Source organism: Elephas maximus, chromosome 4 (genome assembly GCF_024166365.1).
Source record: "Elephas maximus indicus isolate mEleMax1 chromosome 4, mEleMax1 primary haplotype, whole genome shotgun sequence".
NCBI lineage: Eukaryota > Metazoa > Chordata > Mammalia > Proboscidea > Elephantidae > Elephas > Elephas maximus.
Genome location: NC_064822.1, coordinates 49,527,187 through 49,599,275, shown reverse-complemented (window position 1 = coordinate 49,599,275; position 72,089 = coordinate 49,527,187).

The window sequence follows — 72,089 nt, the reverse complement described above, 5'->3', positions numbered from 1 at the left end:
AGTGTGTAAAAAGATGCTTTGCATCATTAATTTTTAGGAAATTACAAGTTAAAACCTCAGTTAGACACCACTATACTCCTCTTAAGGAATCCTTGAGGAGCAATGGTTAAGCATTAGGCTGCTAACTGAAAAGTGTTTGGCTTGAACCCACCAGAGGCTCAGCGGGAGAAAAGACATGGAGATCTGCTCCCATGAAGATTAAAGCCTAGGAAATCCTATGGGGCAGTTCTGCTCTCTCCTATATGGTCTTTTTGGGTTGGAAGTGACTAAATGGCGCACAAGAACATACATCTATTGTTGTTAGTTGCTGTCAAGCAGATGCCAACTGATGGCATTGCAACTCATGGCAACCACACGTGTGTGGCTAAAACTAAAAAGACTGGTGTGGAAATGCAGCAAATAGAGCTCTCATACACTGCTGGTGGGAATGTAAAATATAGTTGTGAACATCATACACAGGCAATCCCTGGGTTACAAATATCCAATTTACGTACAACCTGTAATTACAAACCAATCCCCATAGAACCTATTATACTAAAAATTTAAGGTAAATACAATGGTTCGTAAAAACAAACGGGTTACTTTGTGAAGCACACCAAAATATTATTATTACTATATTACTATGTTAAAGATGTTTTAGTGTATCTGGAAGGGTTTCTTAATTTTTTTTAGTAATTTTTATTGTGCTTTAAGTGAAAGTTTACGTATCAAGTCAGTCTGTCACACAAAAACCGATATACACCTTGCTACACACTCCCAATTACTCTCCCCCTTTTTTTTTTTTTTTTTTAATGAGACAGCCTGCTCTCTCCCTCTGCTCTCTCTTTTTAGTGTCCTTTTTGCCACCTTCTAACCCCCTCCACCCTCACATCTCCCCTCCAGGCAGGAGATGCCAACATAGTCTCAAGTGTCCACCTGATCCAAGAAGCTCACTCCCTACCAGCATCCCTCTCCAACCCATTGTCCAGGCCAATCCATGTCTGAAGAGTTGGCTTCAGGAATGGTTCCTGTCCTGGGCCAACACAAGGTCTGGGGGCCATGACCACCGGGATCCTTCTAGTCTCGGTCAGACTATTAAGTTTGGTCTTATGAGAATTTGGGGTCTGCATCCACTGCTCTCCTGCTCCCTCAGGGGTTCTCTGTTGTGTTCCCTGTCAGGGCAGTCATCGGTTGTAGCCAGGCAGCACCTAGTTCTTCTGGTCTCAGGATGATGTAGTCTCTGGTTCATGTGGCCCTTCCTGTCTCTTGGGCTCGTAATCACCTTGTGTCCTTGGTGTTCTTCATTCTCCTTTGATCCAGGTGGGTTGAGACCAATTGATGCATCTCAGATGGCTGCTTGCTAGCATTTAAGACCCCAGACGCCACTCTTCAAAGTGGGATGCAGAATGTTTTGTTAATAGATTTTATTATGCCAATTGACTTAGATGTCCCCTGAAACCATGGTCCCCAGATCCCTTCCCCTGCTACGCTGGCCTTCAAAGCATTCAGTTAATTCAGGAAACTGCTTTTGGTTTAGTCTAATTGTGCTGACCTCCCCTGTATTGTGTGCTGTCTTTCCCTTCACCTAAAGCAGCTCTTATCTACTATCTAATTAGTGAATGCCCGTCTCCCACTCCCCTCCCCTGCCTCGTAACCACAAGAGAATGTTTTCTTCTCAGTTTCAACTGTTTCTCAAGTTCTTATAATAGTGGTCTTATACAATATTTGCCCTTTTGTAACTGACTAATTTCACTCAGCATAATACCTTCCAGGTTCCTCCATGTTATGAAATGTTTCACAGATTCCTCACTGTTCTTTATCGATGCATAGTATTCCATTGTGTGAATATACCATAATTTATTTATCCATTCATCCATTGATGGGCACTTTGGTTGCTTCCATGTTTTTGCTATTGTAAACAGTGTTGCAATAAACATGGGTGTGCATATATCTGTTCGTGTAAAGGATGTTATTTCTCTAGGATATATTCCAAGGAGTGGGATTGCTGGATCACATGGGTAGTTCTATTTCTAACTTTTTAAGGAAGTGCCAAATCCATTTCCAAAGTGGTTGTACCATTTGACATTTTATTGGGTTTTACCAGCAGTGTAGAAGTGTTCCAATCTCTCCACAGCCTCTCCAACATTTATTATTTGTGTTTTTTGGATTAATGCCAGCCTTGTTGGAGTGAGATGAAATCTCATTGTAGTTTTGATCTGCATTTCTCTAATGGCTAATGATCGTGAACATTTCCTCATACATCTGTTAGCTACCTGAATGTCTTCTTTAGTGAAGTGTCTATTCATATCTTTTGCCCATTTTTTAATTGGGTTATTCGTCTTTTTTGCAGCTGAGTTTTTGCAGTATCATGTAGATTTTAGAGATCAGGCGCTGATCAGAAATGTCATAGCTAGAAACTTCTTCCCGGTCTGTAGGTAGTCTTCTTACTCTTTTGGTGAAGTTTTTGGATGAGCATAAGTGTTTGATTTTTAGGAGCTCCCGGTTAACTAGTTTTTCTTCTACTTTCTTTATAATGTTTTCTATGCTGTTTATGCCATGTATTAGGGCTCCTAACGTTGTCCCTATTTTTTCTTCCATGATCTTTATCGTTTTAGATTTTATATTTAGGTCTTTGATCCATTTGGAGTTAGTTTTTGTGCCTGGAGTGAGGTATGGGTGTTGTTCATTTTTTTGGAGATGGATATCCAGTTATGCCAGCACCATTTGTTAAAAAGACTGTTTTTTTTCCCCCATTTAATTGTTTTGAGGCCTTCGTCAAATATCAACTACTCATATGTGGACGGATTTATGTCTGGATTCTCAATTCTGTTCCATTGGTCCATGTATCTGTTGTTGTACCAGTACCAGGCTGTTTTGACTACTGTGGTGGTATAAAAGATTCTAAAATCAGGTAAAGTAAGGCCTCCCACTTTGTTCTTCTTTTTCAGTAATGCCTTATTTATCCGGGCCTCTTTCCCTTCCATATGAAATTGGTGATTTGTTTCTCCATCTCATTAAAAAATGTCCTGGGGATTTGGATTGGAATTGCATTAAATGTATAGATCGCTTTTGGTAGAATAGACATTTTTATAATATTAAGCCTTCCTATCCATGAGCAAGGGATGTTTTTCCACTTACGTAAGTTTCTTGCATAAATGTACTGTAGTTTTCTTTGTATAAGTCTTTTACATGTCTGGTAAGATTTATTCCTAAGTATTTTATCTTCTTGGGGGCTACTGTAAATGGCATTGATTTAGTGATTTCTTCTTTGATGTTTTTTTTTTTTTTGGTGTAGAGGAATCCAACTGATTTTTGTATGTTTATCTTGTATCCTGATACTCTGCTGAACTCTTCTATTAGTTTCAGTAGTTTTCTGGAGGATTCCTTATGGTTTTCTGTGTATAAGATCATGTTATCTGCAAATAGAGATACTTTGACTTCTTCCTTGCCAATCTGGATGCACTTTATTTCTTTATCTACCCTAATTGCTCTGGCTTCCAGCACAATGTTGAATAACAGTGGTGATAAAGGGTATTCTTGTCTGGTTCCCGATCTCAGTGGGAATGTTTTCAGGCTCTCTCCATTTAGGGTGATGTTGGTTGTTGGCTTTGTATAAATGCCCTTTATTATATTGAGAAATTTTCCTTCTATTCCTATTTTGCTGAAAATTTTTATCATGAATGAGTGTTGAACTTTGTGAAATGCCTTTTCTGCATCAATTGATAAAATCATGTGATTCTTGTCTTTTGTTTTGTTTATGTGGTGGATTACATTAATCATTTTTGTAATGTTGAACCATCCCTGCGTACCTGGTATGAATCCCACTTGGTCATGGTGAATTATTTTTTGGATATGTTGTTGAATTCTATTGGCTAGAATTTTGTTGAGGATTTTTGCATCTACATTCATGAGGGATATAGGTCTATAATTCTCTTTTCTTGTGGTGTCTTTACCTGGCTTTGGTACCAGGGATATGGTGGCTTCATAGAATGAGTTTGGTAGTATTCCATCCTTTTCTATGCTCTGAAATACCTTTAGTAGTAGTGGTGTTAACTCTTCTCTGAAAGTTTGGTAGAACTCTGCAGTGAAGCCACCCAGACCAGGGTTTTTTTTTGTTGGGAGTTTTTTTGATTACCTTTTCAATCTCTTCTTTTGTTATGGGTCTATTTAGTTGTTCTACCTCTGTTTGTGTTAGTTTAGGTAGGTAGTGTGTTTCTAGGAATTCTTCCGTTTCTTCTAGGTTTTCAAATTTGTTTGAGTATAGCTTTTCATAGTAATCTGATATGATTCTTTCAATTTCAGTTGGGTCTGTTGTAATATCGCCCATCTCATTTCTTTTTTGGGTTATTTGCCTCTTCTGTTTTTCTTTTGTCAGTTTGGCCAATGGTTTAACAATTTTTTTGATTTTTTCAAAAAGCCAGCTTTTGGTCTTGTTAATTCTTTCAATTATTTTTCTGTTCCATTTAGTTCAGCTCTAATTTTTATTATTTGTTTTCTTCTGGTGGCTGTGGGTTTCTTTTGTTGCTCTCTTTCTATTTGTTCCAGTTGTAGGGATAGCTTCTTGATTTTGGCCCTTTCTTCTTTTTGGATGTGTGCATTTATGGATATAAATCTGCCTCTGGGCACTGCTTTTGCTGTGTCCCAAAGGTTCTGATTGGAAGTGTTTTCATTCTCATTGGATTCTCCGAATTTCTTTATTCCATCCTTAATGTCTTCTATAATCCAGTCTTTTTTGAGCAGGGTATTGCTCAGTTTCCAAGTGTGTGATTTCTTTTCCCTGCTTTTCCTGTTATTGATTTCCACTTTTATGGCCTTATGGTCAGAGAAGATGCTTTGTAATATATCAATGTTTTGGATTCGCTAAGGCTTGCTTTATGACCTAATATGTGGTCTATTCTAGAGAATGTTCCATGTGCACTAGAAAAGAAAGTATAGTTGGTTGCTGTTGGGTAGAGTGTTCTGTATATGTCTACGAGGTCAAGTTGGTTGATTGTGGCATTTAGATCTTCTGAGTCTTTTTTGAGCTTCTTTCTGGATGTCCTGTCCTGTACCAAAAGTGGTGTGTTGAAGTCTCCTACTGTTATTGTGGAGTTGTCTATCTCACTTTTCAGTGTTGATTGAGTTTGTTTTATGTATCTTGCAGGTCTGTCATTGGGTGCATAAGTATTTCATATGGTTAAATCTTCTTGGTGTATTGTCCTTTTAATCATTATACAGTGTCCTTCCTTATCCTTTTCTATGAATTTAACTTTAAAGTCTCTTTTGTCAGAAATTAATATTGCTACTCCTGCTCTTTTTTGATTGTTGTTTGCTTGATATATTTTTTTCCATCCTTTGAGTTTTAGTTTGTTTGTGTCTCTAAGTCTAAGGTGTGTCTCTTGTAGGCAGCATATAGACGAATCTTGTTTTTTAATCCATTTTGCCACTCTCTGTCTCTTTATCGGTGCATTTAGTCCATTTACATTCAGGGTAATTATGGATAGATATGAATTTAGTGCTATCATTTTGATGTCTTTTTTTTGTGTTGACAGCTTCTTTTTCCCACTTGATTTTATGTGCTGGGTAGATTTTCTTTGTATTTTGTCCTTTCCTCATACTTGTTGTTGTTGATTTTGTTTCTGCTGAGTCTGTATTTTTCCCTTATATTTTATTTTGATGAGTAGGATAGTTTGTCTCCTTTGTGGTTACCTTATTATTTACCCCTATTTTTCTAAATTTGAAACTAACTTTTATTTCTTTGTATCACAGTATCTTCTTCTCCATATGGAAGATGTATGATTACATTTCTTAGTCCTTTATTATTTTAATGTTTTCCTCTTTTATATAATGACATCGCCATTACCCTGTGTTGGGCTTTTTTTTTTAATCTTGCTTTGTATTTGTTTTTTTGGATTTCCCTGTGTGGGTTGAATTCTGATTGCTCTGCCCAGTGTTCTAGTCTTGGGTTGATACCTGGTATGAGTGATTTTCTAACCAAAGAACTCCCTTTAGTATTTCTTGTAGTTTTGGTTTGGTTTTTATGAATTCCCTCAACTTGAGTTTATCTGGAAATGTCTTAATTTCACCTGTGTATTTAAGAGACAATTTTGATGGATATATGATTCTTGGCAAGCAATTTTTTTCCTTCAATTTTTTAAATATGTCATCCCATTGCCTTCTTGCCTGCATGGTTTCTGCTGAGTAGTCTGAGCTTTTTCTTATTGGCTCTCCCTTGTAGTCAACTTTTCTTTTATCCCTCCTTGCTCTTATAATTGTCTCTTTATCTTTGGTTTTGGCAAGATTGATTATGGCATGTCTTGGTGACTTTCTTTTAAGATCTACCTTATGTGGAGTTTGATGAGCATCTTGGATAGATATCTTCTCATCTTTCACAATATCAGGGAAGTTTTCTGCCAACAAATCTTCAACAATTTTCTCTGTATTTTCTGTTATCCCTCCCTGTTCTGGTATTCCAATCACTTGTAGGTTATTTCTCTTGATAGAGTCCCACATGATTCTTAAGTTTCCTTCATTTTTATAATTCTTTTATCTGATTTTTCTTCAGATATATTAGTGCCAAGTGATTTATCTTCGAGTTCAGAAATTCTAGCTTCAACTTGCTCAATTCTGCTCCTCTGACTTTCTATTGACTTATCTAATTCTGTAATTTCATTGTTAATTTTCTGAATTTCTGATTGCTGTTCGTCTGTGGATTTTTCCAGCTTATTAAACTTTTCATTATGTTCCTGAATAATCTTTCTAATTTCTTTAGTTGCTTTATCTGTGTGTTCCTTGGCTTGTTCTGTGCGTTGCCTCATTTCCTTCCTGATGTCTCGAAGGGTTCTGTATATTAAACTTTTGTATTCTGCATCTGGTAATTCCAGGAATGCACTTTCATCTAAAAGATCCCTGGATTCTTTGTTTTGAGAGTCTGTTGAGGTGATCATGGTCTGTTTCTTTATGTGGCTTGATATTGACTGTTGTCTCTGAGCCATGTATAAGTTATTGTATTAGTTTATGCTTGCTTACCGTGTCATAGCTGCTTGCTCTGTTTTGTTTTGGTATATCCCTATGGTTTGCTTGAGTGATCTAGCTTGATTATTTTTGCCTTTGGAGCTCTGATGTCCTGTCCCCAGCTGGCTAGAGATGTTTTCAGGTAAATCAGTCTAGGAGTCCATTCAGTTTTCTTGTATGAATTCAGCTCAGGTTTCCAGGTAGCTGATATCAAATGTGTGGTACAGGCTCTGTTCTACAGTCTTAGAGGGGCAGGGGTGATTGGTGTATATACCAGTATCTGATTGCAGCAGGCGGTCATGCTCTGAGAACCGACCCGCAAGTGTCTCTGAGGAAAATGTGTCTCTGTTCCCTACAGCGTGCTTGTGGGTGGGCTCTGCAGAGGGACCACGGGCACCCAAAGTTTTTGTCGTAAGGACTGGGAGGTACCAGTTATCCCTGGACCCCTGTCATGGGTGGCTGGGCTACCCAAGTGGAGCCACCAGTCCTTAGGTCCGTGTTGTGGGTTGGTGAGGGCCTTAATAGGCAAAGCAATGTTAAATGCCAAAGACCCACCTCTCCACTGCACCGCTGAAATGGTTGGAGTTTGCCAACAAGGGCCTATTCTCCTGAAATAGGCCCACACAGGTCCATGCAGAAGGGAAAGGTGCTCAAGGTCCACAGACGGTTTATGCCTGGACAGAAGCCGCTTCTGTCCTGAGCTCCCCCAGGTAATGGACTAGCAAATTATCTTTTCCCCCCAGTTGCAGATTTTTTTCCTTCCCCAAGGCTGGGAGGATGGCTCCAGGTACTCACCAGGGTCTATCTCAGGCCTAGGGATTCAGCCACTGAAGCTGGCTTGGGGGTGGGGGGTGGGTGTGGTAAAATATATGCAAGTTCTTAGCTTTTGCCGGGAGCGCCCTTCTCCTCAGGTTCCAGAGGGGTGAGTGGGCTGTGTGGCTGGCTGCTTCTCCCTGAGGAAACTGCTGCCGAACGCTAGTACCAGTCCACCACCACCACCACTGCCACAGCTCTAGGAATGGTGCCTGAGGGCTCCCCACGATTCAGATCCGGCAACTCCTCTCCACTTCTGGATGGTTTCTTCCTTCCCCTGCCCCTCAGTTCGTTGTCTAAGCTTGCCTTTGATGCTCAGGGCTCCCAGCTTGTCACAAATATACTTGTTTCACTTGTTTTTTCAGGTCTTTGTTGTAAAGAGGGCTCGACGGAAGCATCCGTCTATTCCGCCATCTTGGCTCTGCACCCTTTTTAATTTTTTTTATGCATAGAAAGAGTATATACTATACACGAAGACAAACTTTTGACTGACTGACCTTAGATACGAACCGTACCTAACTGTTCCAATTTACATTCAAATTTGACTCCAGAACAGGCTTAGGAACAGAACTTGTTTGTAATCCAGGGACTGCCTGTACAAAAATGCTTATTTCAGTATTATTTTTACTTGTTAAAAACTACAAACTACATGAACGCTGTGTAATAGATAAATAAACTTGTCCTATAGAGTTTATGTAGTAATGACAATAAATTAAAGCTCTGCTCAAAAACATAGTTGAATTATCAACATAATGTTGAGTGAAAAGAGTGGACTCTAAAAAATACTTACTATAGAATTCTATTTATAGACCATTTAACAAAAATGGGAAAATATATTAAGGAGCTTAGGGAAGAATGCATTATTATAAAAACTAAAGAAAAGCAAGAAAGTTATCATACAGGTAATTTCTGATTTATGACTTATTCGATTTATGACGAACTGCACTTATAACCGTTTTTGGGAGTACTCTGTCCTGTAGGGTTGCTATGAGTCAGAATAAGTACTACGTACAATATTGCAGCATGTAATTTGCTGATGTCATCATTCTCATCTCAATGCCCAAAGACAAATAAAGATTGGATTTATAAAGGTACTGATAATAAAAGGCAATGATAATGAAAACCAAAAAAAAAAAAAAAAAAAAAAAGCCGTATTCAACTTATGTTAAAATTGACTTAGATGGCGTTGTCAGAACAGAACCTGTTGTAAGTCAGGGACTACCTGTAGTCAGAATTTGCCATAGGATCACTTTGAGTTGGAATCGACTCAATGGCAATGGTTTTTGTTTTTTTTGGCAGGGGGAGGGGGACAAGTTGGGGGTGTAGTGGGAAGTGGTAGAAGGGCAAATTTTAATATGATAAAAATATCTTCTCTAACACTGGTTTTTAATTTATAATAATTTGTTGAGTTATTTATATTTTATGTAATCTGGTAGGTATGTGTTCTATTTCACTTTTTTTTTCTTTTAAGTGGAGAATGAAAAGAAGCTATGACAATCCGGAGTATCTTAGGTTGAATTGACCCTGGCGGCAGGTTTCTAGGTAAGGCTGATCTGTTTCCCTAAACTGTCTTCTCCCTGCTGTTTGTTTTCCACTTCCTTCTGAAATATTACATTGATTTAATAAATTAAAACTTCATTCTGGTATACTAAGAGCTTTTGTAAAAATGCAAATACTTGTGGTAGTTTGAGGGGTTGTCATCACGAGTGTCTTATTTCCAGATCCCAGAAATGTGTCTAACCAATCTACAATAATTCTGTTACTTTATGGGTTAAATTGGCCGTCTTCAACTAGACAGGAACTTAAGTGTCATTTATAACTCTGTTTTTCTAGGGATTCAATTCAGATTTTAAAACAAAGTATTAGAATATGATCTATTTATAATTTGGGGACTATCTGAATAGTGGATAGCATGATATTTAAGGGAAAACTGACAGCAGTTAGATTTCAGATGAACTGGACTCAAGTTTGGTTCTACTAATTGTTAGCTACTTTATCGTGAGAAAATTATTCAACCTTTTTGAGTCTTAGTTTCCTCATTAGTAAAATGTAGGTAAAAATATAAATTCCCCGAAAGTGTTATGGGGCTAAAGTGAGATAAAACACTGTAAGAGTGTGAGAAATAAACTAAAGATTTTGAATTCATGACAGTAGGAATAAAATTGGATGTAAGAGATAAAACAAACTAAAAAGGATGTCATACAGGACTACATCATTGTTCCATTTAGCTAGTATTCCATCTCTCAAAGTGTCAGTGCTGGAGCAACAACCTCAGGATCAAATCCCTCTCTGTCTTTCTCAAAGGCTCAGAAATAGACGTGGAATACTTCTAATTTGCCTTTTGTAAACCTTTGTGAATTGATCATCTGTTTTCACCTGAACTCCTAACCTTCAGTTTCCACAAGGGAAGAGATAAGTACCTGGCACATAGTCAACCACAAAACATTTGCTGAATTTTTAAAAATTCTTCTTGAGCCTCTTTATATCTGCAACCTGAACTACTTCCTGGAATGGAAGGGACTGACCTGTATATGCCCTATCTGCTATCTAAAGGTGTTAGTTTTTTTTTTTTTTTTTTATGCTTTATTTTCCCTAGGTTTAGGATATAAGGAAGATGACATATAATTTGAAGGTATAATGGACATTGAGGAAGTTTTCTTAGTTCTCAAGCATGAGGCAACATTTGGCATATCTATTGGATTATTTCCGTATAGCATTTGATATTTTTTAAATAGAGATGATACTTGACCTATCATGGACTTTATAGCCTAAGCCTTCATGAAATGATTAAAAAATGATTTCAGTTTTCCCTTCTATTTGCCCAGATTCTTCTATAGTCTTCTGACCTTGAGAGAGCCCTAGACATGACTAGGTGGCGCATTGCATGTTGAAGGCTAATTTACATGAGTCAAAGCTGTCTGGCCCATCTGGCAAACTGTTCCATAACTTTACCCTTATTAGCTCCGTGCCAACCTTGTCAACTGGCTGTGTCATAGACATTTAGAAGGAGGAGAGGAATAGAAAGCTACACACATACCTTATTTGTCAAAAATAAAACTCATCCTTTCTAGCAAGAGCATTACTTGTATAACTGTGCATAACAAAATCAAAACGTTAAGATATTCCATTTCTCTAAAACTTCTGTTTCAGCACTTCAGGTGTAAATCATCTAAACCATTTGCTTAGATTTCTGAGATGCCTGAAGTCACTCTTCTCCTCACTGTGACTGTGTAGAAAAATAGTGACAGTGAAGTGTAGCTTGAGTCTTTGGAGGAGAGAGAATATTGGAGACTGAGTTAGCTGCGCAGGTTATTGGGTTTTGATCTGGTGGTCCATTCCGACAAATAGAAGAATCAATAGGATATTTCCTGGGAATTTTCCAGCTGTCTTTGTGGAGCTCTTGCTTGAGATCCTTCAATAAGCTACTTATTATTTAAATTTAAATCAGCGGATACTTAACCTTTGGATTCTAGATCTGAGTGCTAAATAAATTAATTAAAAGTAAAGAAACATTGCATAATCTGTGTATCTTAAATTCACAAAGACATATCTCCTCTATGATAAAATTATATTTTTTCAAAGAAAAAAAACTTGATGTATTTATTACTCTCTCCAGTATAGATCACTTACCTTTCTAGCTAAGGAGTTAGTGGGAGCTGAGACAGAGTGTAAAGACAGCTACTTCTTGGATGACTGTAACGTTTGTATCTTTCCTGGAGATTTTTATTTTCTATTTTTGTTCATACTGACGAAGAATGACCTGGTTGTGGCTCTATTGTTTTTGGTCCAAAGGGTCAGAGTAGCTTGTAGATAGAAGCATGGCTTGCTTCATGGTGACCTGAAATTATCCCTGGACTTCAAAGAACTTCCTCTTTTCTCTGCATGAAGAACTCTTTAAAGAAGTCCTTTTTCCTTTTACAAGGTAACTGCTTCAAAGGACATGGGAAGAGTATTTCCTCTTCAGTGTTTACCTTTCAGAGGTGAGGAGTTCAGAGACGTTTCCCTGTTTGTACAGTAGAATCTAATCATTGGCTTTGAGTCGAGGGCTCTCCTAGGTTGTATTCTACTGTCAGGAGTTTCCCGTGCTCATTTTTCACTCATTGATGCACTAAAGAAGCTGTGCCAGGAACCAAAAAAGCTGCATTAAAGTCCTCTGGCGTATATTTCTGTCAACATTGTATATCACTAAAAAAGAACTTGGTCCTGTTTTCAAAGCCTTCCTTTCTTTTCACGGTTACAAAATGTTCACTGAGTGGCCAGAAATGACAGGCCAGGCAAGTGAGTGTGAAGGGCACATATTTTCTCATTAAGCATGTTGAAGAATGGCTATAAGACAATGTTACTGATTTTTGACATATCCGCTTGGATTTATACATCCAACTGAGTATTGGCCCCTTAAGTTAAACAATCTCAAATGCTGTACACATATTCAACAATGCTACCGTTGTGCAGAAACAGCCTGAAAGTATATTCAGATCCCGTGGTACATTATTTTATATCATTTGTAACCTTATTTCAGCTGCCCTAGGAAGCTCTTTGAGGGCAGGAACTATATCTTATCAGTCTAGAAGCTCCCTTTGAGGAATAGAACAGTGATGTATGCTTTGTCAGGACTTGAAAAAGTGTTTAATGAAAACACATTGCATTTATAGGCAGAGTTTTTACCTTTGAAGTGAAAATTTGATTTTTGGAGACAGCTGAACAGCTAAATTTCAAAAATCATTTGAAACTGAATCTGATGACAAAGTAAATTATCAATCTTTGCAACATTATTTAGGCAAAAGCAACAGAAAAAACATTAATGGCAAGAATTGTATATACACTATGATCATGGCTAATAAAAGCACATCACACCCAGGGAAAACCAAATGAAAGAAAATGCACCAAAATGCTAATATTAGGGTGGTTGGATTATCAATGATCTTTTTTTTTTTTTGTACATTTATAGTTGAAAAAAAATTAATTCATGTTTAAGAAAAATAATGAAGCTGCTTTTCTTTTGCAATGAGTAAAATATGCTCTGCCTGAGGAAAATTATAAGCAAAGAAATAAAAATCTTTTAAACAATGGTACTATCATTACATAAAATACATTAAACCTAAGTTAAAGATTATTCGTGTGCCATAGAGTCACTTCTGGCTCATAGTGACCCCAGTATGACAGAGTAGAACTGCCCCAAAGGATTTCCTAGGCTGTGATCTTTATGGGAGCAGATCGCCAGGGAGTGGTTGGTGGGTTCAAACCACCCACCTTTTGGTTCGCAGCCGAGTGCTTAACTACTGAGTCACCGTGGTTCCTTAAGTTGAAGATAAGTTGAAGATAGCTGGTGTTTATTGAGGAGCTACTGTGTGCCAAGCACATTGTTGTTTGTTGTATGCACGTTATCTCTAATCCCCCCAAACACCCTGAAAGGTAAATATTTTAATTTTAATGTCCATTTTACAGAAATGAAAGTATAGAAAGATTAAGTAACTTTCCTGAGACGACGCCTGGTACATTGGGTTGAGTTTAGGTATTTTTAACTTTGAGCTTTTGTACTTTTAGTGATGTGAGAAAGCATCTTCACAAGTCCCTTCAGTCTTCCCATGGGCTAACAGCAAATGCTCTGACATTAAAGATCTTTGACAAACTGACCTTAGCCTAGTCTTACCTTATTCTTCCCTCTCCTTTTCCCCAGTTAAACTGGTTGACTCACTTTTCCCCATGCTTACCTTGCACATTCTCACACCCACTCCCTTTTGCTTCCATTGCCTAGAGGATCCTCCACAGTTTTCTTGGCCTTTTCAAAGCCTGTCTGTTCTTCAGGAGCCAATACAAGATCTCCAGAGCCATAAAGATTCTGGGCCTCTCCCATTTGCTCTAATCTTGCCAGCCTTTACATTTTTATTGACTGTACCCTTCCTTTGGTGTTTGCTTTTTGACAGCTCCTGTATTTTTTAATATTATTATTCAATATTTATGTATGGATGGCTTTTCCACAACTAAAGGATACTCCTCTTGAGGTCAAACAAAGAAACAAAGAAACAACCTGTTGCGTTGAGTCAATTCCGACCCATAGGGTTTCCAAGGAGCACCTGGTGGATTTGAAGTGCTGAGCTTTTGGTTAGCAGCCGAGCTCTTAACCACTACGCCACCAGGGTTTCCTTTTTGAGGTCAGGCATATGTAGTTTATTTATTTTTGTATTTATTGTGGCATAGCATAATTGCCAAAAGAACAGACCTTGGTGTTAGAGAGTCAGAATCTGTACTCTACAACTCTTTAACTGGATGACCTTTAATAAGTGACATAATTTCTCTACATATGAGTTTCCTCATCTGCTAACTGTGGCCAATAATATAACTCCTTAATAGATTTTTTGGGAGGATTAAACAACATAGTAAATGTAAAGCATTTGTACGTTCATGGAACGTAGAAAACATACAATAAATCTTAGCAATCATTATTATTGGAGTCCCTGGGTAGTGCAAATGGTTGATGTGCTCAGCTGCTAATCAAAAGGTTGGAGGTTTGAGTCCACCCATAGGTGCCTTGGAAGAAAGGCCTGGTGGTCTACTGCTGAAATATCAGCCGCTGAAATCCCTAGCGAACACAGTTCTACTCTGACAGACATGGAGATGCCCTTGAGTTAAAAGCAACTGAATCACAACTGTGTCACTATTATTATTGTTATTATCATTCTGAGTAGTTCTCTTATGAACAAACAATGAGCACAGGAAACTGTATAATAGTAGAGGATTAAACTAAACTTTAAAGAGACCCCCACAAACCTTTTCACGTCTCCTTCTGGATCTTTTCAACATGCATAGATAACATTAAAAATTTTTTTTAAAAATTCATTTCATTTATTTGTAACATCCATGTTATGAAAAAGCATCTGATACACATTTGTATAATGCATAAGAATAAATGCATCCATTCTTGAATGGTGAACAGAGTAAGGAAAAAAGCATAGAGAAAAAAACATTAAATGAGAACTTTAAGAATAACAATATGGTTGATATTACCATACTGGCAGATTTAAAAATTTAGGCAAACCGGTGCAAATAAAAGGAGCCCTGGTTGTGTGGTGGTTAAAGTGACTGACTGAACATCAGTGGTTTGAAACCACCAGTGCCTCTGCGGGAGAAAGATGTGGCAGTCAGTCTGCTTCTGTAGGGATTTACAGCCTTGGAAACCCTGTAGGGTCGCTCTGAGTTGTAATCAACTCGACAGCAGTGGGTTTGGTTTGGTGTAAACAAAGTTAATAACAATGAGTGGAGGATTTTTTCTTTTTTTTAATTGTGCTTTAGGTGACAGTTTATAGCTCCAGTTAGTTTTTCATATAAAAATTTATAAACACATTGTTATGTGACCCTAGTTGGTCTTCCTATAATATGGCCACACATTCCTTCTTTCTACCCTGGATGTCCTGTGCCTATTCTACCAGCTCCTGTCCCTTTTTGCCTTCTCATCTTGCCTCAGGACAGGAGCTGCCCATTACTCTCATGTATCTGCTTGAACTAAGAAGCACATTCTTCACAAGTATTATTTTATGTTTTATAGTCCAGTCTATTTTTTGAAGTGTTGGCTTCTGGAATGGTTTTAGTTCTCGGTTAACAGAGTCTGGGGCCATGTCTTCTGGGGTTCCTCCAGCCTCAGTCAGACCATTAAGTCTGGTCTTTTTAATAGAATTTGAGTTCTGCACCCTACTTTTCTCCTGCTCCATCAGGGACTCTTTGTTGTGTTCTCTGTTAGGGCGGTCATTGGTGGTCGCCGGGCACTGCCTAGTTCCTCTGGTCTAAGGCTGAAGGAGTCTCTGCTTTATGTGGTCCCTTTTATCTCTTGGGCTAATATTTTGGGTGGAGGATTCTTGAGTGTTGTAGTCCTTTAAAACTAGCACTTACTTCATTGTAGAGTGATTCACAAGGAAACAGGTGGGACTCACAGTTGATATTCTTGCTTGTCTGTTAGAGAAGGTTAGTCACTCATATATGGGTCAGAGTATATTTATCTCTTAGGGTGATTATTAGTAAAATATGACTAATGTTTCCAAATTAATTGGTGATTCTTCAACATTTTCCAAAGAATCGAGATGCTCAACAATTATGCAAGTGCATTTGTTATGAACCTTACTGGAGAAAATAAATTACCTTACCACGCATCTTACCTATGAACTGTAAGTAGTGCTCTGATAGAGAGAATTCAATTTCAGCCTCAAAATCTGAAAACGTTATAGTCAAAAGCTATTGTGTTTCATTGACACCTTAGCAAGACTGCATAGCATTACAAGAAGACAAGAAAATAACTTTGGATTCTCTAGCCCTTGAGCTTCCACCTACAGTTGGATCTGTGTGGGCTCATTCCGTTTGAGGCCCACGCCCGAGGCCTTACTCCTTCTGTGAATGGCAGGAGGAAGGTGACAAGTTTAGAGTGATGAAGATGATCAATCAGCTGTCCTGGTTATTACTGAAAACAGTCAAGGATTTAAAATCCCAGTCTGAATTGCAGAGGGTTCTTACGGTGATAGACTTACAAGGAAACACAGCCACTGTACTTTAAATCCTGGGTGTGTTTCTAGGAGCAACAATAGTGGTGGAGCTGTCTTTCACATGTTAAATTGCTATATTATTCAGAATTGCTTCCACTATGATTTCCTGCTGAGGAATAGAATGCCAATAGTATAATGTATGACAAGTTAAACAACACACACACACACACACACAACATGGCACATAAGTAAGGAAAAATATCCACTAAATAGAACAAATCTGTTATTCTATTCAATAAAAAAAAAAAAAAATTCAATCACAGGTATATTATTTAGTAAATAGTACCAGTAATCATTTCTAGGAGTTTTTTTACTAAGTGTCAGTTGCTTTACATAACTGTTAATCTTCAGTTTTTGCAAGGCATTGGTGATTCAGTGGTAGAATACTTGCCTCCCCTGAGGGAGACCCAGGTTCAATTCCTGGCCAATGCATCTCATGTGCTCACCACCCATCTGTCAGTGGAAGCTTGCGTGTTGCCGTGATACCTAGCAGGTTTCAGGGAAGATTCCAGATTAAGATGGGCTAGGAAGAAAAGTCTGGTGATTTACTTCTGAAAATCACCCAGTGGCACAAGACTGGGCAGTGTTTCATTCCATTGAGCAAAGGTCACGATCTGTTGGGGGTCGACTTGATGGCAGCTAAGAACAACAACCACCACCACCTTACCTTTAGCTAGAGTGATTTTCCCAGGGCTTCAAACTGGTTCATTCTGGTTTGAACCCCCGCTGAAAATTTGCATTTCTAAAAAGTTTTCAGATGATCCTGATTGATCAGAGACCAATTCTGAGAACCACTAGTACAGCAGTTGTCCTCAAAATTTATTATATGTAAGAATTACCTGGATGTCTTGTTAAAAATGTAGATTCGGATTCAGTATATCTGAGGTGGAAATGCCAGTTCTTAACAGGGAGCCGAACCAAAATGAAATGGCTTGAATTTTCCTAAAATGAAGATCTAGTGGTGTCACTTCCTTGCTTGACACCATACTATGCTTAGGACATGGTCCTAAGCCAGGCTGCACAGGTAATGCCCTTCTGGGTTGGATTGCCTTTTACCTCTTTTCTATCTGCAATTTAATCTCCTTATCTACCCATCCCTCACCTCACGCTCTCATCCCATTCTCTAGTCTCCAGTCATACTGGTTTCTTGCAAATCTCCAACATGTCATACCGTAGCTTGCCTCCTGTCCTTGCACTTGATGTCCTTTCCATGTTGGCAAGTCTTAAACACACCCTTCTCCAAACGTTCCTTACGCCCAAGAACAACTTAGGTTTTCCTCCTACTTGTTCCTTAGCTCTTTATTCACCTTTCCCCTTCAGAGCACTTATCACACAATAAAATAATGGCTTGTTTACCTGTGGATTTTCCCCAACGGATTTTATATTGCTTAAAGGCATGGTCTATGTATCATTAATGCCTGATGCATAGAAGAGTTGGATAAATATTTGCTGATGAAATCTTCACAAGAACTCATTCAAGAGAGATATTATCATGCTCACTGTATGAATGTGGAAACTTAAACTTAGTGAGGTTAAATAACTTGTTCCAAATCATTTAATTAATTCATAGTAGAGCTTGATTTGACGCAGTGGTTAAGGTGCTCAGCTGCTAACAAAGTGTTGGCAGTTCAAACCCACCAGCCGTTCTGTGGGAGAAAGCTGTGGCAGTCTGCTTCCATAAAGATTTATAGCCTTGGAAACACTATAGGGGCAGCTCTACTCTGTCCTATAGGGTCGCTATGAGTTGGAATCAACTGGACAGCAGTGGTTTTTCTTTCTTTTTTTTTTCAAGAGCTTGATTTAAACTAAGATTTGTTTGATTCCAAAGCCCACATGGTTTTGGATATGCCCGCCACCATTGACTTTGAAGATTAAAGGCAGCTGAGCTCATAAAAACTGGTAATGATAAAACAGCTTGATTATTCAGAAAACTGATACTAATTTCATAAAGGTAATCTAAATGAGTGAATGAATAAATGATTATTATATTTCAGGCTGACTAAAAAAATAGTTTTTGACTCATATTAAATCTGAACTGTGGCACTCTACTAATGGAATTCTAGAATCTCAATGAGGGTCTCTAAAGGAAAAGGCTCAGACAGTAGAATATTTCTACCCTTGCAAAAGGATTTTGCCCACTCCTAAGATGACACTCCCCACTGAGCAAGGAGTTGGAAGGCCTCCAAATTCTTCCAAGCAACTCGTCAGCTGAAGCATGGAGTATGGTGATGGTGTGATGTGACTAGCAAGAATAGACGGCTAGGATTATGGAACCAGAAATCGGGGGTGGGGATGGAGGCAAGGAGCCTCTTACCAACAGAACCCATTTAGACACTTCTTGATCAAGCATGGAATCTCCAGCCACCATTTTTTATTCTGAATAGAACAAGAATTGGACTTCTTATTTTCCATTACCTTGTTATGTCCAAAAAAAAAAAAAAAAAGTGTAGGGAAAGAAATGGATGGGTCCTTGGGCATAAAAAGGACTGAAGAAAAATTTATTTTGTTTCAGAGGCAGACACAGTATCATTTACCCAGGTGTTTCAGCATTGAAGATGGGGTGGAGCTGTGAAGTGAGAATGTGGGAGCTGGCCTGGGGTGAATTGTATGGAGACATCTCATTAAGGGGAAGTAGCCATAATGAGATAAGGGTGTACCTGGAATGGAAGTGCTAGCTCCCTACCCTCCCCTTTACTGGCACCCCTTACTGTACTCTTACCCTACAGAAACTGTTCTGGACTGCCAATACGTCGAAGAATGGGATAAGTGTGTGAGGTCCAAATAGTAGAAAAACTTTTCAGTGGTGAGGAGGAAGGAGAATGAGCAAAGGAGGAAAATGCTATGTGGAATAAAGGGGCATTTCCATGGAGAGTCACTTTCTTACTGTGGTGCTGTCTGGAGCCTTCCAGGTCGGTATATGAGTTAATGACTCTCATGTTTTAGTAGGTTTATCACTTAGGAGGTTGTTAAAATGCAAACTCTCAGACTCCACCCTTAAAGTTTTTCATTCGACAGGTGAGTAGGGCTTAAGACTCTGAATTTTAAAAAAATACCCCAGGTAATTTCAAATGTAGGTGCTTTCTGTTCCATGCTTTGAAACACAATGGCTGTCCCTGTTTTTGAGATTCTGAAGTAACTCTGTGGTCTAAAATAGTCATATGACCTTCTGCTTTTCTTTAATGCATAAAGTTACAGTCTATTAATTAAACAATGGCATTTAATTTAAAATACATACTGAGAACAAAAGACCTATTTTTGCACATCTAAAGCAGATATCACTTGTCTTATTGTTTGAAACTTCTATGGTAATGTTGTGCTTATTCTCCAAATAATTGGCATTGTGACATTCTTCTATCTTCATTTTTTAATGGTTTAATATGATTTTTCTCCCTGTTTCAGCTTCCTGTTTAATCTGCTGCTGCCTGTTAAATCAGCTTCCCTTCATGGCAAAGACTGAGGCTGCTTTTGTTAGATTAAACATTCTTTTTTTTTTTTTTTAATCTGACTCAGCTTTCAGCTTCATCTACTTAGTTATATCATTGGTTGAGTAACAGAAATTGCCAGAATGTCACCCAGTGGGAAAATCAATTCACGAAAGAAGGCCTAGTGCTGTGCGTTTGACTATAGAGCATCTCTTTTCTTTTTCCAAGCCTATCTGTCTCAGCACACCTGGGTATTCCTCCCCAAGGCTCAGAAGAAGTTTGAATTGCCCTGCTCTTAATTAGCAACATCCCTTTCCCCTTATATTACAGGAGAAAATGATTCATTCTTTTGTCTGTATTCCTAAGAGAGAGACTCGCTGAAAAAGGACAAATCATCATAAAATGAAGAGGAGGCCAGTGGTGAGGTGCTTGAATGATAATTCCCCTCTATTGTTATAGGAAGTTTTTAAAATAAATTTTTTTTATGATATAATCCAAGGAGCAGTTCAGAATGCTCTTGTTTCATGAATTTAGATGTTTCCAAAATTCATCTTCCTCCCTTCCTAGCACATACACATTAAGTATGTCCCGGCCTTTGGTTTAACTCAAGGGTTCCTAATCTGTGTATGTGTGCAGAAAGCATAGCATGTATAGCTTCACTGGGTCCACAAAGTTTTTAAAGTTGTATAAAAAAGTGTGTATGTGTATATGTGCATTTTTTCCTGAGGATCTTTCTTAAATTACATGAGTTTTTCTATGGAATGTGTGACACTGAGAACATTAAGAACTACTGAAGTAAGGACCTAGTATGTTGAACTATAAAAAAATTAACCCGACATTGAAATTTTTTTTTTTTTTTTTTGAAATAGTCTAGGGGGGCCCTTGGAGTTAATTTCCATAGCAAGCTAAACTTAAAAGAGAAGGTTCTTTTTCCTCTGGAGACCTCTTTTTTAGAAAGAACTGCAAGATGACTTGCTCTTCAGAGCCTAAGGGGCCATCTGTCTCTGAGTTAGCTTCTGTGAAGTGGCCTGTGATCACCCATGAGAACCAATTGCAGGGTGCTTAGTTGTAATTTACTCTCACACTCAAATTTTAAAGTATACATTTTTAAATGAATTCTACTGATGAGTTTTAAGGGAGAAAGAGAAAATAGACAGAAAGATATGACACAAAAATGTGTCCAACCCCTCTTCTGCCCTATAAAATTTTCTGATTCAAGGATTCTCTATTTTAAAAATAATTCTATAGCCAAAGGGCAGGTCAGTTGCTCCTGTGTAAAGGGATCAGGTTTCAGTTGCATGTTGAAGAGAAAGGAGGGACCTGGATGATGTCTTCAAATTATTTCCTTATTATGTATTAGCCGAGCCTACTTTTACGTTAAGAATGTCATCTTGCCTGCCCAGTCAAATTTAGATTAAGATAAAAGCAGGTACTTCAGTTTCCTCATCTTTAAAATGGGAATAATAATATTACCTCTGCATACAATTTGTGTAAGGATTTGATAAAAGAACCTAAGCTAAATGTTTAGAACAGAGCCTGGTGTATATATGTTAAAAGTGTATTTGCTATGATTATTATTACAATCTCCGCTGAAGAAAAAGTGGAGATATAAAAAAATGAACTGTATGGATAAGTAGATTCCTTTCATCTTTTTGTTTAATCTTCATTGGGTCTAATTTTTTAATGTCTTCCTAGGCTTTAAATAGCATTAACTTTGAGCTAAATATATAGGTGATAGGATTTCTTACTCTTTGCATATCTGCTTAGTTTCTTTATACTTTTCTGATATCCTCATATTGATTCCATATTTTTTCTGGATTCTTTCTCCTGACCATCAAACTTATCTGTTCTGTGTTCAATTTCCTCAGGATTCTATTATTTATAGCTAAGGGATTTTTAAAAATTGTTTGTCTTTGAAACTGCTAGATGTTTTATGCTATTATGTAAACTATAATAGCTTTTATGTCTTTCCAGTAGTTTGCACTTAATGAGCATCTCTTTGAAAGTTACATTTATTGGAGGACTGTACAGAAAATCTGTAGAAATTTGGGGCACATTGAGGAAGATATTTTAAAGACCAATAGTCCTCAGGACTTTCAACTGGAGGATGTTATAGAGATACTATTTTGCTACCCGTGGGCTTGATGACCACACAATACAGAGGCAGTTGAGGGTACAGACTCTGCTTCCAGGACATATGGATTTTGAATCCTAGTTCCAGCTTCAAAGATGAGTGACCTTGAACAAGTTATTTAACCTCTCTGTGCCTAAGTTTTCTCATCTGTGTTGTGTTGTTGTTGTTACCTGGTTTCAAACTGATTCCAACTCATAGCCACCCCATGTGACAAAGCAGAAATGCCCCATAGGGTTTTGTAGGCTGTAATCTTTACAGGAGCAGATTGTCACATTTTTCTCCCATGGAGCCAGTGGGTGGGCTCGAACTGCCAGCCTTTCCATTAGCTGAGAGCTTAACCATTGCACCACCAAATTTCCTTTTTTTCTCACCTGTGAAAGAGGAAAATAAGAATACCTGCATTACAGGGTTGTTGTAAGAATTAAGGGGCCCTGGTGGTGCCGTGGTTAAGAGCTCAGCTGCTAACCAAAAGATCAGTAGTTAGAATCCACCAGCTGCTCCTTGGAAACCCTATGTGGCAGTTCTACTCTGTTCTACAGGGTAGCTACGAGTCAGAATCTAGTCTAGGGCAGTGGGTTTTTTGGTTTTGTAAGAATTAAAGCTAATATAAAGTAAAGCAATTAGAGTAATAATAAATGCCTGATGCATGTGCTTATGTATTTAATAACATTATTTTAGAACAATTGCAGTCTATTTTCATAAAATATATTACAAATCAGAAACTAATCTGTCAGACCGAGTGTCTTAATTCTGAGTTCAGAAAATATGATTATTCCCAACTCAAAGGATAACCCTGAGTCTATCAGACCCATTAAGGCACTTTCTGTATGAAAGCTGGTTTTTGTTTTCTTTTTATTATCTCTTTTGTTAAGAAAGGGATCAAAGACAGGTATGATTAAAATTACCTAAAGTTTCACTCAAACATTTATTTACTTCACTCAAACATTTATTTACTACATTATTGTTCAAGAAAGTATGGGTACATTATGATAACATATTTTTTAACCCCAGGGATTAATTTTTTGTTTATTTTGATGATAAATTTTTATATTAAAAGGAAAAATCTGAATCTATACTTCCCTGTTTCATCAGAATAGGGAACAAACATATGTGTTTGTTTTTTATCAACGCTCAGGGAAACTGACATTGGCAGAATAATAGCTAATGGGCCATATTTCCAAAGTTATACTGTACAAGTAGTAAAAAGAACAACTGAAATTTCATTATCATTTTGTTGGATCGCAACATGGGTACAGCCAATTTCTTTAACTCACAATTTTCTTTTCTAACTCCATGTCTCCTTATATATTTTCTCCTTGTCTTTCCTATCCTTTTAGAGAGAAGAATGAAGTTAAATTACTCATCTTACACTTTAACTTAAATCAGATAAGCCACCCAGTTGTGTATGAAAGCTACCACACCCAAAATGTACGTCTAATCGCAACCTCCCAAACGATTTTATTCCTCCATTTTCATTATATCCATGCTTAAGTTTGCAGAAAGCATTTTTTCTTAGTACGACCTTATATCCATAACCTGATGAAATTTGCTGCCACTGTGTTGCCTTTCTAGTGATTTGTAGTTAACCTGTGGAACCCATGATGGTAAGGTATGACTCTGGCTTGTAATATCACATGTTTCCAACAAGGATTAAATATTTATATATGAAAAAGTAGAGGGCTTGTGGCTGCTCCTAGTTGGGTAAAATTACAAGGTCTATCAATCTTAATTCTGTGAAGCATGAAATATGGAAGTATTTCTCCAGCCACAAAATGTTGCCTTGCACAAGTAGGTGCATTTTGTGAGAAATGCTTCTGAATGGGAGGTGAGGATGGGAAGTAAAACACACAAACTACACTGAATCCAGCCAACTTTCTAATTATGATTTCTGTGTTAGCTCATATCATGGGTTTTCAATCTGTGCCCTTGGGCACTGAGCCTGGTGAGTCACACCCCAACTATTTTCCAGTACTCTTCTGTGGCTTTCATTCGAGTTGTTGACACATATCTCTATGACAATATGACAATAGGGAGATACCCAGGCTGTGGTTCCAAGGTAAGTTAGAGAGCCTTTTTTTTTTTTTTTGGTTATTCTTGTTGTTTGCTTGCTTGAGAGGGAAAAAAGGCTGGACTTAATGATTTGGTAGCTATCCTTTTAACCAAGTATTTTTGCTAGCGTGGAAGATTAAACTTTATTGCTGAAACCAAACTGAAAGATTATATTTTTCTTTTTTCTTTCTGATGTGTTATAGAAGTTGCCACCATTCATCTGTCAGTTTGTTGTACTGTAGTGGCTTGTGTGGTGCTGTGATACTGGAAGCTATGCCACCGGTATTTCAAATACCAACAGGGTTACCCATGGTGGACAGGTTACAGCAGAGCTTCCAGACTAACACAGACTAGGAAGAAGGGCCGGGTGATCCACTTCTAACAAAATTGGCCAGCGAAACCTTATGAGTAGCAGCAGAATACTGTCTGATAGAGTGCTGGAAGATGAGACCTCAGGTTGAAAGGCACTCAAAATAGGACTGGGGAAGAGCTACTTCCTCAAGGTAGAGTCAACCTTGATGATGTGGATGAAGTCAAGCTTTCAGGACCTTCATTTGCTGATGTGGCATGACTCAAAATGAGAAGAAACAGCTGAAAACATCCATTAGTAATCAGAATGTGGAATGTACAAAGTATGAATCTAGGAAAATTGGAAATAGTAGAAAATGAAATGAAACATTTGAAGGTAGATATCTTAGATATTAGTGAGCTGAAAGGACTGGTACTGGCCATTTTTAATTGGACAATTGTATGGTCTACTATGCCAGGAATGACAAACTGAAGAGGAATGGCATCTCATTTATTGCCAAAAAGAACATTTCAAGATCTATCTTGAAGTACAATGCTGTCAGTGTTGGGATAATATCCATATATGTACAAGGAAGACCAGTTAATACAACAATTATTAAAAAAAGTTTATCAACAACCACTAATGCCAAAGATGAAGAAATTGAAGATTTTACCAACTTCTGCAGTCTGATATTGATCAAATATGCGATCAAGATGCATCAATAATTACTGGTAATTGGAGTGTGGAAGTTGGAAACAAAGAGGAAGGATTGGTAGTTGGAAAATTTGTCCATGGTGATAAAAATGACTCCAGAAATAGGCATGACAGAATTTGCAGGACCAAAAACCTATTCATTGGAAACACCTTTTGTCAACAACTAAAATGGCGACTGTGCACGTGGAACTCTCCAAGTTAAATACACATAAATCAAATTGGCTACATCTGTGGAAAGAGGTGATAGAAAAGCTCAATAACATCAGTCGGAACAAGGCCAGGGGCCAGCTACGGAACAGACCATCAATTGCTCATATGCAAGCTCAAATTGAAACTGAAGAAAATTAGAACAAGTCCATGAGAGCCAAAGTATGACCCTGAGTATATCCCACCTGAATAGAGACCAACCCAAGAATAGATTTGACACACTGAACACTAATGACTGAAGGCCAGGCAAGTTGTGAGATGACATCATACATGAAGAAAGCCAGAGGCCATTACAAAGACGGGATAAAGAAAGAAAAGACCAAAATGGATGTCAGAAGAGACTCTGAAATTTGCTCTTGAATGTAGAGTAGCTAAAACAAATGGAAGAAATGATGAAGTAAAAGAGCTGAGCAAACAATTTCAAAGGCTGGCTTGAGAAGACACAGTAAAGTACTATAACGAAATGTGCAAAGACCCGAAGTTAGAAAACCAAAAGGGAAGAACACACACACTCAGCATTTCTCAAGCTGAAAGAACTGAAGAAAAAATTCAAGTCTCCAGTTGCAATACTGAAGGATTCTATGGGCAAAATATTGAATGATGCAGCAGGCATCAAAAGAAGATAAAAGGAATACACAGAGTCACTATACGAAAAAGAATGGGTTGATGTTCAACTATTTCAGGAGGCAGCATATAAGCAAGGACCAATGGTATTGAAGGAAGAAGTCCAAGCTGCCCTGAAGGCATTGGAGAAAAACAAGGCTCCAGGAATTGATGGAACACCAATTGAGACCTTTCAACCAACAGATGCAATGCTGGAGGCACTCACTTGTCTATGCCGAGGAATTTGGAAGACAGCTACCTGGCCAACCGACTGGAAGATATCCATATTTGTGCCTGTTGCAAAGAAAAATGATCCAACAGAATGTGGAAAATATCAAACAATATCAGATATAAGTAAAATTTTGCTTAAGATCATTCAAAAACAGTTGCAGCAGCACACCTAGAGGGAACTGCCAGAAATTTAAGCCAATTCAAAAGAAGATCTGGAAGGAGGGATATCATGTGGATCTTGGCTAAAGCGGAGAATACCAGAAAGATGTTTACTTGTGTTTTACTGAATATGTAAAGGCATGCTACTGTGTGGATCATAATAAATTATCGATCTAGCCGAGGAATGCCACCACTGTGGAGCATGGTGGCTGTGTAAGTCTCCACTGATACCATTTGGTTTGATACTGGCTCAGGGTAAAGGAGCCAATGGGCTGAATTAAGGATCACGTGGATGGTCATCACCCAAGAACCCTGGCCCTCAACCCTGTGTATGGACAGTTGAGCAGTAGCCTGTGGGATGAGTATGTGGATAGGCCAGTGGCATAAGGAGCAGTGGACAATAATTGGTAAAATCCTGTGAGGGAAAGCCTTGTGGCGGGACATCTGAGATCACCTGCAAACCCCAGATGCTGTCCTGTTTTTCATGTAGCAGCCCATTCAACCCTTTTCTCGCCAGGAAACCAAGAAGTAGACACCATAGTACAAGTTAGAATGGTGCATCCTGAGGGGGAAGCTGCCCACTGATTCACCAGAATAGCAGACATCATAGTGCCCTTGTTGATTGGAAAATAGCCAAAGAGGCAGGCATAGCAGTAAATTATATTGATCTGGTGGGTGGTGTACAAAATCACCACATATGCTCACACCAACATCTAAAGTGTCTGCCACATGATCCTGGGCAGATACATAATGAAGCACAGCCAGTGATGGACTGACAGGTTATACAGGGGCCCTACCCTCAGTGAAAGAGTGAAGTACATTCTCATTTGTGTGAACACTGTCACCGGCTAGACACAGGCATTCCCGTGTGTCATAGTCATCTATTGCTGCTATAACAGAAATATCACAAGTGGGAGGCTTTAACAAAGAGAAGTTTATTTCCTCCCAGTAAAGTAGGCTAAAATTCCAAATTCAGGGCTTCAGCTCCAGGGGAAAGCCTTTCTCTCTCTGTCGCCTTCTCTTCAATGTTCCTTCAGACTAGGAGCTTCTCCACTAAGGGACCCTGGCACTGCTCTGCTCCTGGCACTGCTTTATTGGTTGCATGAGGCCCCCACTCTCTGCTTGCTTCCCTTTTCTTTTATCTCTTGTAAGGTAAAAGATGGTGCAGGCCACACCCCAGGTAAACTCCCTTTACATTGCATCAAGGATGTGAGCTTAATAAGGGTGTTACAATCTCACCTTAATTCTCTTTAACATAAAATTGCATTACGAAATGGAGGACAACCACACAATACTGGGAAACATGGCCTAAACAAGTTGACACATATTTTTGGGGAACACAATTCAATCCATGACACCGTGTAAATGAGCAAACGAGGCTGCAACAATAAAAGGGTTACAAAAATTGAGTGTTACATACGAGATACCCTGAAGGGTTAATAATGACAAGGGAACACACTTTATAGGCCATAATGTACACGAATGGGTGGCTGAGAATGAGGTACAATGGCATTACCACCTGCCCTACAAGCCCCAGTCCGAGGGCCTGGTGGAAAGGAAGAACAGTGTCCTGAAATAATAAATATGAACACTTATAGGCAAGGCTTCCTTGGAGGGGTGGACCAAGGTGCTGCCTGAGGCTTTGGGGTCAATAAATTTGGCTTCTACTGGGGATTTAGCCCCATATGGCAGACTGAGAACCCCAAGTGACCCTCCAGCAACAATCCAAGTGACATCACAGGCTCAGGAAGCCTATCCACCAAGGTTGTTGCCAGAACAAAACAGCATGGTCCTCTGGACACATCTGGAACCATCTATTGGCACCTGCTGTGGGTCACCCCTCAGGGTAGATTGATTACTTTGTCCCTCTGGAGGTGGAGGAACTGATCAGCCTAACATGGGAGCTCACCATCCTACTACGCAGAGGGCCTTGGCAGTCACACTTCACATTGAAAGGAACCATGTCTATACAATGAGGGACAGAAGTGGGTCTCCTTTTTTGGCATACAGCAAAATGGGTGACTTTACTTACAACTCCTCAGGTGACCTTCCTGAAACAGCACGTATGGTACACTCAGCCAGGTAAAATGACTAAAACACCTGCTGTTCTCATTACCTGCAGGGAAGCCATTAGTGTGATCCTAATAGAAAGGGAAGATTTATGCCTCTTGGTGCCTACTAAACATCTGTCTTTTAAACTGTAGGTATGGCCTACTCTGCTTTCTTTCCTTCAGGGCTGCCAACCTCTTCCTAGACTGGGCTCACAGCTTCTGCAGAGTCTACAACAAAAGCAGCTGCTGGGTTTGTAGACAACTCTCCTTCTCAAGTGCTGAAGGCATGCCTTGGAGCTTGGAAGCCCTAACCAGAACCGATTGGGCAGATGTGAGAGATATAAGACACGTGGAGGGAGGGCATAAAAGCCCCTAACTAAATGGGGCATAACAGGAGAGCGAAGCACAACATAACCTTTTCCTGGACTCAGTCTGTTGTTGCGGACACCTGAGTCTTGGTAAGAGACCCCAGTATCTCTTGGGTGCAACCACGAGATGGTGTTTACCACTTTTGGGATGGTTTAGGTTGGTTGGTACCTGAACAAGGTGTACTAGGGAAACCCACTTCTGTCTGTTTTGAAACAAGGAAAACCCCATGGGTTCCAGTGTCTTCTTCTAAGTCTACCCCTTCTCCCTCCAAGCCCTCCTCCCATATAGTGGGCTGGACCCCTGTGGCCCACTGCCAAAGGGTGATAATACCTAATATCACTCACTGGTTGCAATAAAAAAAACCCAATCAGAAGGCAGGAGTGTAATTTGTTCCTAAAGGCACTCAATGGCTATGTAGCCACTACCTTGGCCCTGGTTGCCCTATTATTACATAGGGCACTGCACCTTGGGGTTACCTTATGCTGCAGGGACAGTCAAGATTATACCAAAACCTCTGAATTACTCCCTGGTGAAAGCCAGGTGGACCTATCACTGGTATGGTTACTTTTTAGCTGTTCCCCCTGCCCCGACCCATGGGTTCCTTAGAAGTAATGGGACAAATTGAAGCTTTAATTTAGTGAACATTACATGAATGACAGCAGAGAAAGCTTGGGGCTATTAACTGCCGAAACCACCCAAATGAGGAAGGTAGTTCTTCAGAACCAAATGGTTCTGGACATTCTAACAGACACTCAAGGTGGGACATGTGCCATGATAAAGACTGAATGTTGTACTTATACACCAGACTACCACCAGAACATAACTGATCTGTTAGGCCACGTGAAGACACACCTGATATCTGGTCTGCTGTGGCTGCCTGGCTTTCCTCTTTCGCCTATAGTTGGCATGGTATTTTGATGAATCTTGGTCTTTTCCTGGTTATAGAGATTGTCTGCTGTTTGTCTATACTGCCGATGTGGTCTATGCCTCCAGTTACAGCAACACTGTCCATCTCTACAGTGACACCTTCTCTTGGGGTCCTCAGGAACTTTGCAAATGAGGGGGAACACACCAGATTGTAAGAGTCAGCCTTGAGGGGTGGACTGAAGAGGAAAACAGGCTTTGTGAGGCCAAATATGACTTCCCTCAGGCTTTCTGTCAGTTCACTGCTGTTCTGTTAGTTCACCGATGTTTTCGAAGCCCCTGTTATGTAACCTTTCTGAGGCAGTCTTATGTAACTTCCTGGCATGTAGCAAATTTTGCCCTTGACTACTATAACCCCCCCCCCCCCCCCACTGCTGGATGCAGAGATCTGCTTTGGTCCTGCTGCTACCAGGGACCACTGCCTTGTACCTAAGTCCACCTAATAAAAACTCCACCCCCATATTGGAGTTGCCTGTCTCTGTCTTCAATCTCTTGGCACTCTCCAATTTTGGAGGCAAATTCCAAGTTCCTGGTCCATGCTTGGACACCTACACTGTCCAACATGGTAGCCACAAGTCACAGGTGACTACTGAGCATGTGAAATGCAAGTAGTCTGATGGGCATGTGTTCTAAGTGTAAATTACATACCAGATTTCATAGACTTGACATGAAAAATCAATATAACACATTTCATAATAATTTTTATATTTATTGTATGCTGAAATGGTAGTACTTTGATATATTGTGTTAAATAGGAAACACTGGTGGTGTAGTGGTTAAGTGCCACAGCTGCTAACCAAAAGGTTGGCAGTTCGAATCCACCAAGCACTCCTTGGAAATTCTATGGGAGAGTTCTATTCTGTCTTTTAGAATTGCTATGAGTCAGAATTGGCTTGATGGCAATGGGCTTGGTTTGGTTTGGTTTATGTTAAGTAAAAAAATTATTAAAATTTCACCTTTTAATATGGCTACTAGAAAATTTAAAAGTACACATATGGCTCACATTTGTGGCTTGCATTATATTTCTATTGGTCAGGACTACTCTAGACCAAATCATCTGTTTCAGCAACTGAAAGCTTCAAGTTAGCAATCATATTTGGAACAAGTACCAAAGCACACTTATCATCAGTACAAGTCAGAAGGGTATTTGTATTTTTGTAGCTGGAAAAGAACAAAACAACTTACACCAACAGACCTCCTTGGTGAAGTGCTTCGCATTTTCCAAATGTCACCTGTTGAATATACATATAATCACAAAAACTTTTTTTTTTTGATTAAAATTCTGGAGGCAACATGGTTCTGTTTTGCTACGATATCGGCTCTACCTGACACAGCGCCATTAGCTCACGGGTAAGAGAATTGCTTGGAGGCACTCATTAGGCGATGATGAATTGAATGTGTGTGCATGTGTGTGCGTGTGTGTGTGTCTGTGTGTGTGAACACAGGTGTTTCTGAGCATTTCTTGTAAATCTTCCACAGATCAAAAAATCAGGGGATTGCTTCATTAGGTCTTGGCGCTGAAAGCAATTTTTTGAAGTGACACAAGGAGATATAACTAGGGAGTCATTTTAAAGTTAATACTGAATGATGAGTCAACTTAAATTAGTTTGCCATGTACATAAAAAAATGCCTTATTTTAAAATAATTTAAAAATAATAATTTCTTGACAATATTCAACTGAGTTTGAGCAACTAACTGAAACCATCCCTTTAACATTGATACAATTAATATTATGTTTTACTTATTTGGCATGCAGATCAATCAAACGATATCCAAGCCTCTATTATGAGCAAGAGTGTGTCAGATATTATGGCAATTTTAGGTGAGTACAGACTTTGCTCTTCAAGGCTGTCATGTTCCAAAGCAGAGAGTAAGGTAGTCGAGACCATACATTTTGCATCATTTGAAATGCCTATATGAGTAAATTCTCCTACAGCTTGTTTATATTTCATAGAATTTGAGAAATTATTTATTAATCAATACTCTACTATGACTTCTTGTACTTGTTTTAGAGATTTAATAGTGACCTTTTTTCACAGGCTTCGCTATATTTCTTAAGCAGAAGTTTTAGTTATTGCTTGAGAAGAGATTAAAGACTTAAAATATCACTGAATAGTACATGTAAAAATGTTTGAAATATTACATTAATTTCACCACAATAAACATTTCAAAAACCCTTAAAACAATACATTGATGTAAAAAAGACAATCACAGGAGAGAACAGATATGAAGTTATAGCAGACTGAGCAATGAACGATCTTTGGGAGCTGTGAGTTCTAATCCTAACTGCATTAATCTGTAGTCTGATTATAGATGAGTATCGTGCTTGTTTTCTTATCTGTAAAAGGTTGACAAACTTTGTTATCTACTTTTTGAGGTTTTGTGAAAAAGAACTAATAAAGCCCCAGAAGTATTAAAGCACTTGGCACAAGCAGAATAAAACCCTATAAGGCTCTATGTAGTCTTTGTGCTTTATTTGTAACCCGTATGGCTAAAAGTAAAAAAAAAAAAAAAAAAAAAACACGGGGTAGGAGCCTATCAATCAACCAAGAAATAAAAGTTGACTTCTTACTATGTCCTGGCATTGTGAAAAAATTGTGGGCAATTCTTATCTAGATGGGGAGTCGAGGCATAAGAGTACTAAAATAATACAAGAAAACTTATAATCGAAGACTTTATTTGATATTTTTTTAATTTTATTATGCTTTAGGTGAAAGTTTACTGCTCAAGTTAGTTTCTCATACAAAAATTTATACACACGTTGTGCGACCCTAGTTGCTATCCCTATAATGTGACACCACACTCCCCCTTTTCACCCCAGATTTCATGTATCCATTCAACCAGCTCCTATCCCTTTCTGCCTTCTCATCTTACCTCCAGACAGGAGATGCCCGTTTAGTCTTGTGTATCTATTTGAACTAAGAAGCACACTCTTCATGACTTTCATTTTATGTCTTATAGTCCAGTCTAATCTTTGAAGAGTTGGCTTCAGGAATGGTTTTAGTTGTGGATTAACAGAGAGTCCGAGGGCCATGTCTTTGGGGGTTTCTCTGCTCTTAGTCAGACCATTAAGTCTGGTCTTTTTTTTTTTTTACTAGAATTTGAATTCTGCATCCCACTTTTCTCCTGCTCTGTCAGGAACTCTCTGTTGTGTTCCCTGTCAGGGCGGTCATTGGTGGTAGCTGGGTACCATCTAGTTCTTCTGGTCTCAGGCTGATGGAATCTCTGGGGCCATTTTTACCTCTTGGGCTAATATTTTCCTTGCGTCTTTGGTGTTCTTCATTCTTCTTTGCTCCAGGTGGGTTGGGACCAATTGATGCATCTTAAATGCCCACTTGCTAGCTTTTTTTTTTTTTTTTTGCTAGGTTTTAAGACCCCAGATGCCACTCATCAAAGTGGGATGCAGAACATTTTCTTAATAAACTTTTTTGTGCCAACTGACTTAGATGTCCCTGAAACCATGTCCCCCATACCCCCACCCCTGGTACTCGAAGTGTTTGGTTGTGTTCAGGAAACTTTTTAGTTTTCATTTAGTCCAGTTGTGCTGATTTCCTCTGTATTTTGTGTTGTCCTTCCCTTCACCTAAGATAATTCTTGTCTACTATCTAGTTACTGAATTCCTTTCTCGTTCCCTCCCCACCACTGTAACCATCACAGAACGTTTTCTTCTGTGTTTAAGCCTTTTCTTGAGTTCTTATAGTAGTGGTCTCACACAATATTTGTCCTTTCGTGACTAATTTCACTCAGCCTAATGCCTTCCAGATTCATCCATGTTATGAGATGTTTCTCGGATTCATTGTTGTTTTTATCATTGTGTAGTATTCTATTGTGTGGATATACCATAATTTGTCTATCCACTCATCCTTTGATGGACGTCTAGGTTGTTTCCATCTATTTGCTATTGTGAACAGTGCTGCAATAAACATAGGTGTGCATATATCGATTTGTGTGACAGCTCTTCTTTCTCTAGGGTATATTCCAAGGAGTGAGATTGCTGAATCATATGATACTTCTATTCCTAGCTTTTTAAGGAAGTTCCAAATCAATTCCAAAGTGGTTGTACCGTTTTACCTTCCCACCAGCAGTGTATAAGTGTTCCAGTCTCTACAACCTCTCCAACATTTATTATTTTGTGTTTTTTGGATGAATGCTAGCCTTGTTGGAATGAGATGGTATCTCATTCTAGCTTTGATTTTCATTTCTCTAATAGCTAATGAGCATTTCCTCATGTACCTGTTAGCTGCCTGAATGTCTCCTTTAGTGAAGCACCTGTTCATATCCTTTGCCCATTTTTTAATTGCCTATTTGTCTTTTTGTTGTTGGGGTTTTGCAGTGTCTTGTAGATTTTAGAGATTAGACCCTGATGGGACATGTCATAGCCAAAATTTTTTTCCCAGTCTGTAGGTAGTCTTTTTACTCTTTTGGTGAAGTCTTTGGATGAGCATAAGTGCTTGATTTTTAGGGCCTTCCAGTTATCTAGTTTTTCTTCTGGTGTTTGTGCATTGTTAGTTATGTTTTGTATTCTGCTTAGGCCATGTATTAGGCTAATATTGTCCCTATTTTTTCTTTCATGATCTTTAGTGTTTTAGATTTTACATTTAGGTCTTTGATTCATTTTGAGTTAGTTTTTGTGCATGGTGTGAAGTATGGGTCCTGTTTGATTTTTTTGCAGATGGATATCCAGTTATGCCAGCACCATTTGTTAAAGAGATTGTCTTTTCCCCATGTAATGGACTTAGGGCCTTTGTCAAACATCAGCTGCTTATAGGTGGATGAATTTACATCTGGATTCCCAATTCTATTCCATTATTCTATGTATCTGTTGTACCAGTACCAGGCTATTTTGACTATTGTGGCGGTATAATAGGTTCTAAAATCAGGTTGTGCGAGGACTCCCACTTTGTTCTTCTTCTTCAGTAATGCTCTACTTATCTGAGGCCTCTTCCCTTTCCATATGAAGTTGGTGATTTTTTTCTCTATCTTGTTAAAAAATGTTCTTGAAATTTGGATTGGGGTTGCATTGCATCTGTAGACTGCTTTGGGTAGAATTGACATTTTCACAATGTTGGGTCTTCCTATCCATGAGCAAGGTATGTTTTTCCACTTATGTAGGTCTTTTTGGTTTCTTGCAGTAGTGTCTTGTAGTTTTCTTTGTATAGGTCTTTGATGTTTCTAGTTAGATTTATTTCTAAGTATTTTATCTTTTCAGGGGCTATTGTAAATGGTATTGATTTTGTGACATCCTCTTCAAAGTTCTCTTTGTATGTTTATCTTGTATCTTGATATTTTACTGAACTTTTCTATTAGTTTCAGTAGTTTTCTTGTGGATTTTTTTGGGTTTTCTGTGTATAAGATCATAACACCTGCAAATAGGGATATTTTTATGTCTTTCTTACAAATTTGGATGCACTTTATTTCTTTTGCTTGCCTAATTGCTCTGGCTAGGACCTCCAGCATAATGTCAAATAAGAGTGGTGATAAAGAGCATCCTCGTCTGGATCCCATTCTCAAGGCAAATGCTTTCAGTTTGTCTCCATTTAGGATGATGTTGGCTTTTGGCTTTGTATAAATGCCCGTTGTTTTGTTGAGGAATTTCTCTTCTATTACTATTTTTCTGAGAGTTTTTATCATGAGTGGATATTGGACTTTGTCAAATGCCTTTTCTGCATCAATTGATAAGATCATGTGGTTCTTGTCTTTTGTTTTATTTATATGATGGATTACATTGATTGTTTTTCTAATATTGAACCATCCCTGCATACCTGGTATGAATCCCACTTGGTCATGGTGAATTATTATTTTTTTGATATGTTGTTGAATTCTATTGGGTAGAATTTTGTTAAGAATTTTTGCATCTATGTTCATGAGGGATATTGGCCTATAATTTTCTCTTTTTTTTTGTGGTGCCTTTACCTGGTTTTGGTATCAGGTTATGCTGGCTTCATGGAATGTGTTTGGGAGTATTCCATCTTTTTCTACGCTCTGTAATACCTTTAGTAGTAGTGGTGCTAACTCTTCTCTGAAAGTTTGGTAGATTCTCCAGTGAAGCCGTCAGGGCCAGGGCATTTGTTTTGTTGGGAGATTTAAATTACCTCTTCAATCTCTTATTTTGTTAGAGGTTTATTTAGTTGTTCTACCTCTGTTTGTGTTAGTTTAGGTAGATAGTGTGTTTCTAGAAATTTGTCCATTTCCTCGGGGTTTCACAGCTTAAGACTTTAGAGGATGCATTGTACCTTAGCATAATAAAAAAGGTCTGGAGCCCTCATATAATGTTGCAATCATTTTGGAAAACATTTTAGCAGTCCTCAAAGAGTTAAGCATAAGAGTTACCGTATAACCTAGAAATTCCACTTCAAGGTATATCCCTAAGGGTAACAAATACATATATTCACTTAAAAAGTTGCACATAAATGTTCATAGCAGCATTATTCATGACAGCCAAAACTGGAAAAAACAAAACAAAACAAAAACAAATGTCCATCACCTGATGAATGGATAAACAAAATGTGGTACAATGGAATATTATTCAACAATAAAAATAAATTAGGCATGGATACATGCTACAAAATGGATGGACCTTGAAAACATTGTGCTAAGTGAAAGAAGCCATTTGTAAAAGACCACATACTGCTGATTCCATTCACATGGCATGTATAGTATAGGCAAGTCCATAGAAACAAAAAGTAGGTTAGTGTTTGCCTAGAGCTAAGGATGCTGGGGGGAAATGAGGAATGACTGCTAGTGACTCTAAAACTGATTGTGATAATAGTTTCACAACTCTGTGAATATATTAAAAACCACTAAATTGTGTACTTTAAAGGGTTAATTTTATGGGATGTGAATTATATCTCATTAGCACTGTTAAAAAAAAAAAAAAAAAAGATACTGCTATCCAGGTAGATGAATACTTCCATTCCTACCCTAGTTAGCCCATGACTCAAGAACAAATGATTCAGACCAGAAAACTCGTGCTTTTGGCTACGTCATTGCCTAAGCTAATGAAAAAACATTCCAGCTACAGCATCTAGCAATGCTGAATGAAATATAACAAAACGTTTTAAAATATCAACTGAGCTTATAAGAAAGAAAGGAAATTCTCCATTCACTAGACATTTAGAACTATAAGTGCTCTTTAGAATGTGAGTTGCCATTTAAAAAGAGGAGGTTGGTTCCAATAATATCCTAGGGACTGGGTTTTACTGCCCATGTGTAAATGCCATATAAGACATCATGTCAAGGCAGCTGTAATGGAAATCCCAGCTTAAAACTAGGATTTCTGAAGGACTACACATAGCAAAAGGGGCCTCAAAAAAAGAAAAACAACAACAAAAAAAAAACTACTCGCCAAAATAAGGAGACAAAAAGAAAAAAAAAAATCTTATTTCTTGCTTGTTTTTAGGCAGAGAGCAAAGTTCTACTATGAGAAATTAGAATGTCAATCTTATACTTTAAGTAGGTTTGGAGCCTACGTTTCTAGAACATTACCAAAAAAACCAAACCCCATGCTGTCAAGTTGATTCCGACTCATAGCGACCCTATAGGACAGAGTAGAGCTGCCCCGTAGAGTTTCCAAGGAGCGCCTGGTGGATTTGAACTGCCAACCTCTTGGTTAGCAGCTGTAGCACTTAACCACTACGCCACCAGGGTTTCCTCTAGGACATCAAGTTGGTCTAAAGTTAGTGCTATTCTTGGAGCATTAGGAAGAGTTAAACTCAGAATAGTTCTAGAGGGACCTTTCTCCAACCCAGATAGTACAGACTTAACACAGAACAAAATGCTACTGAAGATGAGCTCACAATCAAACATTTAAAAAGCCACAACGAACAAATTCATCACAACCAAGAGTCTACACAGTTGACAAGCTAGCCCGCTTCCCCCGGGTGTTGAAATTATAAAATCAAATATGAAAGAGACTATAAAAAATTTTTTTGAAGTGATAATAGACAGCTTGAAGCAATGGAGTAGATATGTACAGGTAGCCCCCAACTTATGATGTATTTGAGTTACAACAAACTGCATTTATAACTGTCTTCTTTTTTTTTTTTTTTGGTATATCATGTCACTAGTAATATGTACTACACACAATGTTGCAATGCATAATTTGCTGATGTTATCATTCTCAGATGTTGACTAGCAGATGCTCAATGTTATGGTTTACTGTTCAAAACACTGCCATATAGCAGGCAATAATGAAAACTTTAAAAAAAAAAAAAGAGGTATTTGACTTAGGTCAGAACTGACTTATAGTGGAGTCGTTTGAAGGGAACCCTGTCATAAGTACCTGTATATATATTAACATAAATCCCAAACCAAACTTTTGCCATTGAGTTGATTCGACTCATAGTGACCCTATAGGAGAAAATAGAACTGCCCCCATGAAGTTTCCAAGTAGCAGCTGGCGGACTCGAACTGCCAACCTTTGGTTAGGAGCCAAGCTCATAACCACTGTGCCACTGTTAACCCTTGTTGCTGTCGAGTTGATTCTGACTCATAGTGATCCTATAGGATAGAATAGAACTGCCTCCATTGAGTTTTCAAGAAGCAGCATGGATAGGTCTTAAAAAGATAATATTGAACTAAAAAAAAAAAAGAGAGAAAAAGAATATGACATATAGCATGATACCATTTATGGATAGAAGAAGAGGAGGAGAATGGAAGTGGGAACTGGAATAAAAAATATTTAAATAAACATCTTTATGGACTGAAGATGATAGCAGGCCCTGACCTAGGGTGACATAGTATAATGGGAAGTACATAAACTTTGGAATCCCTAGTGGTACAAAGGGTTAAGTGCCTGAATACCAGCCAAAACGGTGGTGGTTCAAACCCACCCAGAGGCACCTCAGAAGATAGGCCTGCACACATAGGGTTGCCATGAGTCAGAATGGACTTGATGACAACTAATATCAGCAATAGCATGAGCTTAGAGCCAGACAGCCTTCATTTAAAACCCAGCTCTGCCACGTAACTGACTGGTAACTTAAGCAATTTTCCTCATATCCAAGTTACAGTTTACCACATAGTACTTACCTCACAGGAGTGCTGAGAAAATAAACAGTGCTCGGCACACAATTTTATCCATTGCCATGGTCTCTGTGATTTGCTTCCCAGATTCCTTTTCAGGATTGAAGGATTTACTCATCCAACTGCTAGGAGCACTGCAGGCAGAAAACTCCTGGCTGTCAGTTCCTTTGTAGAATTGCCTCATCTGAAAACAGCTGCTTCTTCCAAAGTACCTTCCCTTTTTGGGTCAGCCTGCCCCCAGTGAATGGGAATACAAAAGCCTGAACCCTTTGTCCCTGCTGGAGACAACTCTGAAGGACTATGTTAGCTCCAGAGCTTGCCAGGAGGTATGCATTAGGGCTCAACTTCTCTCTTTACCCAGCCCTGCTTTCTTCCCCTCCCTTCCACAGATGTTGATTCCACAGATGTACCCTAATTAAATTTCTACAGCCAAACTTCTGTATCAGAGCCTGCTTTCCAGAGAACCCAACATGTGACAACTGTTATTATCTTAGGCACATAGTTAATTGAGTTCTGTATACCTAAGGGTGAAGAAAAACAACTCCATAAAGTGAGATGGAGAGAGAGAAAGGAAGAAAGAAAGCATAAGGAAAGAACACAAACCAGTTGCTATTGAATTAACTCCAACTCATGGTGACCCCATGTGTCTCAGGGTAGAACTGTGCTCTATAGAGTTTTCAGTGGCTGATTTTTTGGAAGTAGACCCCAGACCTCTCTTTTAATGCACCTCTGGGTGGACTTCAACCTCCGAATTTTCAGTTAACAACCAAGTGCTTTAACCATTTACACCTCCAAAGCAGAGTTAAAAGAGAATTGAATAGAACTTTTGCAAAGAAAACTATGTCTAATCATGGAAATTAAAGCCCCATGGGCAAAATAAACAATGACTTAGATACACCTGAAGAAGTAATTAACTGCAAGAGAGATAGGAAAAAATTATCTAAAGTTTAGGAGAGAGACAGAAAGAAAGAGGACCTATAAAAAGGTTGAGACGCATGGAAGTAGAAAAAGTCTGATGTATGTCTGCAGGAAAAGACATTCAAAAGGAAAGAGCAGAGAATAGGGTAGAAGTACTATTAAAAAGCTAACACTCAATAATTTTTAAAATATGATGAGTGGTATATATCTTTGGAATGAAAAACACACCAAGTTCTGGAAGGATACATCAAATCCATACCTACGAATCAAATGAAAGGAACTCTGATGATGAAATGATTAAGTGCTTGGCTGTTAATCGAAAGGTCGGGGATTCGAACCCACCAGGCACTGCATGGGAGAAAAGACCTGGCGATCTGCTCCCGTAAAGATTACAGCTTAAGAAACCATGCAGGGCAGTTCTACTCTGTCCTACAGGGTCACTGTGTCGGAATTGACCCTATGGCACACAACGACAACAGGCATCTGAATCGCAGAACACACACATGCACACCAAAAACAAATAAATAAACAGATCTTGAAAGCAATTTGAGGGAAAATACTGATTAAAAATAGAGGAATTATACTGATAATAGACTTCTCAAAAGCAACAGTTGAAGAAACTACAGAATGAGATCTTTGAGTTCAGGAAAAATTTTTGTCAGTGGAGTATTCTATATTCAGCTATTCTGTCATCCAACAGTGAGAAAAAAAAAAGACATTCTCACACTGAGAGAGTTTACTACTCACATTTCCCACCTGAGAGACCGATTAGGGATGATTTTATGTAGAAAGATATTTAACTCAGAAAGTAGTTGTGGGCTGGTGTGCAATAAGCAATTCTTTCTTACTGAGGTGAAATTCAGTTTGCATAAAATTAACCGTTTTATATGGAACAATTCAGTGGAATTTAGTACATTCATAAAGTTATATACTCAGCAATAAGCAATTTTGGTCAAAGAAATTGGTAGTCATGTGGGTAAATTTAAATAAGCATTGACTAATAGTTTCTTGGTTTGGAAACCAATAATAAAAATGATACTGCAAAATAATAACAACGTCAGCAACAGCATCGACAATGTTGCTGTTGTTGCTAGGTGCTGTCGAGTTGGGTCGGGCTCATAGTGACCCCATGTACCACAGAATGAAAACACTACCCAGTCCTGCGCCACGCTCACAATCATTGTTATCCTTGAGCCTATTGTTGCAGCCACTGTGTCAACCCATCTCATTGAAGGTCTTCCTCTTTTCTGCTGACTCTGTACTTTACCAAGCGTGATGTCACTCTCCAGGCACTGATCCCTCCTGACAACATGTCCAAATATGTAAGACTCAGTCTCGCCATCCTTGCCTCTAAGGAGCATTTTGGTTGTACTTCTTCCAAGACAGACTTGTTCATCCTTTTGGTGGTCCGTGTTATATTCAATATTCTTCGTCAACACCACAATTCAAAGCAGTCAATTCTTCTTCAGTCTCCCTCATTCATTGTCCAACTTTCACATGCATATAATGTGACTGAAAATACCATGGCTCGGGTCAGGTGCACCTTAGTCTTCAAGGTGACATCTTTGCTTTTCAACACTTTTAAGAGGTCTTTTGCAGCAGATTTTCCCAATACGATGCATCTTTTGATTTCCTGACTGCCACTTCCATGGCTGTTGATTGTGGATCCAAGTAAAATGAAATCCTTGACAACTTCAATCTTTTCTCCGTGTATCATGATGTTGCTTATTGGTCCAGTTGTGAGGATTTTTGTTTTCTTTATGTTGAAGTGTAATCCATACTGAAGGCTGTGGTCTTTCTTCTTCATCAGTAGGTGCTTCAAGTCCTCGGCATTTTCAGCAAGCAAGGTTGTGTCATCGGCATAAGGCAGGCTATTAATGAGTCTTCCTCCAGTCCTGATGCCCCGTTCTTCTTCATATAGTCCAGCTTCTCAGATTATCTGCTCAGCATACAGATTGAATAAGTATGGTGAAAGGATACAACCCTGACGCACACCTTTCCTAGCTTTAAACTGTGCAATATTCCCTTGTTCTGTCTAAACAACTGCCTCTTGGTCTATGTACAGGTTCCTAATGAGCACAATTAAGTGTTCTGGAACTTCCATTATTCCCAATGTTATTCATAATTTGTTATGACCCACACAGTCGAATGTTTTAGCATAGTCAATAAAACACAGGTAAACACCCTTCTGGTATTCTCTGCTTTGAGCAAGGATCCATCTGACAGCAATGATATCCCTGGTTCCATTTCCTCTTCTGAATCTGGCCTGAATTTCTGGCAGTTCCCTGTCGATATACCGCTATAGCTGCTTTTGAATGATCTTCAGCAAAATTTTTCTTGCATGTGATATTAATGATATTGTTTGATAATTTCTACATTCAGTTAGATCACCTTTCTTGGGAATAGGCATAATTATGGATCTCTTCCAGTCAGTTGGCCAGGAAGCTGTTTTCCAAATTTCTTTGTATAGATGAATGAGCAATTCCAATGCTGCATTCATTTGTTGAAACATCTCAATTGATATTCTGTCAATTCCTGGAGCCATGTTTTTTGCCAGTGCCTTCAGAGCAGCTTGGACTTCTTCCTTCAGTGCCATGGGTTCCTGATCATATGCTACCTCTTGAAATGGTTGAACATCGACCAATTCTTTTTGGTATAATGTGTATTCCTCCCATCTTCTTTCGATGCTTCCTGCGTCGTTTAATATTTTCCCCAGAGAATCCTCCACTATTGCAACTCGAGACTTGATTTTTTTCTTCAGTTCTTTCAGATTGAGAAATGCTAAGCATGTTCTTCCCTTTTCGTTGTCTATCTTCAGCTCCTTGCACATGTCATTATAACACTTTACTTTGTCTTCTCGAGCTGCCCTTTGAAATCTTCTGTTCCATTCTTTTACTTCATCATTTCTTCCTTTTACTTCAGGTGCTTGACGTTCAAGAGCAAGTTTCAGAGTCTCTTCTGACATACATTTTAGTCTTTCTTTCTTTCCTATCTTTTTAATGACCTCTTGCTCTCTTCATTTATGATGTCCTTGATGTCATTCCACAAGTGGCCTGGTCTTTGATCATTAATGTTCTATGCTTCAAATCTCTTCTTGAGATGGTCTCTAAAATCAGGTGGAATATATTCAAGGTTGTACTTTGGCTCTTGTGCACTTGTTCTAATTTTCTTCAGTTTCAACTTGACAATTGGCCCCTTGCCTGGTTCTGACTGATGATATTGAGCTTTTCCATTGTCTCTTTCCACAGATGTAGTCAATTTCATTCCTGTGTATTCCATCTGGTGAGGTTCATGTGTATAGTCATCATTTATGTTGGTGAAAAAAGTATTTGCAATGAAGAAGTCGTTGGTCTTAGAAAATTCCATCATGCAATCTCCAGCATTGTTTCTATCACCAAAGCCCATTTTCCAACTATTGATCCTTCTTGGTTTCCAATTTTCACATTCCAATCACCAGTAATTATCAATGCATCCTGATTGCATGTTCAATCAATTTCAGACTGCAGAATCTGGTAAATATCTTCAATTTCTTCATCTTTGGCCTTAGTGGTTGGTGCATAAATTTGAATAGTCATATTAAGTTGGCCTTCCTTGTAGATGTATGGGTATTATTCTATTATCGACAGCATTGTACTTCAGAATAGATCTTGAAATGTTCTTTTTGACAATGAATGCAACGCCATTCCTATTCAAGCTGTCATTCCCAGCAGAGTAGGCCATGTGATTGTCTGATTCAAAATGATCAATACGAGTCCATTTCAGCTCACTAATGCCTAGGATATTGATGTTTATGTGTTCCATTTCATTTTTTATGATTTCCAATTTTCCTGGATTCATACTTCGTACATGCCATGTTCTATTAATGGATGTTTGCAGCTGTTTCTTCTCATTTTGAGTAGTGCTGCATCAGCAAATGAAGGTCCTGAAAGCTTGACTCCATCCACATCATTAAGGTCGGCTCTACTTTGAGGAGGCAGCTCTTCCCAAATTGTCTTTTGAGTGACTTCCAAACTGGGGGCTCATCTTCCAGCGCTATATCAGACAGTGTTCTGCTGCTATTCATAAGGTTTTCACTGGCTAATTCTTTTCAGTAGACTATTGGGCCCTCCTTCCTAACCTGTCTTAGTTTGGGAGTTCCGCTGAAATCTGTCTGCCATGGGTGACCCTGCTGGTAGCTGAAAACAAAACATAAAACCACTGAAACATTTGCATCACCCTGCATGGTAGAAACTTAAAAATATAGGAAGAAATAAAGAAGAGAGAAGCAGAATGGCCAGTAAACTTATGAACAGTTGCTCAACCTCTATATTAAACCAGGAAATTTTAAACTAAAATAACATGATGCCCCTTCACACACATCATATTAGTGATTATGTAGAGAAGTCTGATAACACCAAGTGCTATTAGGTATGTGGTGAAACAGTTTTTATATATTATTGAAGGGAGCTGTACATAAGCATAACCACTTTGGAGAACAATCCTACAACACTTAGTTAAGTGCAAGAGGCATATATTTTTTTTACTTCAAATTCTATTGCTAGCTACTTTCCAAAGAGAAATTTTTGGAAACGTATGGAAGGAGACATGTAAAAATTTGTGCGTTTTAGAATTATGTGCAATAGAAAAAAAAAGAACCCAAAATGTAATTGTCCATCAATGGAGTAAGGAGTAAGCTTTGTTTTGCAATACTATTCAGCAGTAAAAGCGAATCCAATAGATGTATGTGAATTAACATGGATATTAAAAACATGATGTTAAATGAAAAAAGTGATTTTGAAAAAAAAGATATGTGTGGTATGATTTTTCATATAAATTTTTGTGCATAGTAAAACATATTGTGTGTTCCTTGAGAATGTATACCTTGATAGAAAATCAAATGTAAGAATGGGGCAGATAGCCCCCTGTTGTGGTTATTGCTACCTATGGAGAGAGGATGGTGGGTGGGATGAGGGTGTGGGTCCTTACTTTCTTCATCCAGAAAAAAAATAAAAAGGAAAAGAGAAAAAGGAAAGCTAAAACAAATATGTTAAAATGTTAGTATCTTTTTCATTTGGATGGTAGGTAAAAAAAATTTTTTATACACATAGTTAAGTATGTTTCAAGTACTTGATAATTAAGAAAAAATAAGCAAAAGAAAGCATGAAATGTGGCCTTCATATATTTGGATTGCCTATTCTTGCACGATGATAGTGTTTTTATATTTTTAATCCTAATCTCTGTGATTTCCAGTATACTTTCACTTTCTAGATGGTAGATTTCCACAAAAGTATACACCTTTGTCATGCATGAGCTTGCTACTCTCCATTTTCTAGTAGATATTTTTCTTTTAAAGAAATAGTAACATTTAGTTTGCCTTTTCCAAACATAAAACCCATATTTACTTTGTGTCCTTTATTCTACTTACGGTATTCACACATTGTTCTGACAAGTTCTCTATGGTAAGTACCTCTTTAGAAGCATCTCCTCTATTTTGCTGTTTTTTCCCCCAAATCACTCATCTTGTCCATAAAATCTATTGTTAGTAGGTCCCCCCCCCCCGGGGGGGTTTCTTACTCTCTGTTCTTCAATTGCAAGTTGGATTCCCTTTGATGGCATCTCTGAGCCTCAAGCCAGGCATTTTCCCCTCCTGCCAGTCAGTATGCTATGATTAAATCATCTAATTTAAAATGGGAAAGGACCTTCTTACAATATGTATTAGAAAATTTTTTCCAGTAAGGTTAAACTATAGGGGCTTAATTTAGAAAACAAAATGCTGGTTATTAATACTGTTGAATTTGCTAATTGTTAAAAGCTCCATCTTCTTTTCTGAAATCAGGCTCTGTGGTGAAATAGAAATAATGGTACTCCCTGTGCCCTCAGGCTCTGTTTCCTGACTTGAACTTCAAAGTCTTGATATACAATATGGATCTTTTCTGAATATATCAATTGTTCCTACATGAATCAGCAGAAGTGGGTAGTGATCATTGTCTCATTATTCCTGGCAGGTTTTCAGTCGTAGCTTGCTTATGTGTTCCAGGAAGATGGCATACCTCCCAATTTACTTCATCAGAACTATACATATTCATCTCTACCCACTTAGTAGGGTGTCACTACCTACAGATCATCTTTTTCCTTCTGGGATACTAACATCCTTTTTCATAATTGCTAACACCTACGGAATTGAGAATTCAGTGGAACAAAAAATGGTACTTCTTCAGAATGTCTTAATGATCCATAAGAAGGGGAAGTGTGACAAATCAGAAAGATCATTGGAAGAAGAATCAGACAACCAGGATATAGTTCCATTCTTTTATGATAAAATGAGAACTCAGTATCACTTTAAGATAAAACTCCAAGTCATAAGAGACATTTTATATTCTGTGGTTTTATATAATCTATGCTCATTACTACCTTCCCTTCTTGTAGCCACCGCTTCCCCAAAAAACCAGAAGACGCGTGTATTCACTTTCCTTTAACAGCTTGGCTGCTAATCAAAACGTCGACAGTTTAAATCCACCAGCTGCTCCTTGGAAGCCCTGTGGGGCAGTTCGACTCTGTCCTATAGGGTCACTCTGAGTTGGAATCGACTGGATGGCAGAGAGTTTGGTTTAGTTTTTAGTTTTGCCCTTAGCAGCCTGCTGGTGGGAAAGTTTGATTAGTATTGATTTTTGTAAAGCTTTTTATAAACTGTAAATTTGTATGAATAAAAATTCATATGAATGTAACTCCAAATAGGAAATAGTTTTTTTCTTCCTTTTTGCTGTATGATATCCATCCACACTCTCACTGATTGGTACTACTTTCTTTACCTCTTTGGAAACGTTTTCTTTCTGTATTTTTTTCTCCTTCTTATCTAAGAATCCTTCACTGAGGTTAATGATCTGGGTTGATAGAAGGCATTATTTAAGGCCTTTGACCTTCCCCTGTAGCAGGAACATCAGCTTGCACTTGTAGCACATAGAATTGGTGACTACCCCCGGCAGAGAAACCCTGCATCCATCCCTACTGACTCTTTGTGCCCCTAGCTGCATGAACATTGTTTAAGGTTTCCCTGTGGACTCTCCTGGAAATTTATTTCTCATCATATGCATAACAAGGTCTTATTCCATAGGAATTAATCTCCGCGGAGAAATTTCAGGTGGCTGGGAGAAAACAGTTTGAAGTCTGGAGGCCTCAGAGTATTTCCATAAACACCAGATGGGTGAGACCTGCTGCACTGATTCATGAAGCCAAACTCACTCCTGAGTTTAATATTTTTTCTTTCTTTCTTTTTTTTAAATTCTGCTTTAGATGAAAGTTTATAGAGCAAATTAGGTTCTCATTAAACAGTTAATACACATATTATCTTGTGACTTTGGTTGCCAACCCCGTGACATGTCAACCCTCTCCCCTTCTCGATCTTAGGTTCCCCATTTTCATTTGTCCAGCGTTCCTGTCCCCTCCTGCCTTCTTGTCCTTGCCCCTGGGCTGGTGTGCCCATTTAGTCTTGTATACATGGTTGAGCTACCTGTGTTTTTGTTTATTTTATGGGCCTGTCTGGTCTTTGGCTGAAGTGTGAACCTTGGGAGTGATTTCAGTATTGGGTTAAAAGGGTGTCCAGGAACCATACTCTTGGGGTTTCTCTAGCCTCTGTTAGACCTGTAAGTCTGGTCTTCTTTTTGTGAGTTAGAATTTTGTTCTACATATTTCTCCAGCTCTGTCTGGAACCCTCTATTGTGATCTCTGTCAGAGCAATCAGGGGTGGTAACCAGGCACTATCTAGTTGTGCTGGACTGTCTGGTGGAGGCTGTGGTAGTGGTGGTCCATTAGTCCTTTGGACTAGTCTTTCCCTTATGTCTTTTGTGTTCTTCATTATCCTTTGCTTCCGATGGGGTGGGACCAGTGAAGTATCTTAGATGGCCACTCGCAAGCTATTAAGACCCCAGACGCTACTCACCAGAGTAGGATGTAGAACAGTTTCTTTATAAACTGTTACACCAATTTAGGTAGATGTCTCCCAAGACAATGGTCCCCAGCCCTTAGTGTAGTAATTTGGTCCCTCAGGGAGTCTGAATGTGTCTATGAAGCTTCTTTGACTTTGCCTTGGTCAAGTCGTGCTAACTTCCCCAGTATTGTGTACTGTCTTGCACTTCATCGAAGTTACCACTTATCTATTGTCTAGTTAGTGTTTTTCCGTCCCCACCCACCCTTTCCCTCATAATCATCAAAGATTGTTTCTCTCTGTGTGTAAAATTTTTCATGAGTTTTTATAATGGTGGTCTCATAAAGTATTTGTCCTTTTGCATAATGCCCTTCAGATTCATCCAAGTTGTGAGATATTTCACAGATTCATCATTGTTCTTTATCTTTGTGTTGTATCCCATTGTGTGTATGTACCATGGCAGAGTTTAATACTTTTAACAAGTACAAGGCAAACTTTTACTTTGATAAAGAAGTGATTAGTGCCAGTAAGACAGCAGTTTAGGCATTCACTAATGGGTAGTTCCTCATCCAGTCAATTTTGTATTTAAAGCGAACAAGAAAAGAGAGCTTTTTCTGTTTTAAAAATAGTATCTACACGTAGCAGAAAATTTGGGATGCAAAGAAAAGTACAAAGATGAAAATAAAAATCTCTTGTGACCCTGCCACCCTCATCAAGGGCAACAGCAACTTTAGGGATGAGAGACCAATCAATAATAGGTAATAACCAAAAACCGTTGCCGCCGAGTTGATTCCAACTCATAGTGACCCTGTAGGACAGAGTAGAACTGTCCCATAGAGTTTCCAAGGGGCACCTGGTGGATTCAAACTGCTGACCTTTTGGTTAGCAGCTGTAGCTCTTAACCACTACGCCACCAGGGTTTCCAAATAGGTAATAGAAATTGTCGATTTCTATTGCTGAGCACTGTTCAGCCATCTTCAGTACCGAGTTGGATTCCAATCTAGGCCGTATGGTCACAGCTGTACTCTTAATCCCATGCTACACTACTCTCAACTGACAACAATCTATGATTGAAGTACTTCTAGGACTCTAGAATAACGGTAATGCTAATAGCAATAATCCATCATCCATCTTTCAGTTTGTTGTACTATGGCGACTTGTATGTTGCTATGATGCTGGACACTGTGCCACCAGCATTGCAAATACCAGCAAGGTCACAAATGGTGGACAGGTTTTAACGAAGCTTTTTCCAGGCTAAGATAGACTAGGCAGAAAGGCCTGGCAATCTACATCTGAAAATTAGCCAATGAAAACCCTATGGGTCACAACAGAGCATTGTTTGATAGGCACTTAAAATACACAGTGGCTACCACAAGGGACTTGAGCGTACCAATGATTACGAAGATGGCACAAGACCAGGCAATGTTTTATTCTGTTGTATATGGGTTGCCGTGAGTCAGAGCCAACTTGCCACAGTTAGCAACAACAATGACAATAATAATGGTGGTTTAGATGTATGTAGCACTTATTCTGTGCCAGGCATCTGACATACAGGATCTTGGTTAATCCTCACAATAACCCTTTCTGGTATACTATTATCACCTCCATTTTTAGATGAGGAAACTGGGGCTTAGAGAGCTGATAAACTTGCTCAAGATCGAGTTTACACAGCCTGTGAGCAGGAGAACTGGGATTGAAACCAGGCCTTTTGAGCACCATAATGAAATTTTTTTTTTTTCTAAATTTTATGTATTTTTTTTTATTGTTGTTGAGAATATGTTGTTGTTTTCAGGTGCGGAGTTGGCTCTGACTCATAGCGGCCCTACGTACAACAGAATGAAACACTGCCCAGTCCTGCACCATCCTCACAATCGTTGCTATGCTTGAGCCCATTGTTGTGGCCAAGGTGTCAATCCATCTCCTTGAGTGTCTTCTTCTTTTTTGCTGACCCTCTTCTTTACTAAACATGATGTTCTTCTCCAGGGACTGGTCCCTCTTGGTAACATGTCCAAAGTATGTGAGACAAAGACTCTCCATCCTCACTTCTAAGGAGCATTCTGGCAGTAATTCTTCCCAGACAAATTTGTTTGTTCTTCTGGCAGTCCATGGTATATTCAGTGTTCTTCGCCAACACCAATTCCATAATTCCAAGGCATCAGTTCTTCTCTGGTCTTCCGCATGCATTGTCCACCTTTTGCATGCATATGAGGTGATTGAAAATAGCATGGTTTGGGTCAGGCACACCTTAGATCTCAAGGTAACACCTTTGCTTTTTATCACTTTAAAGAGGCCTTTTGCAGCAGATTTGCACATTGCAATGTGTCATTTGATTTCTTGACTGCTGCTTCCATGGGCATTGATTGTGGATCCAAGTAAAACGAAATCCTTGACAACTTCAGTATTTTCTCTCTTTATCACAATGTTGCTTATTGGTCCACTTGTGAAGATTTTTGTTTTATGTTTGAGGTGTGATCCATACTGAAGGCTGTAGTCTGTGTTCTTCATCAGTACGTAATTCAAGTCCTCTTCGCTTTCAGCAAGCAAGGTTTTATCATCTGCATATCACAGGTTGTTAACAAGACTTCCTCCAGTTCTGATGCTGTGTTCTTCATATAGTCCAGCTTCTCGGATTATTTACTGGGCATGCAGATTGAGCAAGTATGGTGAAAGGATACAACCCTGACGCACGTCTCTTCTGATATTAAACCACACAGTATCCCCTTGTTCTATTTGAACTACTGCCTCTTGGTTTATGTACAGGTTTCACACAAGCAAAATTAAGTGTTCTGGAATTTCCATTCTTTGTACTGTTATCCATAATTTGTTATGATCAACACAGTTGAATGCCTCTGCATAGTCAATAAAACACAGGTAAACATCTTGCTGGTATTCTCTGCTTTCAGCCAAGATCCATCTGACATTAGCAGTGATATTCCTCATTCCACATACTCTTCTGAATCAGGCTTGAATTTCTGGCGGTTTTTGAGAATATACACAGCAAACTATACACCAATCCAACAGTTTCTACATATACAATTTAATGACATTGATTACATTCTTTGAGTTGTGCAACCATTCCTACCCACTTTTTCTTAGTTGTTCCTCCCTCATGAACATAAACTCATTGACCCCTAAGGTCCCTACCTAAACTTTCAGGTTGCTGGTGTCAATTTGATCTCACATAGACAGCTTTTAAAAGAGAATAATGCTGAAGGCAAACCATTTTTACTAGTCAGGCTAAACTATTATTTGGTTTTAAGATGACTTCAGGGGATATTTTTGGTTTAAAGTTTAAAGATTTTCTCAGGTCAATAGTTTCAGGGGTTCATCTACCCTCCATGGCTCCAGAAAGTCTAGAGTCCATGAAAATTTGGGAAATTCCATTCTACAATTTTTCCATTTTGATCAGGATTCGTCTATGGAATGTTTGACCAAAATGTTCAGTAATGGTAGCTGGGCACCATCCAGTTCTTTTGGCCTCATGAAAGGGGAGGCAGTTGTTCATGGAGGTAATTAGCCACACATTCCATATCCTCCTCGTATTCCTGACTCTCCTTCTTCCTTTGTTGCTCCAGGTGAATAGAGACCAATTGCTGTACCTTGGATCGCTGCTTGTAAACTTGTAAGACCCCAGACACTATGCAAGAAACTAAGAGGTAGAACAGAAGCACTAAACACGTTACTAGGCCATTTAACTGGAATGTCCTGTGAAACCACGACCTTAAACCTCCAAACTAAGGAACCAAATCCTATGACGTATTTGTTTGTACATAATCAGCCTCAGAAACTACTTTCTTTTGTCATTGTTGTAAATAAATCACACAACTTTTGCCAATTCAACTTTTTATAGCTATATAACTTATTGGCAGCACTTACAATAATTGGCTGTGCAACCCTACTCTTAATTAATGTGATTTTTCCAGTACGTTTAACCACATTTTTCCTTCTTCCTTCCACCCCTGGTGACCACTAATAAGCTTTGGTCTGTATACATTTGTCTTTTCTTGTCTTTTTATGTAAGTGAGTTCATACAATATTTGTCCTTTTGTGATTGGTTTCTTTTGTTTAGCATAATGTCTTCAAGCTCCACCCATACTGTATCAAGACTTCCTTTCTCCTACTGGCTGAGCAGTATTTCATTTTTTTTTTTTTTTTTTATGTACCTCATTTTGATTATCTGTTCAGCTGTTTGTTGGCATTTAGGCTGTTTCTACTTTTTAGCTATTGTCAATAGTATTGCAATGAACATTGGTGTGCAAATCTCTTTTGAGTCTCTGCTTTCAAGTCTTTTGGGTATATACCTAGGAGTAAAATTCCTGGGTCATATAAATATTCTATTTTTAATCTTTTGAGGAACAGCCACCCTGTTTTCCACAATGGCTGTACCATTTTGTATTCCCACCAGCAATGTACAAGTGTTCCTATTTTCCTACATTCTCGCCAACATTTGTTATTCTGTTTTTTGTTTTTTTTTTAATCTTAGCCATCCTACCGGTTGCCATAGAGTCAATTCTTACTTGTAGCTACCTTACAGGACAGAGTAGAATTGCCCCATAGAATTTCCAAGGAGTGGCTGGTGGGTTTGAATTGCGGACTTTTTGGTTAACAGCTGGGCTCTTAACCACTGTGCCACCGGAGCTCCTTAGCCATCCCAGTGGGAGTGAAATGGTATCTCATTGTGGCTTTGATTTGCATATCTCTGATGGGCAATGACACTGAGGATCTTTGCATGTGTTTGGTGGCAATTTGGATGTCATCTTTGGTGAAATGTCTATTCAAGTCGTTTGCCCACTTTATGATTGAGTTATTTGTCTTTTTGTTGTTAAGTTTTCAAAGTTTTATATGTATTTTGGATATTAGATTCTTGTTGGATATGTGGTTTCCAAAGGTATTCTCCCAGTCAGTAGTTTGTCTTTTCACTTTTTTGGTAAAGCCTTGATGATCAAGTTTTCAATTTTTGTGAAGTCCCATTTATTTATTTATTTTTACAGTTTGTGCTTTTGTTATTATATTATATATATATTATCTAATATAATAAAGCTAGACTTGACAGTGTTGTCCCTGCTTGTTCTTCTAAGAATTTTCTGGTTTTAGTTTGCACATTTAGATCCTTCATCCATTTTGAATTTTTGTGTGTGTGTGAATTGTGTGAGGCATGGATCCTGTTTCTATTGTCTCCATGTGGAAGTCCAATTTTTCCAGCATCATTTATTGAAGAGCCTTTTCTTCCCCCATGGACTGGACTTAGCAGACTTGTCAAAAATCAGTTGACCACAGATGTGTGGTTTATATCTGGACTCTCAATTCTATTCCATTGGTCCATGGGTCTATTGTTATACCAGTTATCAGGCTGCTTTTTTTTTTTTTTAAAATTGTACTTTAGATGTAGGTTTACAGAGCAAATTAGCTTCTCATTAAATAGTTAGTACACATATTGTTTTATTACATTGGTTAACAATGCCATGACATGTCAACACTGTTTCTTCTTGAACTTGGGTTCCCTATTCCCAGCTTTCCTGTCCCCCCTTCCTTTTCTATTCCTTGGCTCTGGGCTTGTGTGCCCCTTTAGTCTCGTTTTGTTTTATGGGCCTGTGTAATCTTTGGATGAATGGTGAATCTCAGGAGTGATTTAATTACTGAGCTAAAAGGGTTTCCAGGGCTAAGCTCTCAGGGTTTCTCCAGTCTTTGTCAGGCCAGTAAGTCGGGTCTTTTTTTTTATGAGTTAGAATTTTTGTTCTACATTTTTCTCCAGCTCTGTCTGGGACCCTCTATTGTGATCCCTGTCAGAGCAGTCAGTGGTGGTAGCTGGGCACCATCTTGTTAGTGCCAGGCTGTTTTGATTACTGTAGCTGTATAGTATGTTTTAAAATCATGGAGTGTGGGCCCTCCTACTTTGTTCCTCTCTTCCAACATTGTTTTACCTATTTGGGGCCTCTTGCTATTCCACATAAAGCTGAGGATTGTTTTTTCTATTTTTGTAAAGACAACTGTTAGAATTTTAATTGGGATTGCCTTGAATCTATAGATCACTTTGGGTAGTATTTATATCTTAACAATATTAATTTTTCCAATCAATGAACATGGAACATATTTCCATTTATTAAGTCTTCTTTAATCACTTTCAGCTGTGTTTTATAGTTTTCATTGTATAAGCATTCATACCATTGGTTTAATTTGTTCCTAGGTATTTTATTCTCTTAAATGTTATTGTAAATGGAACTCTTTCCCTAATTTCCTTTTCAGATTTCTCATTGCTGGTGTATAGACACCCAACTGATTTTTTTTTTTTTTTTTTTGCTTACCTTGTACCCTGCAACTTTTCTAAATTCCTCTATTAGCTCTAGAAGTTTTCTTGTAGATTCTTTTGTATTTTCTATGTGTAGGGTCGCTATGAGTTGGAATTGACTCGAGGGCACTGGGTTTTTTAATATATAGGATCATATCATTCATGAATAGAGATACTTTTACTTCTTTTCCAATCTGGATACCTTTTATTTCTTTTTCTTGTCTTACTGCTCTGACTAGAACTTCTTATACAATATTGAATACAAGTGGTTAGATTGAGCACCCTTGCCTTGTTCCCTATTTCAAGTATAATGTTGGCTGTTGGCTTTTCATTTATGTCCAGTATTATATTGAGGAGTTTCCCATCTCTTCCAATCTTCTTTGGTGTTTTCATCAAGAAAGTGTATAGATTTTATCAAATGCTTTTTCTGCCTCTACAGAGATGATCATGTAGTTCTTTTTCTTTGTTCTATTGATGTGGTACATTATGTTGATTGATTTTCTACTGTTAACTATTCCTGCATTCCTGGAATAAATCTTAATTGGTTTTATGTTGTTTGACTGTTTTAATATGCTGTTGGGTTCTATTCACTTGTATTTTGTTGAGGATTTTTGCACCGATATTTATAAGAGATATTGTCCTGTTGCTTTCTTTTCCTGTGTTGTCTGTCTTGTTTTGGTACAGGATTATGTTTGCTTCATGGAATGTATTAAGGAGTATTCCTTCCTTTTCTATCTTTTGGAAGAGTTTAAACAGTGTTAGTGTTAATTCTTTTCCAAGTGTTTGGTAGAAGTCACCAGTGAAGCCATCTCGTCTAGGACTTTTTCTTGTTGGGAGGTTTTGGTCACTGATTTGATCTCTTCACTTGTTATGGATGCCTTGAGACTTTCTATATCCTCTTGAGTCAGTTTGGGTAGGTTGTCTGCTTCTAAGAACTTGACCGTATCATCTAGGTTTTCCAGTTTGTTGCCATGCAGTAGTTCATAATATTCTTTATTTCTGCTGGGTTAGTTGTAATGTCCTCTCCTTCATTTTTTTTTTTTTTTTTTTGGTTATTTGGATCTTTTATTTGTCAGCCTAGCTAAAAGTTCGTCAATTTTATTGATCTTTTGAAAGAACCAACTTCTGGTTTTATTGATTCTTTCTGTTGTTTTTCTGTTTTTGATTTCTTTTATTTTATATTCTGTTCTTTGTTATTTCCTTTCTTCTGGTAGGTTTAGGCTTTGTTTGTCCTTCTCTTTCTAGTTCCTGGAGTTGTTGAGTGAAGCTTTTAATTTGAGATCTTCTTTTTTTATATAGTCATTTATTGCTATAAGCTTCCCACTGAGTACTGCCTTTGCTGCATCCCATAAGTTTTGGTATGTTGTACTTTCATTTCATTTAACTCTAAGAAATTTATTATTTCTTCCTTGACCCGTTAGTAGCTTAAGAGTGTGTTGCTTAATTTCTCTATTGTGTATTTTCAGGTTTTTTTTTTTGTTGTTGTTGTTATCGATTTGTAGCTTCACTCCCTAGTGGTCAGAGGCAATAATTTGTATAATTTCAATATTTTAAAATTTATCAAGACTTGCTTTGTGATGTAAAGTGTGGCCTATGCTGGATAATGATCCACGTGCACTGAAAAACTCATTGCCAGCAAGTTGACTCCAATCCATAGCGACCCAATAGGACAGAGTAGAATTGCCCCATAGAGTTTCCAAGGAGCAGCTGGTGGATCTGAACCCCCGACCTTTTGGTTAGCAGCCAAGCTCTTAACCACTGCACCAACAGGGCTCCATGTGCACTGGAGTAGAATGTATATTGTGCTGTTTTTGTGTGGAGTGTTCTATATATGCCTGTTAAGTCAAGTTGGTTTGTAGTGTCTTTCAAGTCCCCTGTTTCCTTGTTGATCTTTCTAGATGTTCAGTCCAGCACTGAAATTGGTGTATTGAAATCTCCAACTATTATTGTAGTACCACCTGTTTCTCTATTCAGTTCTATCAGTGTTTGCTTTATATACTTGGATACCTCAATGTTGAGTGCGTATGTATTTATGATTGTTAAATCTTGATTAATTGACATTTTTATCACTATATGTGTCCATCTTTATCTCTTCTAACAGATTTTGTCTTAAGGCCTATTTTGTCTCTTTTGGCCATTATTTGCATGGAATAATTTTTCCATTCTTTCACTTTCAACCTATTTGTGTCCTTGGGTTTACGTTGTGTCTCTTGTAAATAGCATATAGTTGAGTCCTGTTTTTTTTTTTTTTTTAATTCATTCTGCTACTTTCTACCTTTTGATTGGAGCATTTAGTTCATTTACATCCATTGTAATTATTGATAAGAAGCGACTTACTTCTGCCATTTTGTTATTTATTTTTTGTATGTCTTAAGCCTTCTTTGTCTTTGTCTTTAGTATTGCTTGCTTTGTGTTTTGTTGGTTTATTGTAGTGAGCTTTTTTGTTTCCCTTCCCCTTTCCTTTTGTGTATGTTTTTTGTATATTTTCTTAGTGGTGCCATGAATGTTACATTTAAGAGCTAGTATTTATAACATTCTGTGGTAAGTTGGCACCAACTTAACTTTAGTAATATGCGAGAAATTCTATATCTATACCATTCTTTTCCCTCCCTTTTGTTGTTCTTATCATTAATTATGTCTTTATATTTTATGTGCCCTGTAACATAATTTTATCCTTGCCTTTTATATTTGTTTTTAAAAAACATGAAGGACAAAACATTTAGAATTCAAGGATGAATACCTTATGACTATTCCTTACATTTGTCCATAGGAGCCCTGGTGGCACAGTGGTTTAGAGCTTGACCGCTAACCAAAAGGTCAGCAGTTTGAATCCACCAGCCACTCCTTGGGGAGGCAGTTCTAGTCTGTCCTATAGCATAGCTATGAGTCAGATTGACTCAATGGCAACAGGTTTGGTTGCATTTTATGCTTGTCTATCCATTTCCCTTTATTAGGGATCTTTCTTTTTATGTATAACTTTGAATTACTTTCTAGTGTCTTTTCTTTCCATCTGAGAACCCCCATTAATATTTTTTTAGGGGCAGTCTGGTGGCTATGAACTCTCAGCTTCTGTTTGGCAATGTTTTAATTTCGCCCTTACTCTTGAAGGATGCTTTTGCCGAGCATAATCAACTTTTACTGCTTTCCTGGACTAGTAGAGCTGGAGGGGATTTCAGCAATCATCTCTTCCAAATTGCTCATTTTATAGAAGGGGCAACTGAGAATTAGAAACATGAAAAAATTTGTTGAGCAAAATACAGTCAGTTAATGGCCGTGGTTAGCAGCATGGTGTTCAGTCTGGTGAGCTGGGTTCCAGCTGGGGTCAGTGGAAAGGGTATTTATGACTACTGGGCAGTTTCTTTCAGGGGAACTATTTTATACAATCTCTGAATATCACTACCTATATCAGTTTCTCAGGTTATCCTCTATGACACGCACACACAAATTCTCATATTTCATTTACTTTTTTACATAAGCATTCACCTAGAAAAAGTGTTGTTGAGCCTCAAAAGTATTTAACTGCATTTTCAAGTAACTGAAGGCAGTATCTGAAAGGCAAAATTCCAGTCCCATATAAAGTCATTAAATGGACTTTATTACTCTCCAGTTCCAAATGTTAAAACACTACCCAGGTACAGCCAAATACCAAAAACAGGAGAAGATAGCCTGAAAACCATGGCCCTAACTCCTACGGGGAGGAGAGCATTCTTTAGTGCTAAATAGATAAAAGGTATAGACACTTTAACCTTAGTTCTGGTGAGAGATCTAGATGAAGTGTCTTCATTCTCTGCATGACTGCAGAATTCTTTTCTATTTTTACCTGTTCCTCAAACAACAGAAGCTCCATGGATGGAAGAGAAAGGCAGAGGCACAAAAGCAAAAGAATCAGGCAGTAATGAAATATTTAAGGTCATAAGCTATCCTGTCCCATAGGGTCACTATGAGTCAGAATTGACTTGATGGCACTGGGTAGGTGGGAAGATGAATGAGTCTCAGAAGCCAAGAAAAGAATTTTGAAGGAATCATCTGAAAGGAACAATGGATTATGTCTTCTCCAAACAATATTTCAAATGAAAAAACCAGTGTTGGGCAGTTGCAACACTTTCTTCTTGAACTCCATGTTCTCTGTCTCTCACCCTTTTACCTCTTACACGACATATGTCTTTAATCCTATATTTGCATTGAAGAGTAGAGGAAAGGTCCACAAGATGTGGCTCACCAAAATTCTTGCCAGTATCAGAAGGATGGCCAAATATTCTCATTAGCTGGGCTGCCATTAAAGCATGCATTACTCCATGCAGTTATTATATTCCTGGGTGCACCATATAGCAGGCTTTTTCTTGTACCTAGGAAAAAAAGCCTCCTCAGGTTTTTCGTGTCTTAGAATTTCTTGTCTCACATTCACCTGTAAATGACATAGCATCTGCTCTTTTAATGGCTGTATGTGTGTTTTTAATTAGTCAAATATTTTTGGAGGTATTTTAGGAGCAGTTAAACTTTTTTTTTCTTTTTTCAGATGAAGAAAAAATACCAACAACAATTACTTCACTTTTATGTCTGGCTTTATTCTGAAAGGTTAGAAACCGTTTGTAGATGGAAGAGATTATATCAGACAAACAAGAGTCATGTCTTAAATAATACAGTTCCATAGTTTTCAACATAGAACAACCATCTGGGAGTTGAAAACTATACTGGCCAATAATTAAAATCATGTTTAATTTATAAGCCAATTGATTTGACTCATTAGAAAATTTGATAGGTGAAGAGAAACTACTATTATAAACTTCAGTCTCACTGAAGAAAAGTTCTAGAAGATTCACTTTAAAAGTCCTGGGATATTGTGTTTTGTCTCTCCCAGTGCTCAGGCCACTCTTACAAATTTGGCACAAATTAATGAGACCTTTTAGGTCTCTAGGGAATTAAATGTTACCTTCCCATTTTGAATATCTGATGGTGGATTGGTTTAAGAAATCTACCAGACACTTTTTCCCCATGATAGTTTGTCATTTCCATTATCAATCAACTAAGTAGAGTGGCTTAGAATTGCCTAAGCTTCCTGAGGAATTAAAGATAGCCATCATCAATAAATATTTATTGAGCACCCACTTTATGGTTAAGAGACTGTGCCAGGCACTGTACAAAATTTGATTACAACTACACAGCTACTGCCCAAAGAGACTTGCAATCTAATTTTAGACAACCCAGATGAGATAAACACAGATGACAAGCTCTGGCCAGGAAATCACATATTGTTCACCTAAAAGAGAGAGAGAGACAGAAACAGAGAAAGAGAGGGAGAGAGTGAGGGAAAGAGAGAGAGAGAGACAGAGAGAAGTAGTGTATTGGGTTTAAAAAAAAAAAGTATCACCTTCTCCTCATTCTTTGTGTTTATTTAAACCTGATTTAGGAAATAAGTTTGAATTTGGGTAGATGTTGATTTCAAGGAGGTCTTATCTAGGAGTTATTAAGTCTGAGGCACACTTCATTCTCATCTTTTCTTTCCTTTTCTTCTTACATACTCCCAGGGCTCAGGCATCACTTAATGCCGCTTAAGCCAGGAATAGTCTCCAAGGAGTAGCCTGCAATGAGGTTCATGGCCCTCCCTATGTTCTGAATTACCAAGTCAGCAGGGAGGGTCATGTGACAAACATAATGACAAAGAGGAATTAACAAATGACACTTATGCTTTATATCAATAGTTCTCCAAGAGGGGGTCCTGGACCAGCATCATCAGCATCACATGGCAACTTGGTTAAAATGCAGATTCTCAAGCCCAACCCAGACCTGCTCTGGTTGGAACTCAGCAACCTGTGCTTTAACAAGCTGTGCAGGCGATTTTAAAGCACACTCAGGGTGAGAACCATTGCTTTATATACTCAGCTCTCACAGTGGCTTGAGACAACACTGTTGCTGCTCCTAGGACTTAGGAGTTTAACAAGGAAGAAAGGGAAAATGGGAGGGAGTGGGGCAGAGAGGCCAAAGTTGTCTTCTGAAGGGACTTTTGAAGAATCTGAGGGTAAACACAGGGGCAGAAGTCTCTGTTAGCTCATAAATGTCTTTTTGGGCTCTGTCACTGACTTCATGAACTATAGCAGCCACTGCACATGTATTGTCCCCAGTGGCTGACTTACTGATCCATTCATGAAGGACATGGTGAGTGAAATTATCTCAAATGGAGGAGAGGATTGCCTGCCAGTGCCTGATGCCAAAAATTGCAAACTTGGAGATCTTTGGGTCAAAGACGGCATGGTCAAAGCAGTGCATAACCAAGACCATTCAGCAAAAGCAGGAGGAAGCTAATCTTCCTCCAGATAAATGGAAATGTAACTATATAACTAGGCATAGTACCTAAACAATGTCCAGGTTTATGACTTGATTATTCAAGGAAAGAGTGAAAGAACAGGGAGGAGGAAAGAAAAGTGCAAAGATCAATGAGAGATGTTTAGGGGGCAGTTTAAAGGAGTGCTAACAACTTTATGGAAACCCTGGTGGCATAATGGTTAAGAGCTATAGCTGTTAACCAAAAGGTTGGCAGTTCGAATCCATCAGGCACTGCTTGGAAACCTCTGTGGGGCAGTTCTACTCTGTTCTGTAGGGTTGCTATGAGTCAGCATTGACTCGATGGCAATGGGTTTGATTTTTTTGGAAGAACTTGATATACATTATCTCGTTTAAAACTGACACTTAGAGAAGTTAAGTGATTTGTTCGGTGTTCATACAGCTTTTAAGTACTGGAGCCAGGATTTGAACTCAGGTCTGTTTAATTGTAAAACCTGTCTTATATTAGCACATTTAAAAATCCCTGTTACATGTAAGGTACCGAACTAAGTATTTTTAATGTTTACGTCACTAAATCCTCATAACTATCCTCTTTTTGATAGTTTTTATCACCCTCAGTTAAGGAAGTGAGCTGAGAGAGAGGAATTAGCTTTATCAGCAGTAATGGGGTCACTGGAACAGAGCCCTTTTGCTTTCATCTTACAGTACAGTTTTGTGGGAGAACAGGCCTCAAGTAGATGTAAAGCAATAAGGAATTTCAGTAAATGGGAGCCATGTGGATTGAACAAAGGCCATTATGTAAAAGTATTAGTCCATGCTCTGCTTTCTTTGTGGGGAGAAAATTTATACCATTTTGATAAGATTTCTGGAGTCCAGCAAATAAAACTGTCTTTAATGTCTCATAGGGATGATGAAGAGAATAGAGAATGGGCTTTTCCATCTAAGATCATGGGGTGTTTATGAAGTCCAACCTTGCTTTCTCCAGAATCACTTAAGGGGCTACTTCCAGTAAAGAAAAGATTGGAAAGGAAATCGACAATGATTCTAGGACTGAGGATGAATATGCCTTTTGATTTAGGTCCTCAAGTAATCCTATTTCTGGAAAGGAGTTGCTTCAAACTAGGAGCAACAGGAGGGATCTCTATGAAAACTCACGAATTACTGAACCAACTGGGATACCTTTGATTCTCAAGTTGTTTTTCAAGTATAATTTCTTAGGAGTAGGTAAGAACTTTTGGAAATATAAGACTTGGAATTAAATAAGGCATTCTATTTAGAATTAACTAAAATAAAAAGAATATATGTGGTTAATTTCAATTTAGGTTAATAAGGATATATTATTATACATTGGTGTTACAATGATGCTCGAGAAGAACATTTAATTTTAAAATGAATGTAAAAGCTTTCCTCCTAATGTTTTATATAATGCAGTTAAAAAACTTATTTAACCATAACCTGCCCATATATATTCGTTAACATAATTATGTATATATTCCACAGCTATCCATTTCTAGAATTAACTGTGTATAGTTTAAGAGATTTAAGTATACACAAACATAATGTTTATAAGGCTTATTAATATTAAACACTCACATACATATATGCATATCATTAATTTAAAAAAAGACCACAAGGCAACACATTGGATATCTTGTTTTCAGCTTATACTTTGTTATATTTGAAGAGTCATATTTTAAAGATTTGTTTGTTTTAAAATACCTCTGTCAAGTTATCTATTAATATAACACATTGGGTTCTTTGATAAAGAATGATGCCATTTAAAGAAAGACTGGGTCATTGTGTCTCAATGACAAACATAATTAAGAATGTCTGCCCCCAAATTTCACAAGAATAGAGAAAAAGTTGTTCAGCTGAGTCAAATCATGCTCTCTACCCCATCGGAGTAATTTAAGCCCAGGCTGAATAGGACAAGGACAGGTGTAATTGGCCTAGTCTCTGCAACTTCCAGTCTTGCAATTAACATAATAATGTTGTCTATAGAGAGAGGTCAGAAGCTAACGGCCAGTTTGGCTATAGCTTTCTAAGACTGTCATCAGTAGGAGAACAGGGAGTCCATTGGGCCAGAAGGAGAAGCTAAATAGATGTTGGTAATTGGCATAGTGACAGGTGTGTCTGCCAGAAGACAACAGAAATAGGCAGCAGCACTGAAAGATGAGGTAGCAAAATGAAATCATGGAGCAAGAATGACCTCAGTGAATTTATAATTGTATCATAAATAAGGCTGGGACAGGGAGCATAAGGGGACTGTTAAATCTCTGAAAAATATTGTGTATTGGCTGTAAACTCATTAAGAGATAGAAAAATGTGCCTATACCAAATGTACCTCTTGATTTTACCATAGCGTCTAGGTCCTAATGAAAATCTCCATGGAAGATAAAACTATACTGGTCGATTTACAAATTGTCTAGGAATAATCAAGTTTCATAACAGATCTCTCCGGGGCAGGGTATTTTAGAAGGAGATTGTCTCTCTTTAACTACTTTACTTCTCTAAAAGACAATGATGATGACACTGAGGTCAAAGGCTGATTGATTTTCCCAGTGAATATACTTTATGCCCAAGAATGGGGATCTTGCGACCTTAACTCTCAGCCTGCCTGCTTTGGACCTACAGGACTCTTTCTGTAGACTAAACCAAGAGTGCCCCCCACAAAACAACTCTCACTGCCCCCACAGTTTTCATCATAGATCTATCTGTATGCATCTGTTATCTTGACCTCGGTTCCCTATGTGAGTTAAAGTTCAAAGAATACTGAGCTCCTCCACCAGCCTTGTTATCTCCCCTTCCCGCTGACTATGAGTCCCAAACTAATGAGAACTTTCTTCATGGTGCTCCTCTGTTAATTCCTTATGATGAAGAGTGCTTGTTATAATTAGATTCAGTCCAGTTACAATCTTCTATCAGCGTACTGCTGTGGCATTTGTAGGAGTAATTTCTCCAGGATATCTCACATTCTGGGAAAAAGGAAACTGGGTAGGGAAGGGGAGTGGCTCTGACTGCTCTCCTTATTGGCTCTGTAAAACATGAAACTGAGTTCATCTCTGCTGTAGAATTTATATTCTGTCTCCCTACACATTTTATGTAATGCATTCATTACTTTTACTAGCTACTGAATAAATGAGTCTTGAATTGATGGTTGAATAACATAAAGAGATTTCTAAATGCAGAAGGACTGTTGTACGTTAATACAGACAACCATTTGTTAATTTTGCTAAAATCTTTTCTGGAAATTATTGTTACTATTGAAAGACATGATAGTTCACAGCTTGCATAAAAAAAAAATGCTGCTTGTTTTCAGGATGTGGGATGACTCTACCAAAACTACAGGAATCTTTAAGAATCATGTTTGTGAGTCTAGGTCAGTAACACAAATATTAAATCCCACTCACTGTTTTAGGAGCTAGAGGTACAGAGGTAAAAAGACATACTATTCTCTGTTCTCAAAAAGATATAACCAGGCATACCTTGGAGATATTGTGGGTATGGTTCCAGACCACCGAAACAAAATGAATATCGCAATAAAGTGAGTCACATGAGTTTTTTGGTTTCCTGGTGCATATAAGTTGTATTTACACTATACTGTAGTACATTAAGTGTGTCTAAAAAAACCAATGTATATACTTTAATTAAAAAATAGTGCTAAAAAAATGCTAACCATCATCGGAGCCTTCAGTGAGTCATAAGCTTTTTGCTGGTGGAGGGTCTTGCCTCAACACTAATGGTTGGTGACTGATCAGGGTGGTGGTTGCTGAAGGTTGGGGTGACTGCGATAATTTCTTAAAATGAAACAACAATGAAGTTTGCCTCATCAATTGACATTTTCTTTCACGAAAGATTTCTTTGTAGCATGCAGTGCTGTTTGATACCATTTTACCCATAGTAGAACTTCTTCCAAAATTGAAGTCCATCCTCTCAAACTCTGCCTCGGCTTTATCAAGTTTACATAAGGTTCTAAATTCCTTGTTGTCATTTCAACAATGTTCACAGCGTCTTCACCAGGAGTAGATTCCATCTGAAGAAACTACTTTCTGTGCTCATCCATAAGAAGCAACTCCTCAACTGTTAAAGTTTTTTTTTTTCTTTAATTGTACTTTAGTTGAAGGTTTACAGAGAAAACTAGTTTCTCATTAAACAGTACACATATTGTTTTATGACATTGGTTAACAACCCCATGACATGTCAACACTCTTCCTTCTCAACCTTGGGTTCCCTTTTACCAGCTTTCCTGTTTCCTCCTGTCTTCTAGTCCTTGCGCCTGGGCTGGTGTGCCCTTTTTGTCTTGTTTTGTTTTATGGGCCTGTCTAATCTTTGGCTGAAGGGTACACCTCAGGAGTGACTTTATTACTGAGCTGAAACGGTGTCTGGGGGCCCTACTCTTGGGGTTTCTCCAGTCTCTATCAGCCCAATAAGTCTGGTCTTTTTTGTGAGTTAGAATTTTGTTTTACATTTTCCTCCAGCTCTGCCTGGGACCCTCTATTGTGATCCCTGTCAGAGCAGTCAGTGGTGGTAGCCGGGCACCATCTAGCTGTACTGGACTCAGTCTCATGGAGACCATGGTTGATGTGGTCTATTAGTTTTTTGGATTAATCTTTCCCTTGTATTTTAGTTTTCTTCGTTCTCCCTTGCTCCCAAAGGGATGAGACCAGTGTTGTATCTTAGATGGCCGCTTTTAAGACCCCAGACCCTACTCACTAATAATCCTTTAAAGTTTTGTCATGAAATTGCAGCAATTCACTCACATCTTCAGGGTCCACTTTGAATTCTAGTTCTCTTGCTAATTTCATCTCATCTGCAGTTACTTCCTCCACTGAGGTCTTGAATTCCTCAAAGTCACCCTTGAGGTTTGGAATCAACTTCTTCCAAACTTCTGTTAATGTTGATAATTTGACTTCCTTCCATCAATCATAAATGTTCTTAATGGCATCAAGAATGATGAATCCTTTCCAGAAGGTTTCAATTTACTCTGCCAAGATCCATTAGAGGAATCACTATCTATGGCAGCTATAGCCTTACGAAATACATTTTTTCAATAATAAGGCTTGAAAGTCGAAATTAGATCTTGATCCATGGGATGTAGAATGAATGTTGTGTTAGCAAGCGTGAATCAACATTAATCTGTTCGTATATCTCCATCAGAGCTCTTGGGTGACCAGGTGCATTGTTAGTGAGCAGTAATATTTTGAAAGGAATCTTTTTTTCTGAGCAGTAGTTCTCAACAGTAGGCTTAAATTATTCAGTAAGCCATGTTGTAAACAGATGTGCTATCATCCAGGGTTTGTTGTTCCATTTATAGAGCACAGGCAGAGTAGATTTAGCATAATCCTTAAAGGCCTTAGGATTTCTGGAGTGGTAAATGAGTATTGGCTTCAACTTAAAGTCGCCAGCTGCATTAGACCCTAAAAAAAGAGTTAGCCCATCCTTTGAAGCTTTGAAGCCAAGCATTGATTTCTCCTCTTTACCTATGAAAGTCCTAGACGGCATCCTCTTCCAATATAAGGCTGTTTTGTTTACACTGAAAGCCTGATGTTTAGTGTAGCCGCCTTCATCAGTTACCTTCGCTAGATCTTCCGGATAAATTGCTGCAGCTTCTACATCAGCACGTGCTGCTTCAACCTTGCACTTTTATGTTATGGAGACAACTTCTTTCCTTAAACCTCACGAACAAACTTCTGCTAGTTTCAACCTTTTCTTCTGCAGCGTCCTCACTTCTCTCAGACTTCATAGACTTGAAAAGAGTTAGGGCGTTGCTCTGGATTAGGCTTTGGCTCATGGGGATGTTGTGGCTGGTGTGACCTTCTATCCAGACCACTAAAACTTTCACCGTATCAGCAATAAGGCTGTTTTGCTTTCTTATCACTCGTGTGTTCACTGGAGTACCACTTTTAATTTCCTCTGAGAACGTTTCCTTTGCATTCACAATATGGCTGTTTGGCACAAGAGGTCTAGTTTTCAGCCTGTCTCAGCTTTCAATAGGCCTTCCTTACTAATCTTAATCTTTTCTAGCTTTTGATTTAAAATGAGAAATGTGTGACTCTTCCTTTCACTTGAACACTTAGAGGCCATTGTAGGGTTATTAATTGGCCTAATTTCAATATTGTCTTGTCTCAGGGAATAGGCAGAGCAGTCAGAATACAGAAAACATTTATCGATTAAGTTCATCATCTTGTATGGGTATGGATCTTTGCACCCTAAAACAACTACAATAGTAACATCAAAGATTGCTGATCACAGATCACCATAACAGATATAATGATAATGAAAAAGTTTGAAATATTGTGAGAATTACTAAAATTTGACACAGAGACCCAAAGTGAGCACACGGTGTTAGAAAAATAGTGCCGACAGACTTCCTTGACTTAGGATTGCCACAAAACTTTAATTTGTAAAAAAACACAATGTCTGAGAAGTACAATAAAATGAGGTATGCCCTGTATTCTCGTGGAGGAGATTGGTGTTTAAACAGATAAATATAATACAACGTAGGGTGTGCTAAATTAAAGAGATACTTACAGAGCTCTATGGGAGCATGAAAACCCTTGTGGCATAGTGGTTAAGAGCTACAGCTGCTAACCAAAAGGTCAGCAGTTTGAATACACCAGGCACTTCTTGGAAACCCTGTGGAGCAGCTCTACTCTGTGCTATAGGGTCCCTGTGAGTTGGAATCAACTTGATGGCAACAGGTTTGGCTTTTTTTTTTTTTTTTTTTTGGTAGCTTTTTGCTTGATCTATTTTTTTCCATCTTTTGATTTTTTAATAAATTTACCTCTGTGTTTCTAAGGTGTGTCGCTTATAGACAGTATATTGATGGATCTTGGTTTTTAATCCATCCTGACACTCTCTGTCTTTTTATGGGTGCATTTAGGCCATTTACATTCAGTGTAATTATTGATAGGTGAGAGTTTATTGCTGTCGATTTGTAGTGCTTTTTTTTTGTGGTGCTGATGTTTTCTTTGTTATTCTTTCTGTCCTGTGCTGAATTCCTTTTGTTTGTGGATTTCTTTTGTTTTTGTAAATTTTATTTTTTATCGAGACCCTATTATTTTTTTTTAATTTATTTTGATAAGTAGGTTTGTTAACTTTCTTTGTGGTTACCTTAAAATTTACCCTTATCTTCCTAGGTTTGAACTAGTCCATTATTACTAAGAAACCCTGGTGGCATAGTGGTTAAGTGCTACAGCTGCTAACCAAAATGTTGGCAGTTCAAATGTACAACATGCTCCTTGGAAAATCTATGGGCCAGTTCTACTCTGACCTATAGGGTTGCTATGAGTTGGAATTGTTGGCAATTTTTTTTTTTTTTTAATTATTACTTGGTATCACCTTGCCTTCCTCTCCATTAGAAAGTTCTATATTTACACCATTTATTCCCTCTTTTATTGTTCTGACATTGTTGTCATTTACAGATTAACCTCTGTATTTCTGTTTATTTTGGATAGTCCTTGAGAGTTAATTTCCTAGGTTGGCACCTGGCTGGTACAGTCTTGCATCCTAGATTCAGGCTGTGGTCTGATGTTGTTTGTTCTCAGACTGAAGTACTATCTTTAATAATTCTTGTATGTTTGGTTTGGTTTTTACATAGTCCCTTAATTTCTGCTTACCTGGAAGTGTCCTAATTTCACCATCATATTTGAATGAGATTTTTGCAGGATATATTATTCTTGGTTGGCAATTTTTTCTCTTCCAAAGGTTTATATATGTCATCCTATTGCCTTCTTGCCTGCATGGTTTCTGCTGAATAATCAGAGTTAATCTTATTGTTTCTCCTCTATATGTGACTTTTTGTTTTTCTTGAGCTGCTCTCAGGATTTTTTCTTTGTCTTTGGTTTTAGCGAGTATGATTATGATATGCCTTGGTGATTTTCTTTTGGGGTCTATCCTGTGTGGGGTTTGTTGAGCTTCTTGGATGGTCAGCTTTTCATCTTTCATGATATTAGAGAAGTTTTCTGTCAGGAATTCTTCAATGATTCTGTGTTTTCTGGAACTCCAATGACTTGCAAATTTTTGCTTTTGATTGTATCCCACATAATTCTGAGGGTTTCTTCATTTTTCTCTGTTCTTTTTCCTGATTTTTCCTCAAATGGAGTTATACCCAAGTGTTTGTCTTCGATTTTGCTGATCCTTTCTTCCATCATTTCAAACCTGTTTCTCACCCCTTCTATGAAACTGTCCATTTCTGAAATCTTGTTGTTTATCTTTTGGATTTCTAACTATTGTTTTTGTATGATTTCTAGTTGTGAATTTATTTTGGCATTTTGTTCCTGTATTATTCTCCTGAATTCTTCCATTTTGTTGTCTATATTTTCAATGAACTTGTCTGCCTTTTCCATGAATTTGTCTATTTTTTTCTTCATTTTTGTCTGCTTTTTGCTTCAGCTCTTGGATAACTCTGAGTATTAGAGATTTGAATTCCCTATCAAATAGTTCTAGTGCTTTTTCTTCTACTGGAAAGTCATCTGGTGTTTTATTTTGCATGCCTGCTGGAACCATCCTGACTTTTTTTTTTTTTAATATATATGTTTTGGTATTGTCTGCTGTCTTCAGGGCATTCAGTAGTTAGTTTCTTTTTTTATTGGTTGTACATATGTTTGTTTTATCCTACTTTTTTGTTTTATTTCATTATGTCTGAGCAGGCAGGCTGTGTGTTCTTTATTGTTTGCTCATCTGTGGTCATGATACTTTTCACTTCTTTATCCAATGGGCAGGTCCAGTCGCTCAGCTTTGGTGTAGCAGGGCAGGTCCAGATGAGGGGGAGGGGCTGGGATGGATTGTCTGTGGTACATACCAGGGCTTATAGCACAGGCCGAGAGTCAGTGCTAGGCACTGTGCCTGTGCTGCTTGGGGGTGTGATGTTCAGTGCATGCTGCAGGTAGGCAGGAAGGAGGCAGGAGGTTGTGATGTGTGGAGCTAATATGGGTATGGGAAAGAGGAGAGAGAGGAAAGAGAAACAGGAGCCAAAAACAAACAGACAAAAAAAGAGGGCTTAGGGAGCTTGCTGTTGGAGTGGAGTGATGAGAAACCAAGAAATGGAGAATAACAAAAAGGAATTAAAAAAAAGGAAAAAGGGGAAAAGAAAAAAAGTAGCTAGATAAAAATTTGAAAAGAAAAACCCCCAGGGGTTCCACCAGTGTGGTTGCAAAGACCAGGAAGTGGCTCCCAGGCTGAGCAGTAGAGCCTGGCTAGAGGAGGTATAGATGTCACACAGTGCCAGGTATTCAGGAGACAGGAAAAGAAGGTAAGTATGAGAGGCGAGAACTGCGAAATCAAGAAAAACAGAAAGGAAAAAAGAGGAAGAGAAAAAAAGAAAAATAATAGAAATGCCACCAGGGATCCCACCAACTGTGGAAGTGGTTCCTAAGCCATGCAGTGCAGCCCAGCTAGAAGAGGCTCCCAAGCTGTGAAAAGAAAAAACAAACAAAACAGAACAGAGCAAAGCAAAGCAAAGCAAAGCAAAGCAAAGCAAAAAACAAAAACAAAAAAACCCTGTGGTGTCTCTGGCCAGGGGAGTGGTTCTGCAGTTGAGTAGCACTTCACAGCCTTTCAAGAAGAAGCAAAGATGCCACATGGAGCCAGCTGTTTGAGGGAAGGGGTGGGGAGGTGGTGGGAGGCACGGAAGAAACCAAAAGAAACAGCAAAAGACTAAATGGCACTCAGGTAGCTGCCCAGTGTAGGCGGTGTGAACCCAAGCAGCCTGGGGCAGAAGCAGTTGCGACCGGGCCAAGAGACTGTGGCAGGTGGGAAGTAGAGGAGCAGGAAGCGTGGGGTTAGGAAAGCGTATATTGCTGTTTACTGGGTGCTTTGTCTCCTGCTGGGAACTTTGTGAAGTTGCTTTCCTGTACTCCCTGTTTGCCAATCTCTGTTGTGGGTGGGGCGCATGCAAGCAGCATGGAGCCAAAACTGCCAGCCAGGAAGCATGGAGGTAGACTAGTGGGAACAGGATGGGGAGTGGGTAACCATGTGTCGCTGGTTATCAGGTACTCTGTCTCCTGCTGGAAGCTCCGTGAAGCTGCTTTCCCATGCTCCCTGTCTGGCAGTCTCTGACAGGAGTCCAAGATGGCAGATCCATACCGTGTTAACCGATAGGGAGCTTCCACACATCTCTCTCGCCGCTGTCTGTCTCTGTAGGTTTCTTATTTCATTCAGTACTTGGCTGAGTTCTTTATCTCTTCATTTGAGACTTTGGGTTCCAGGAATGATGTTTGTCTCTGTTTTACTTAGCTTTTCAGGTCTTTGCTGTGAAGGGACAGCATAGTGCTTCTGTCTACGTTGCCATGTTGACCAGAAGTCCCCTGGCTTGGTTTTTTTTTTTTTTGTAGCAGCATAAAAAATTTAAGTCTAGCAAGTGGGCATGAGTATGGGTAAGGGTGGAAGTGAGAAAGAGAAATAAGATATTGCCTGATATATGAATTAGAGATGAGTTAGACAAATTAAGCAGGTTGGAATTCCTGCATAAAGTGAAATTGTAAGAAGAATACATTAAAGTTGTCAAGGATTTCATTTTACTTGGTTTCACAAGCAAGATGCCTGGAAGCAGCAGTCAAGAAATCAAATGATGTATTGCAGTGGACGAATCTGCTGCAAAAGACCTCTTTAACGTGTTGAAAAGCAAAGATGTCACTTTGAGGACTAAGGTGGACCTGACCAAAGCCATGGTATTTTCAATTGTCTCATATGCATGTGAAAGCTGGACAGTGAATAAGGAAGACCAGAGAAGAAGTGATGCCTTTGAATTATGGCGTTGGCAAAGAATATTGAATATACCGTGGACTGCTGGAAGAACAAACAAATCTATCTTGCATGAAGTACATCCAAAATGCTCTCTAGAAGTGAGGATGGTGAGACTTTGTCTCGTGTACTTTGGACTTATTATAAGGAGGGACCAGTCCCTGGAGAAGGACATCATGCTTGGTAAAGCAGAGGGTCACTGAAAAAGAGGAAAACCCTCCATGAGATGGATTGACACGGTGGCTGCAACAATGGGCTCAAACATAGGAAGGGTAGTGAGGATGTCACACACAGGACGAGGTGGTGTTTTGTTGTATATAGGGTCACTATGAGTCAGAAACCACTCGATAGCACCTAAAAACAACAACAGCAGCATGGGACATACTTATACTAAAACACCATTCTTTGCTTACCTGAAATTCAAATTTACCTGGGCATTCTTTATTTCATCTGGCAACCCTCCTCTGGCGACAGTATGGACCATGAATCTGAGGGAGCTAAGACAAGAACCATGGCAACCAGTTAGAAGGCTAAAGGTTGGCTTGAACTTAGGTAGGGACATGAAAATGTAATGAGGAGACTGAGGCCCAGCTAGTTGAAAGGAATTTCCAAAGGGACCCAGCTAGGCAGAATTAGATTTGAGAGCAGGTCTCTGACTCGGAAACCTGTTCTTTTATTCACTAAGCTTCACTTCTCCAAGTGAGGGGAGGGGAGTGACTTATTCATCCCCGGTTTTCTTTTTTAAAATTACAGAGTTCAATTGGCCTAAAGGATTGCTATCATTATTATATGAGGGCAACCTCAGTGGACACTAACCAACCTCAAGGATTGGCTTCTACAATCTATTTAGCAAGGCACTGCAAGCACAGAGATTCTGAGGGGCATGCCTAGCACAGGAATAAAAATGGAGGGAGTTGGAAGGGTGAGCATTAACTAACTAGTTTTGTATTTTCTCCATTTTTTATCCTTATTGACTATGTTCTTGATGTAAGTTATGCCATTTATTTTTCACAGTAGCCATATGAGGTAGATCCTATTATTATCCCCAGTTTACAGAGGAAGAATCTGAAACACATATTGGCTATATAATTTCTGCAGGTAAGCAAGTTGTGAATCTGGGGGTTTGAAGAAGCATCTAATGACTGTCTATCACCAAGGTGTCTGGGTGTATAAAGATGGAAATGAGAAATGTTTAGGATCGTTAATAATTATCCCCAAACTTAAAAGGCAATTATGGGGACAGATTCCAAAAGCGTAGAGACACAGATACAAGTTTGAAAAATGATATCTTGTTAATTGTGTGAACTTGAGCTGGCTACTTAAACGCAGAGTTAGTGAAATGGGAAACACCCTTCCTTCACACACAACCCTTTAATGAGGAGAGAAGGCTCTTTGTAAAACAACAAGTTCTTCATAAATGTTGTAACAGCTTTTGAGTAGTGTTTTTTAGCTCAATGATAATTACTGTTGTATG